This window comes from Cricetulus griseus, chromosome 4, assembly GCF_003668045.3.
Source record: "Cricetulus griseus strain 17A/GY chromosome 4, alternate assembly CriGri-PICRH-1.0, whole genome shotgun sequence".
NCBI classification, from domain to species: Eukaryota; Metazoa; Chordata; class Mammalia; order Rodentia; family Cricetidae; genus Cricetulus; species Cricetulus griseus.
Window position 1 is genome coordinate 198,938,173 of NC_048597.1, and position 72,089 is coordinate 199,010,261.

General features: G+C 42.7%; 1 protein-coding gene across 3 annotated transcripts; it reads right to left on the bottom strand.

Annotated features, from left to right (window-relative positions):
- Nucleotides 1-10,531: 10,531 nt before the first annotated feature.
- Minar1 (membrane integral NOTCH2 associated receptor 1) lies at nt 10,532-44,237 on the bottom strand. Of its 3 annotated transcripts, none has more exons than XM_027410974.2 (5): nt 43,595-44,235; nt 43,335-43,432; nt 24,360-26,711; nt 19,926-20,180; nt 10,532-14,619 (listed from the first exon to the last, which is right to left on the bottom strand). In XM_027410974.2, the coding sequence occupies exons 3-5, from the start codon at nt 26,661-26,663 to the stop codon at nt 14,422-14,424; spliced, it is 2,757 nt and encodes a 918-aa protein (XP_027266775.1). In that variant the 5' UTR covers nt 26,664-26,711; nt 43,335-43,432; nt 43,595-44,235; the 3' UTR covers nt 10,532-14,421. The 3 variants fall into 3 exon arrangements, 2 of the variants coding, with proteins under 2 accessions (XP_027266775.1, XP_027266774.1); XR_003484498.2 differs by adding an exon at nt 19,352-19,417 and having other exon boundaries at nt 14,514-14,619; nt 43,335-44,237; XM_027410973.2 differs by having other exon boundaries at nt 43,335-44,235.
- Between the last annotated feature and the right edge of the window lie 27,852 nt (nt 44,238-72,089).

Genomic DNA, 72,089 nt, shown 5'->3' on the forward strand with positions numbered 1-72,089 from the left:
ATTCATTTTGGTGTTACTGTAAGGCATTATTCTAGTTTTCACAAGTGGTTAGCCAATTGTGCTAACAATTTACTAGATAATCCAAATTTTCCTGGGGCATAAAAGCCTACTTTATACACCTAAATTTGCATGCAATTACACCTATATCTTGATTCTTGTCCAGTATAGGAAACTTACTGAGTTCTAAACTACTGACTTTCAAACTAATCATTAAAGCATGTGTACTCAAATAGAAGCAGTATGTGATTTGGAGGCAAAGAACATCAGAAAACACATGTCATTCAACCTACTAGCCTCAGTGTCTTCAGTACCAAAATAGGGACAGTGGCATTTCACTTTTTATGATGTATCCTTAAAGCTCTCTACTCTAGGATGTTTGAACTTCTTTGTGCTTGGTTTTCTTTCACAGCTGTTCATGGATTGGCATGTTTCCTTTGTGTTTTGCTCAATTTCCTTTATCTATAGCAAACTACTTGAGAAAATCATGTTTGAGAGGGAATGGTTTATTTTAGGTCATATTTTCAAAAGTTTAAGTCTGTGATTGATTGGCCACTATTTGGGGCTGGAACACATGGCGGGAGTGCAGGGCAGATTACTTGCCAAAACCCATCACCTTATGAGCAGGATGTGAAAGAGAAATGACGAGATCAGCAACCTATTATCTCCGCCAAGGGCAATGCCCAGCTAACTTTCTCGCACTGGGCCGTCTTTCTCACAGGTTCTACCACCTCCCAGGAGTGACCAAGACTTTGGGGGATACTTGCACAAACAATAGCACTCAGCTTGAGATAGTGTTTTCATTTTGACCTTTTGGCAAATTCTTGTCCATCCTTTAAGACATAGATACCAATGTCATTTCCTCTTGGTTGCTTTTTGGGGTCGCCCAGATTCATAGACTCTTTTCTCCCAGAATGGCCTGTGTTGATGTCATTGTGCTATGATTATTTATTATTATTTATTATGATTATTTATTTATGACTATTTCTCCTGTGGCTGACTATAAGCTTCCTGGAGACAAATCTTTGATTCCATTGTTTTTCTCTGATCTCAGTACTTAACGCTTGCACAAGCAGACAAATGGCTGACCAGATGAAGGACTGAGTGAATGCTTCAGCAAATTCAGCATTCCCATCTTGCCCTTGGCAAGCATACCATTGACAAGATGTTTTTCTGTGTGGTCTAGGTCTCTACATTCTTTGTGGGTTTCTGATATTGTGATCCCAATGTCAGACCCTATCCTTGTGGGATCCCTGACCCTTGTGCTGGATTCCTGGAAGGCTAGTTTAAGTTCTCCAAGTAACTGTCTACTTATTTTTCAGTATTTTGCTTTCTGCCTTCTCTGTGAACTACAAGGTTTTGTGCCCTCTGGACTTATACTGATTTGTTAAAAAGAAAAAAAATCTGAATAGTGTTGCCTAGCCACATATTACTGAGTTTCCAAGTTTCCTTCTAGAAATTTTCTTGTGTAGTAGCTCTAGGTAAGACATGAGCCAACCAGCACTGTTTCCTCCTCTCTTTCTCCCTAAATTGAACTGTTTCCCTTCGTACCAGGCTCATTCCTCTTATTGTGTTCCTTGAATGGAGAATTTGTTTCCACACAGTAGACATCAGACTTGGCTCTGTGATTTGGCTTTGCCATGAGATGCGAACACATGGACTGTGTGCCAAGAACCAGCATGCACTTCTACCATCTTTTCTCCTCTGTAATGAGGCCAGCCAGCATGTCCTAGACACAAACTGCTCATTCAGCTTGGGTCCAGTAATGAAAAGATGAAACTGATCTGTATCTGTACATGAGGACCATGCCAGGTTGGCAGCCAATGTGGGGTCATGTATTTCCACACAGTCTCTCAGGTATGCTTGGCATACGGAGGCCTGGCTCTTTTTAAAAGGCCCTGCTACTGAGCACTTGAAATGGGGTTTTGAGAAGCAGGAGGGGCACTCCTTGCCTTCAGGAAACAAGGTAGAAGGCCTACCGGAGCTGGGGCAGATAGACTGGTTTTAGGCCTGAGGCTCCCGCTCTCACTGACCTTAAGGGGGAGGAGCCAGCCTCCAACCCATATGCTAAATGGAGGCACATAGAAGAGAGCCTAGCCATTGCTTAGCAATTTAAGGTTTGGTTCATGCTTGCAACTAAGAGTTGGTGACTGTGTATAGGAGCAAGATAGCTTGACTTTGACACCCAAGACTTCTCAAAGGAAATGATGCTGAAGCCAAGGAGATTCTCAATGGCAAATACTGGGTGCACACGTGACAGTATACACTGTGATCAGTGCATTGAAAGCACTAAAGTATAGAGTGTGGAGAAGGTTGACAGGAAACAGTCACTGTTTTCCAGGGTGGAGAAAGTTGACAATAATATGCTGTGTATATCAAAAGAGAGTGGAAGGATGATTTTGAATGTACTCACCATACACAAACAGCAAGGGTTTGTAGTAGTAGATATGCTAATTACCCTGATTAAACTGTTACACAATATACACATGAATAAAATATGTTATAGTCCACAAATATGCACAATTATTATAAATTAATAAAGGTACAAATACAAAATGTCATCACATAGGAGCCCAAAGGAAGAAAACTCAAATATGATATATCTTAAAGCCCTAGATATTACTTCTTCTAATGTCTTCTTCAAGAGATAAATCAATATTTGCCCATTCCTCAAATCCCGAACACCAGAGACATCCTGAATGAATTTTCATTTCCTCCATGCCCTCAAGTGCAGTTGGTTTGCCTGCAAATATATGTTCAGATCCATTGCCTCAGCCAGGTCCTAGGCCATTGCAAGTACCTCCTCACTAGTCTGCCTGTTGTTGCCCTTGCCTTCCCTCACTCCAGTCTTCACATTGAAGACAAGGTGATCTGTTAACAATACGTGGATGATAGATACCACATCCCTGCGAACAACCTTCGACTCTTCCACTCACCTTTAAAGTTTCATTCTATCTCCTTGTTATGACCTAAACTAACTCTAAAAGTCTAGCCCCCACACTCCTTTGTTTGATTCACTAAGTTCAAGGTACCCTGAGCCATCCCAGTTTTCATGCTTATTTAGGGACATTTGTATTGTAAATGCTGTTCTTTAGCTGTTCACACAACATTGTCTCTAGGAGGCTTTCCCTGGCCTCTCCAATTTGATTTCTCTCACATGGCTTCATTTCCTTTATTTCATTGCACCTAATGATGACTGAAATTATTTAGCCACATTGATTATTGTTGTCTGAATACACATTAGCATTAAAGTTATGGGAGGACAGATGAAAGACTCCACTCCTTATGCCACGTGTATACTCAGTAAACACTTACTAGGCATCTGGTGTATACAAGACAAATGGATCTGAAAGCACCATGGGCAACATTTCATCAACAACCATTGTTTTGAATTTGCTGTTTGCTCAATATAAGCAATTGACATGGTACATAAGTGAATGAGTCAAATGGGAGGGGAAAGGGTTGAACCAGAAAGAAATATTCAGGTCTAATGTACATTGTTAACGATGAAACTGAACTGTAAAAAGAAAGCAACCAAATGCTAATTAAACGGGTAGAGCCATGTAGATCAAACATGGTTGACAGAAAATGAGCTAGGAACAGCTCCTTCTTGGGACTCTCGAAATTATACAAGAATCTTTAAAATGTAGAGCATGACTCTGAGTAACCAGCATGAAAATGCCACATCTACTTCTTTATTAGCGTGGTGACCACTCAGGCACATCGGCATAACTTATTAAGTGTTTTCTATGATAAATGAAAGGAAACTGTGTTTGTAATAACCCTACTTACACTGCTGCTTCTAACAATCATTTTATGTGCAGGAGTTGATGAATCTTTTAGGAATTTTAATTAAACCACAACGAGCTGGAGTCCATGTTGAGATTCCCAGAGGCGATTTATCAGGGACATCCTTCCATGGGCAGAATGCAGGGCTCTGTTCTGCCCAGAAACTCATAGTCATCCTGTTTCAGGTAACTCTTTAATGTCACTGTCTTCTTACCATTTTCGGGAGAGGTTGATGCTACTGTGATGTGGTTTTGCTTTTGGATTTGGTTTGCATTTGGATTGTAATAGAGTGCCAGTCCTGGTTGGTTTGACACTCACTATATAGGACAGTACCCTCAAACTCATGGCAGCCACATGGCTCAGTGTTCTAAGTGGTGGAGTTACAAGCATGTGCCACTGTGTCATGAAACATGAACCTTGCCCCCTTCCTTGACATCACAAGGATTAATGAAGATATAAATAAAGTCCAAGTACAGAGAGATCTCAGTGATTCATGTTCATGTTAGAAAGAACCAGTGAGAGATCACAAAGCCTGAATTCCAGAGAACTAGGACGTGATATGTGCTTTTCCAAAAAGTACATTCAATAATGTAAAGTACATTAACCAAGTATTGACTTTTGCCTGTACTTGGATGGAGGAAGCTAAATTAGTGATAGATTAAAATGCCTTACAGGAGCATATTGCATATTGATTTGTCTCTTAGGGAAGACAGACATTTATTTTCCTACACAATATCTTAACATATTTTAATTCACTTTTTCAGAGCCCTTAGAAAAATATCAACCCAGATGCAGTCCAACTTTTGACTGGTTCATCTGATTTAATATTTTGTTAATTTTTTATTGTTTTGTTTTTATTAATATTTTATTCCAAAACTAAATGCATTCTTTATCCACCATTGCAAATTTACCCTAACGTTTTTCCAAGCTTGTCTCAGAGATTTCTGTTTAGATGTCAAAGTATTAATTACTTCTTCAAGTGTGCTGTGACTTATACTTAAAGTAACCACTCTTTAATGACTCAGGCAGGGAAGCCAACGACATTTGAGAACAATAGAAGGGAGAAAAGGAAGCAGATACATTCTTTCCTCACCATCCCCCAAGACATCATTGCACAAATGAAGCATGTGCTGAGGTGCTGACCTAGTCAGGGGTCATTCATTTACTTCAGAGTTGAGGAATGCCTTAAAGCCTCTGGGATAACAAAAGTCATGTTGAAGTTGTGTTTATATGAGGAAAGAGTAAACCAACAGAGCAGAATAAAAGTCCAGAAAATCATATAATCAATAACTTCACATTAAGGAGAAAAGATAGTATTTCTAATAAGTGGCTCTGATTAATGGATGATAAAATATTTTTAAAAATTCTTAATTCCCTACTGCATATCAGGCACAAATAAGAATTGCAAAGAGAGCACACACACACACACACACACACACACACACACACACACACACACACACACACATATATATATATATGAGAGAGAAAGAGAGAGAGAGAAGAAAAACAGAGCATCTTCAAGACATTGGAGTCTATAAATAGTTTTTAAACCAGAATCCACTTGTCAACAACACAGAAGAAATTATAAATTTCTATATTAATGCTATGAACTTCTATTCACATAAAGGAATCATCAAGACAGTTGAGTCTGTAGCTATACCACCCTGAACATGTCCAATCTCTTCTGATCTCGGAAACTAAATAGGGTCAAGCCTCATTAGTACTTGGATGGGAGACTGCCAGAGAATACCAGGTGCTGTAGGCTGCTGGGCAGTGAAGGTACAGGTCTTTAATCAAGCACTTGGGAGGCAGAGGCAGGCAGATCTCTGTGAGTTCAAGGCCAGCCTGGTCTACAGAGCGAGTTCCAGGACAATCAAGGCTACACCCAGAAACACTATCTTGAAGAAAAAAATACAGTTGAAAAGCATAGTTCACCGAATGGAAATAGTACTTTTATGTATATCTATAAAGGAATTCATGAACAAAATACAAAATCAATTCCTATAAATCAAGAAGAATGGGACACAGCTCAACAAGCAAGTGGGTATAGACATAAAGACTTTTGGGTAAATGGAAGACCAGAAGCTGTCTTCATGTGAACCAGTAAAGGAGAGGATCAGAATAAGAAAAAAATCAAACTCTACTACAAAGAGACAGAGAGCTTTGGGATTCTACATAGGATATGATGGGTTACATGAAAAAGGTGGAGGAAAGGATGTAACTAGCGAGACACAAACAGTGTCAGCTACCCAGCTCCATGACCTGAAGAGAAGCAGCTGAAGATACTTTGAAGAGCAGTTAATTTTCTCCTCGCTGAGCAGTACTGAAACTTCAAAGGTAAGCTGATCAATAAGAACATCACCCCCAAAACTAGAGGAGACACAGAAACCAGCAGATGCACACATTGCAACCTAGTAAACACAAGACACCAGAAAAAGCAAAGAAATATGACTTTCAAAACACCATAATTCCTTAACTACTGGCCATAAATATAGTGAAATAGAAAAAATGACAGAAGATTTCAAAAGTGATCTGATAAAAATGGTAAGTGGCCTAAAATAGATAGAAAGAAGCAGATGTTATCAGTCTAGACCAGGGGGTGGGGAAGGGTATCAGCAAAACAGGAAAAGGCCGGTAAAATGGATGAGAAAAAATCAATATGGTTTTTTAAAAAGTCAGCAACATGGAAGGAAAATTCAGCAATGAAATTCAGGTTTTAAAAAAATTAGAAATGTTGGAAATGAAAAACTAAATGAATCAAATTTTTTTTAAAAAGGGAAATTATCTCCAATAAGACTCAGCCAAGCAGAAGAAAGAGTTCCAGGGATGGAAAATCAGTTTGGTGAAATATTATGTTCAAACATCAATAAGGCAGAAAATAAACATGAGTATAATGTCTAAAATCTCTGGGCTACACTGAAGAAAATAAGCTCAATAACCCATGGGTAGAAGAAGCTGAGATAAACACAAAAAAAGAACTAAGCTGAGAAACTACCCAATGAATTATGGCATAAAAGTTTCCAAATCTAGTGATGGGAATATAGCCCAGTTAGTTACATTCTTGCCTTGCATGCAGGAGGCTCTAGACTAGATCTCCAGATAAACTGGGTGTGATTATATACTTTTCGGGGTTGAAAGTCAGACGATCAGAAATTCAAGGACAATATCAGGCTGCAGAGCAAGTTAAAGGGCAACCTGTGCTACACAAGACCCGTCTCAAAAAAGGCAAAAAGAAGGAAGAAGACAGGACAGCGGAAAGCACTCATGGATCACTGAAGAAGAGCAAAAGAAAGATTTGAAGAGCCAGACATGGATATGGTGAACGACTAAAAAGAAACTGCTTATGTTTTCAGAATATGAACTCACAGCAGTTTTGACAGCATGCACACTACCTGATCAAGCTCAAGCCAGATGGAATCCGAGGATGAAGTCCCAACCCTAGCTAAAGAGCTGTTATCAAGCTAGATAGCTGTTGGAAGAGGAACAGTCAGTTTTCTTTAAGGGAATGGCCCCTGGTCGATTAACCATGCTCCAGTGGAAAGCCACACATTTAAGAATACGTGAGCATCACAAATTGGACTTGATGGACTTTATTTTTAAAGTGACACAAAGTTGGATGTGTAGGGAGGTGAGGGTAGGTCTAAGAGGAGGTAGGGGAGGGGATGAATTTTATGAAAAGACAATGTATGAAATTATCTAAAAACTAAAGAGAGAAAAGGTAAAAGCAGAATGCACCAAGAAGATCATACTCTACAACCAAGGTGGCTTCATTCCAGGCATGCTTCATTTTAGGGATGCTGTTTCATTCTTTTTTTCTTTCTTTTTTTTCCTTTTTTTATTTATTTAAATTAGAAACAAGATTGTTTTACATGTCAATCCCCCTTCCCTCTCCCTTCCTTCCTCCCCTGCCCCCCACTAACGCCCTACCTATCCCATACCATTTCTGCTCCCCAGAGAGACTAAGGCCTTCCATGGGGGGAGTCTTCAGAGTCTGTCATATCCTTTGGGATAGGGCCTAGGCCCTCCCCTGTGTGTCTAGCCTGAAGGAGTATCCCTCTATATGAAATGGGATTGCAAAGTCCATTCCTATGATAGGGATATGTACTGATCTACTACAAGAGGCCCCATAGATTTCCAAGGCCTCCTCACTGACACCCACATTTATGGGGTCTGGATTCCCAGTGATCAGTCTGGGGGCCAAGAGTTTCCCCTTGTTCAGGTCAGCTGTTTATGTGGGTTTCACCAGCCTGGTCTTAACCCCTTTGCTCATCACTCCTCCTTCTCTACAACTGGATTCCAGTTCATTTCAGTTTTTAGCTGTGGGTATCTGCTTCTACTTCCATTAGCTGCTGAATGAAGGTTCTATGATGGTATATAAGTTAGTCATCTATCTCATTTTGAGGGGAGGGCATTCAAGGTAGCCTCTCCACTGTTGCTTAGATGGTTAGTTGGTGTCATCCTTGTAGATCTCTGGACATTTCCCTAGTGCCTGATTCCTCTTTAAACCTATACTGACTCCCTCTTTGATGGTATCTCTTATTTTGCTCTCCTCTGGAGAGGTGAGGAAGACATAAGGAAGCAGGAAGGTTGGCTAGGGTGAAGAATAGAGGATGTTGTTTCATTCTACATGCACAAATCATTAAGTGAAATACTTCACTTAAGAAGAGAAATTACATGATCATCTCAGTAGAGACAAAGGCTTTTTGACCAAGTTTAACATCCTTTCACAATGAAAGCCCTGAATAAACCAAGACTAGAAGGAACACACTTCAACAGAATGATAGAGTTTATATATCAAAGACCTACAGCCAAAATCATATTAAGTGAAGAAATATTGAGAACATTGTATCTAAAATATGGAATAAGACAAGGGTACAAACTCTATTTTTAGTCAATATTGTTCAAGTTTTTTTTGCAGGAAAATGGATGCAACTGGAGATCATTGTATTAAGTGAATGAAGCCAGATTCAGAAAAGTGTCAAATTTTCTCTTATATGTGGATTATTGACTTAAGATTACACGTGTGTGTGTGTGTGTGTGTGTGTGTGTGTGTGTGTGTGTGTGTGTGTGTGTTGTGTCATGAAGTTAGAAATTAGAAAGGTGATCAAGAGAGGAGGAGAACGTGAAGGGATACACTCTGGCCCTGGACACATGGGGAAGGGCCCAGGCCCAGCACAGGAAGATTTGGTGGACTTTGCAGAGCCCCTGTTGAGGGCCCTACCCTGCCTGGGGAGTGGTGGGTGGATGGGGTGGGGGGTAGGTTGGGAGTGGGGGAGGAGGGATGGGAGTGAGGGGAGGGAGAGGGAGAAGGGACTTAAATGTGAAACAAGCTTGTTCCCTAACTTAAACTAATAAAAAAAAGAAAAAAAAAAGAGAGGAGGAGAACACCTTATGGAACATGGTGGGAACAGAAGTTAATAGAACACATGTAACATGAAAGTATAAGAGCAGACTAGATGGCAATATGAAAATCAGCCTGAGAGGGGCAAGGCACACAGAAGACAGTGGGAAAAGGAATAATGGGAACACCAATGACACACAAGTATGAAAGTGCCATAGTAAAAGCTACTGCTTTGTATGCTATCACAAAGATTAATTTAATTTTTATCATTTAAAATATATAAAGGAACATGTCACAAAACAGGATATTCATTGAGCTGATAAACACAAAAATCAGCAAATTTCATTATCAAATAGGAAAATGCTACTTTATTTCATTGTGTGTGTGTGTGAGTGTGAGTGTGTGTGTGTGTGTGTGTGTGTATGTGTGTGTACAAGTATATGCATGTCACAGTGCACATGTATAGGTCAGAAGACAACCTCAGATGTCATTCTTAATCTTCCACCTTGTATAAGACAGGTCTTTGTTGCTTACCCCTGTGCTGTATACACCAGGGTAGCTGGCCTGTGAGCTTCCAGGGACTCACCTTTCTCTATCTCCCATCTCATACAGGAGGAATGGGACTGATGACATGCAGAGTTTATATCAGTTCTGGGAATTTGAACTCATGTCCTCAGACTTCTGCAGCAAGTATTTTACTCACTGAACCATCTCTCCAGCCTGGAAATGATATTGTAAAAACAGTGATATGCCACTGAATACTCAATGGAATGAAAGAGACTCTAGGCCTTGTTAGGAAGGATGTAGAAATGGAGCCTCCACATACAAACCCAGGAACATGGCATATTTGCATAACTAACTGTATATAGAAAGTCTTCAGCACTCTGTCCTAACCTAGCATTTGAGCATCTCTCATAACCCAGCAATCCTATGTGTTACAGAAAGGGTACATCAAGAATATTCGTAATCCTAAGCCCTTTACCCCAGGAGCACCAATATGTACCTCTCTGCCTTGAAATAAAAAAAATCTGTAGTATAACACACTGCATGTATTGACTGGGTATTCCAATTGACCATGGTACTCTTGCAGGTTGGACCTGAATATCCATTCATTAGTAGAAAGAATAGATAATGGCAATGTATTCATGAGTTTGTGAAACAACTGAAAACTGTGGAGATAATGTGCACACACAACATAATTGAATGATTGATAGTGATTTTTCTGCTAGGTTTTAGAGAGACTAGGAGCAGGAGGGCGGACTGGGCTGCTCACATATTTTGATTTTTTTTTTTTACTTCAGAATCATTCAATTTGAGAGAAAGACTCAAGATGGACAGTTTGCAACATGTTCATAAACCTGAACCCTGTAATTTATGGATAAAATAAAATCTCATTACAAGTTACTGTATATTTTCCATTTATTTTTATTACATTTGGAGAGGCAGATTTTACATGATAGCTTCAAACCAACATTAACCAAATTTTACACGAGCCATTTGAAAAAAGATCTAAAAATGTGCTTAGTTATTGGTATTATATAACATTTATCAAGCACCAAGAGTGTGCTGAGAGCTGTACAGAACAAACATAGAAAGACACAATCCCTGCCTTCAAGGAAACACATCCCTTTTGGGTCTTCACATAAAACTTTGCCTTACATTTCACACTCAGTTGTTCATAAGGCATAAATAAGGAAGGTTGCTTTATTTCTCACTGGTACTTAATAAATATCTCATACTCTTCAGTTATACCAATAGTTACTCAAATCTTTACCTTAAAATACAAATTTCCGTAGTACAATATACAGTATATAATGATTTGGTATTCACACAATTGATCACAATATTCTTGTAGGTTGATTATATTAATAGGAGAAAGCATGTTGAACTTCAACATTTATAAATTCTCATACCATTAAACCATTAGCATTGGGGTTTTGTGCAATAATATAAACAAATAAGGTGTCACAAGGAATTAAGACAATGGCAACAATAGTACAGATGTTCAGAACACTGTTTTTTTTATCATATCTACTAAGCTAGCCTTGCAGGTATTATTCATATGGCTGCATGCCCTAAAATAATAAATAATTTATGATTATGATTAGCTGGCAGCAGATGATGTGTGATTGGCTTTATTGTATCAGTAGTTTAAACAAGGAAATGCTAGAATAAAATTCCTGATAGTGGAGAGCTGAAAATTGCCTTTGATTGGTGGTTGCTTTTCTGCAAGGCTGTGTTCAAAACAAATTTAGATCAGTAAAAAAAGGATGAAATGATTCTGAATTTCATCATGGATTGAGACATCTGATTGCAAAATAATTCTTTCAATGGTAGAGTCATTTGATTAGTGTTATAAATGCAAAACAAAAAAGAAAAGAAAAAGGACGAAACCCAACAAAATAAAGTGAATTTATAACATGAAGTGACTGTAGATTTGGATGCAAAATATGAACTTTCTGTAAAAATTATAGTGAAAGAAGATGACACTCAGGAAGACGACCAGTCAGTCACCATCATCAGGGATGGGGGGCGGGGGACAGTGCATTGCAACAAGGAAACGAGGGGAACATATTATACAAAAAGTTATATACTTTGTGTCAAGTAAACTGTCTCACTTCATTATGAAAACTGAGTATTTGGGGAAGCTAGGGTGAGCCTGGGATCTGAGACAAGCAAGTCTGGGGTCAACAAGAAAGAGGTCTAACTATAAACACAGTTTTTATGGATTCTGAGACTCCAGGCATCCATGAGTTCATAGATATGGCAAAGGTGTGGTCCTTCAACACCAGTCTTGGTACTACCTGACTGAGGATGGCCACTTTCCAGAGAAAATCTCCTTCTTTACTTTGCCCTTCATGATCTGTCTCCTGGGTTATTACTGGGTCTGGATGCTTTCATTATGTGACAACATTGAATTGGATTCAGACTGGACTTTGAGCAAGATTGTATTTCTTTGGCTACCTCCCCAGAAAGAAAAGGGTATTAGAAAATTCTATAGGGTTCTTGGACTTCTATTCTTGAATTAGGTTTATAGTCATGCCCTCTCTAGGTAGCTAGGCACATGACCCACATGGGGCCCATTAGAAATAGGTTTAGCCTAGGGCAGTGTCAATGGATGAAGTGTGACTGGCTTCATTATATCAGCAGTTTCATCAAGGGAGTGCCATCCGGTTCCCATAATCCCATCTGTCAAATGGAGGTGTTGGGTTTGACAACATTTTTATTATCCTGGGAGAGTACATCTCTGCTGTTCCTAAAGTCACAGATCAAGAAGTTGAAAACAGTTATCTCTGACTCTGACAGCTTAATCTGTGGTGTGGGGCAGAATGGTGGTATCTGAATGTGGTACAGTGTCATTGTTAACAAGGAGGAGATGCAACAGGGACTCCAAAGAATGTAACATTGTATCATCTTTGGAGTGAAAGAAACAACTTTATTTGAAGTGCCCAAACCAAAACAGAGCACCAAAAGACTAAAATTCTGACAATAGTGATGTATGCATGTGTGCATGTATGTATTATGTATGTATGTATTATGTATGTGGATGTATATATTCATTTTCAATGACAAGTCCTCCATTCTAAGGCTTAAGTTTCAGTCACCTAATTGAAGATCCATTAGTAAACATAACATATCAATAGACAGATACCATGGTGACCTCTAAAAACAAAGGCTCCTTACAGGTGAGAGAATCCACCCCTCATCTGTTAGCATCATTAAATGGACTGTCTACTCTTCACTAATGACGACAGGATCCAGTGCAGCAAGCTCAGCATTATTTGGAATTATTTAGGATGGATGCTGGGCTCCTATTGCTTTAGAAATGAAAAGGCTTCTCAGATTCCACTTGCAAAAAGTGTGAGCATTTTCCAAAGTGATTATTCTTACTACCAAAATGTATGTATACACCAGTTTGCTATTAAATGAATTTAAGGTTTTTAGATTCTGTCAATCATTTTTCTTTAATTTGCAGTAAGACATTAGACACAGATGTTAATAAGGAGTCTTTCTGCCAATTATTGTCAAAGCACCAATCAGGTGGAAACAGAGACCAAACTCTTAATAAAATTACAACAGCTTCTTGTACACTTGGAAAAATCTTGCTCTCAATTTACTTAGCAGTGAAGACAATAAACATAAATCATATACTTAGACATGTAGATAGATAGATGATTAAATAGATACTTTTTTGCACTGCTGACAAATATTCAAAACTCTGGAGTAGATGTTGTTGTAGTTGAGGAGACCTTAGTGCCTTTTTACTTACATTATTAAATAAGCATTCTTTTTAAAGCCACTGCAAATGGTTGGTACCAGTGGTGGATGGAAACAATGGTTTAGAGTTAGAATGTCAACGTGTCACCATTGTCTCTGCTCTTCAAGGCACAAGGACAAGTTCCAAACTCTTTAGAGTAGAGCATCGGGTTCCACCAAGAGTTAGAAAATCAAGGAACAAAGCCACATGCCAGAGCAAGAACAGGACACTCTTTGGGGGTGGCTGAGACCTTCAGATATTGAACATACCCCAACAGGCAAGCTTCCCCAAATCATGTTGAGGACAGCAGGAATGTGGCCTATCCTGAGCATCTTGGCCCATACTGCAAAAAGAGGACACTGTATATCATGCTTGGCGTGGAAGTGCAGCTTCTTCTTGCCTGGGCCCAAGAAGAAGGTTCATAATGCTGCTAGGAAGAACTGTAGAGATTCAGATGTTCTACAGTGACAATGACAAAAGGGCAAGAAGGCAGTCAATAGCCCTTGATAAAAGCCGAAGAGAAGCCATATTCTTGGTGGACACACATCCATTTATTTGACCAGCAACAATCTTAGAGTGTTAAGGAAATTGATCACGCCCCCTTGACTTTTTCATGTTTGTGTCACCATCAGCTCCTCCGAAGAGCAGGTATTGGATCTGTTTTGCATAACTTAATGTCCACCATGAATCATCATCATACTGAAAGAATCCAATTAGTCTTCTTTTTTTTTCTTTGCTTGGGATATTCAATTTTTATATACTCATAATCCATGGCATTCCTTATGTGGAAAAAGATATTATATTTTCGAAAATATATCAGAGTCTAACTACAGCTAAATTTAGCAGCTAGGTAGATTTCTTTCTCGAGTATATACTCTCTGAAAAATGACCTTCAAGCTCTGTAGAAAAACATCCGGGATCTTTTTTTTTTCTCTATTTCAACAAACTCTAGCCACACTAAAGTGAGCTTCTGAAATCCAGAAGAAGAAGACAGTGGAAGTCATGAGCCACATGTAATGCTGTGTCCATGGGTTCAGGACTTCATCGTGCAGATGGGCACAACAATGACAAGAATGACCGTGCATGCAGCAGCAGTGATGAGAGCAGCGATCTTGCAGACCTTGGCTCGTCTGAATTCAGCTTCTTTCCGTTTTAGTAATGAATCATAGCCTGGAGTATAAATATCTTCCATCCAGTATTCTAAGTTGTTGGGATTTAAAGATTCTTGAGTCTAAAAGAAAAGAGATGTTAAAAAATACGGTTAATACTTGAAACCTTGTCCAAGACATCCTGACGATTTCCACTCCTGGAACACTTAAAAGTTGTCTACAGCTGGTAGCTAAGTAACAGCATCATAAAATGCTTCCCCATCAGGTCTGTGCCAGCAAAAGGCCTCCATCCATACATCATAGACTGTGCTGGATCCTTCCTCACCAAAACTGACATAAAACCCAGAGGTCATCTCTGGATAAGTAAACAAAATGGCCAAGACAAGACTCAACTTCAGGGTATGTTGTCTCTACCGTAAGGAAAGAAAAAAAAATCATTGAAAAATGTTCTCTACCAGAGAACTGTCAGAACAGATCTGCTTGAAGCAAGACCATCTTATCATTTCTAGTCAGTTCATTTCTCAGAGCTTCTACTGAAAATCAAAGGCACCTCTAGATCCATCAAAATGTAAAATATTTCCATTTCAAGCATTTGCGTGAGTGGGTTAGAACACTGTTCAAAGTAAAGGACTGCAGACCCACGGCAGACTGTCCCCACCCTGGGTCTGTGTTGTTGATGATCCTAGACTAAGTGGCCTTTCCCCCAAAGCCAGCTCCTACAGCAAATGCCTACCCAAGATTAATGCATTGCCTGTAGAGGAAATATCATATTTAACCTACGTTTCCCGTGAACCCCATTGCACATTGATGGCTATAATCTATTTCCATGAAGCAGAGCTATGTTCTTGTTTTATGATAAGCATTTAATAACGTGTCACCAAAAAAGCAACAAACATTACAGTCCCAAGTGAGGCCGCTTAAATCTCTAAATCACAAACCAAATACCCATTGTGAGAAGGGTTCTTGGATTGCTTAGGTTTTCTAAACATGAGAACATTAAAGTCACACACACAGGATCAAAACCAAAAGCAAACCCTAGGCCTGCAGCACCGAGAGCACTCAGCTGTGGCACACTGTTGGTGAAGTAGCATGACTCTAGATCATGCCCAGCACGGCCCACCTGCCTTCTAGACAGTTCCTTCTGCACCTTTCTCTGTGCCCACTGGAACCATAGTGTGGCCTCAATCAAAAATGGAACCAGAGGAGAGAAAGGTGGAGCAATGGTTCTCCCAGACTCTGACGTGCGAAGCTGTGGGCTATGGGGAAATCCACAGCTTCCTGCCCTTTCACCTTTCACCAGACCCAAGAAAAGTAACAGATATTCTCTCTCTTCAGTCAGCTCTCTGGGTGTTTCACTGGCTGTTGCTGGCCCCTAACCTGCTCACTCCATAGCGAATGGTCCTCTTCCCATCATCCCTTTTGGCATGCCATCTGCTTGCTGCAGGGTGCGGACAATTCTCTGCCATCCAATCTTGAGATTTCATCCCTCTTGTTGATAACTACCATACATTTGGGGGAGGAGTCCACAGACTGTGGCCTGCAAGCCAGTTCCAGCTGGCCTCCTGTCTATACAGTCCTCCAATTCCAAATGCATTCTCTATTTTTAAATCATTTAAGTAAATCAAACATTTGATGACATATAAAAAACTATATGAAATGCTAAGTTTGATATCCAAAATTAAGGTTATCAGAGCAGTCGGACCCATTCATTTACAAATCATCTGGAGACACTCTGGTGCTCCAGTAGGTAGAATGGGCAAACTGGACAACATTGTACAGTGGCGGAAAAAAAAAAAGAACTTAGTGAGGCTGGCTTCAACACTGTTTATAAATTCTGCAAAACTATATTATAGGACAGAAGGCAATGCTGGCCACCAACAATACCCCTAATATAAACCAGAATATTCTTGATGTGGGGAAAGCCTGTAAATGCCCTTGCAAGAAACCCCTAGGACTTAGTGTCCACTGCTGGAGTCTAGGAGCCTCTCCCTGGAACTGATCTAAACAGCTCTGCAATGACTAAGCTCTACTATTTAGAACTATATGTCCCCATACACATGCATGCAAATACACACATATGCAAACACGATCTTACATACATTTATGCATAAGGGCAACATGCACACACAATACATATGCATGTGTATATATACTTATACACACATACACACTTACAATACACACACACATAGAGCTCTGCTCTTCATAGGCACAGTTGGGCCCCACTTGCTCTCCCAGGCATGAAAATCCTTCAGTACCTGAATGGACCTTCAATAAGGAAGAAAGGGATTCTCAAGAAAGGTGGGCCTGTCTTTCTGGAATACTGACCTGTCATGTGGATGATGCACCCTCAGAGATTAGGTTTGGGTGGAAGGCTAGACAGACAGCCTTCCCTCCCCTATAACCTTGAAGCAAACTCTGGTCATTTTGGCCAAAATAAGTTGCTCTTTCCCCCAATTTCCCAGGGCTGGCCCAGAAGAGATGAAGCACACACAGGGCACAGCAGGTCTTGTGCTTTGTACCCCCCCATCTCAGACAGAGAGAATTTGCCTCCTTTCGCAGCTATCTATACTTTGCTATGGGCTTAGAGTCTGCCTGTGAAATAAACTATTTTAATTAGTTTCTTTTTCAATAACTTCAAGCGGTAATGGCACCACAGCACAGAGAGGTAATACCCAGGTTCCCAGGGACACCACACACATACTCACTTGTTAATTAGGCCTGCCAAATGATGAAAATAAAACCAGGCCTACACCAGTGCCTACCCCCTCGGTGGACATCACTAATGGATTTATATATGGACAAGAATGGGCCCCAGGAAATCTGTTCCAAAGCTAGCCTTGAACAGAGCTTTTACCTCTGCAAAACAATGCAAACATGCAAGCCGGTGCCTCTCTGCCCCACCTGCCTCTGATGTCTGCTCTGCTTTTCTGCCAACACATCACCCGGCAATGACGCTGGATACTCTGTCCTTCCGTTGTTAGGCAGAGTCACCTAAAGCTCTGTAACCCAAATGTCTGTTTCTAATTTATCCTTTCTAATTTTATCTTTATACATTCAAACATTGGCACATTCAAACTGCATGTGTTTATAGACGAAAAATCCCTCAGCTCTCTCTCCATAAACTTTCAAAATCTGTTTTCAAGGTCAGCCTCCAGGGCATGGTGAAATACTGGCTATTACAACCAGTTGAGCTGTTTCTGTGTGTTTTCTGGTTGGTAGCTTATGATGACCTAAGGCACACTGATCAAGGGGTGCCACACACAGCGAAGTGGCTCGCTCCCACAGACTCAAGTCATGATGTAACCTGCTTGTCATCAGGAAGATGACAGGTCAGACAGCAGCCCAAGCAGACAAGTGACATGTGGCATGTGTGGAGATAATATTACATGGAGTAGGAGGGGTTGGGGTGGGGGTTAGGGTACTGCTGCTGCCATCACAGACCTCTTTTTCCAGGAATGGCCCAGAGCTCCCTTGAATTGCTTCCATTAGGATCCCAGAAATACATGTGTGATTGCAGTCCTTTACTTTTTCTTCTTTTTTTAAAATTTAAATTAGAAACAAACTTCTTTTACATGTCAATCCCAGTTCCCTCTCCCTCCCCTCCTCCCCTGCTCTCCACCAGACCCCCATCCCACCCCCTTTCTGCTCCCCAGGGAGAGTGAGGCCTTCCATGGCGGATCATCAATGTCTGTCATATCCTTTGGCGCACAGTCTAGGCCCTCTCCTGTGTGTCTAGGCTGAGAGAGTATCCCTCTATGTGGAGTGGGCTCCCAAAGTCCATCCATGTACTAGGGATAAATACTGGTTCACTACCAGAGGCCCCATAGATTGCCCAGGTCTCCTAACTGACACCCAAGTTCAGGGGGTCTGGATCAGTCCTATGCTGGTTTCCTAGCTATCAGTCTGGGGTCCCTTGCTCAGGTCAGCTGTTTCTGTGGGTTTCTCCAGCCTGGTCTTGACCTCTTTACTCATCACTCCTCCCTCTCTGCAACTGGATTCCAGGAGTTTGACTCAGTGTTTAGCTGTGGGTGTCTGCTTCTGATTGCAATCCTTTTGTCTGAGATTAAGTACTGCTGTTAAAGTCCTAGCAAGAGCAAAGGGAAATTCTACAGAGGGAAGAGAAGAGAAAGAACAGGAGACTTATTGTTCAGTATGGATCCAGACCTATCTGACCTGGGCCAACTCACTGAACTTCCTGCTTCCATTGTTTTCTGGTTTATAAATTGGAGATGGTCAGAGAAATGTCTGCCTCACAGGCATCCTCTACCAACTCCCGAGTGCCATCCCTCCCAATTCCAGTCAGTGCCAGGGTCTTTACGTATATTATTTTCAGTTCTTGCAACAATGCCATTAAGGTGGACATTTTTATACCCATGTCACAGGTGAGAGGACCAAAGCTGAAGCAGGTGAAATAAGTGATCCAAGTCACAAAGTGCTGTTGAGAAGGTTTGGATTAGGTCTTGGTGCTGCTCAAACCCATCGTCTCCTCTCTGTCACATGCTGCCCCTTCCATACCCTATTTCTTTAGAGAAAGGCCATGGCTAAGAGCCTTGTCACAGTGGGCCTATAGACAGCTCTCATCAACCATGCTCCAAGTGCACAGGCTGTCTGGAGATAACTCATTCCTTTGGTGCTATGGCCCCTCTCTTTCCATCCAGCCAAGCCCACAGGTGGCCACAATGGTTCCTTTGCAGTGGTGTGGAACATAGACAGACGTGCCGTGAATGGAATCACTTAGAGCTGCCCACCAAAATAAAAGTGCAGCCAAAACCCAGCCCTGTGGTGAGTGAACAGAAAAGCATGCCGTCTAGCCACAATGGCATTCATAGACCTTCCAGGGATGGCTCTTACCTGGGGTGGCTCCATATGGAAACATAATCCATAGCTTGGCTCCCACACACATGCTTATCCCACGCGCTACATATGGAAGGAGAAATCAGCTTGTGTTTCATTAAACAGTTTGGCTCAGGTCTTGTGAGCAAAGATAAGAATTTGCACTTGTTTTTAAATGCATCATTAGCAAATCAGATGGCTAACAAATATAGAAAGCAAGCACACTTATAGTTAAATGCTTACAAACAAATAAGCAATGTATAAATCCCATTGTTTAAAACAACAACACGCCGGGCATTGGTGGCACATGCCTTTAATCCCAGCACTCGGGAGGCAGAGGCAGGCGGGTCTCTGTGAGTTCGAGGCCAGCCTGGTCTCCAGAGCGAGTGCCAGGATAGGCTCCAAAGCTACACAGAGAAACCCTGTCTCGAAAAACCAAAAATAAATAAATAAACAAATAAATCAATAAATAACAACAACACCTCTCTATAGCAGGAACCCGGGGAAATTGAAGGTTGAGGGAGTGGCCAAATTTAAGTCATCCACACAGCCCAGGACTGGGCTCCTCCCACCTGGGAACAATGAGGCTCACCTGCAGGTCCAAGGCTGTCAGCTTGCCCTTGTCACCAGAGTGCCGAGCATACTCCTCTATGGTCCAAGAAGGCTGGCCCCGCTTAACCTCAGCTAACTCAGTCAATCGCATGTCTGTATATAGGGGGTTGCTCTTCAGGTGGGCCTTTAGCGAGGCAGGGTATGGATGTGGACTGAAAACTTGCTCCACCAGGAAGCCTTCTTTGGGCTGCTTGGGTAGCCGGTGCTGTGGGGGAATGTCATACTGCCTGTCTGCCTGCAGAGAAGCACAGAAACATACAGAAAAGCCACAGAGGCGCCATCAGGTCTCACAGTGCATTTGAGCAGCCAGCCAGCTTTTTATCAATGAGATCCCAGTAGACACCCGGTAGCAACATGGATTGACTTATGAACCCATACAAAGTCTGCCTATTGGAGAGACATTCTTTAATGAGAGCTTCCGATCCTGGCAGTACTAATGAAAGCAAATGTTTCCACACCTAGAGGAGGTTCTTTATAATCCAATCCTTACACCATCTTTACCACAATTGACTCCTCTTGTACAGCCAGACAATGGCGCTCAGAAAGATTCCGTTATTTGTCTGAGAACACACAGCCAAGAGGGGTTTTAAACCTAATCAGCTAGCTTTGGAGTCTTTGGTTGACACTTGTAATGTCCCTTCTTTTCTGTCCCATTTTATACCTAGTCTCAGTGAGGAAAGACACAGGTCATTCTGCAGGGAATTAATTAAAGCTCTTCTGAGAGCCTGCCTTGGAAGAGAGAAGCCAACCTGGAAATCCCACATAGAAGTCTCTAGTGACTGCCCATGGTGGCATGTGGCCCTTTCCAAGGTATCTGCAGAACACTTATGATAAAGGACCAATTCGGCAGCTGTGCCGAAGTGGATGTTTCTAAAAAGGCTCCATGTCAATTATGTCCACAGGCCTTGGGACACATCCCAGGCTACCCTAGTCTCAGTGAACCTGGAAGGACTGGGCCTCTGATCTTTTTCATATCCACTTGGAGGCCACTGGTTTTTTACATAGATGAACCTCCAGACAGTATTCCCTCACAAATGGACTGGGTTCATCTCTGTGATCTTGGAGGGTTGTGCACAGACCCTTCAGCCAGCACTTGCCACACTAAACTGTAGCTGCTTGTCTTCCAGCCAGCCTCCTCCACTGGACTTTGAGTTTCTCCCAGGAAAGGGAATAGCTTGTTTGTCTTTTAATCCTGGCTCCAGCAAAATGGTACTAATAAGTAAGGCACTCCACCATGACTTGCCCAAGGGACAGAAACCAATGACATGGCACTAGGGGTACGAGAAAGGACACCGAGCATTCTGTATGAAATGACAGAAAGAGGAAAAGAAGAGTGTGAATGGAGGGGATGTGGCAAGTGAACATGTGACGAGCAGACGTGTTTGAGTGTGCAGAGCACAACCTGCCCGTGGTCCACTAGCTCATGCCCAGAAGTATGAGACTGGAGGCTACTGATAGAGGCATAGATGGAGGTAAATCAAGCAAGAAGATGGGGTTCCTTCTCACTTTCTGACTCATCAAGGCCAGGGATTTTCTTTTAAAGAGGCTCCACTGCTTCTATTTATTCTGTTGTTCACTTATCACTCCCCAGTCCTAATGGAAGCAGATCTTGCACAAAGCTGGGGGCAGCAGAAATTCCCAGGACAATAACCTTGCTGGTCTCCACTGGGCTGGCTGAGCATCCACCACTCTGTCTGGCACTGGATGTGCAGCATTTCATATCAGCTTCTCGTTAACACTTCAGCATCACAACTGGAATCATCCCCACTGTGGATGTAGAAGATTGGGTCGGAGAGACTGAGAGATAGACTCAATGCGGCACAGCTAGGAAATGATGACAGAGCCAGAATTTGGACCATTTCACACTTCTGAGAACATCTCATTGAGGCCCAGGCTTAATCCAACTACTGTTGAGTTTATACTCTAAGACAGTAGTCAGCATGTATATACATAGTCTATATGCTTCAGTAAATGTTCTTGCCCAGGACACCTGAACAAAGAGAACTGAAAGCTGGAGGTGAGAGACGGGCATTCATCCCTGTAGAAGTGTCCAGATGTGTGTGAATGAGGAGGGCTCAAGGAGTGCACAGAACACAGAGGCCTGAGAATGTACAGATCAGCACCTGCCATTCTCACCTTATTCTAAGCACAGAGGAAGTAGATCAGACAATCTTGATGTAGGAATCACGCAGAGAAAGGTTTGATCATATAACAAGGTCTGGTCATAAGAGTTACTAAAGTATTTGCTAAGTAGGTGACTGAGTGAATAGCCATAGCATTTTTGAGGAAATAAAAGTGTATTCATCAAGGCAGGGCAGGCTTTGGGGTAAAATACAGCATTCTGTTTAGAAAGAAATATGTGAAATAAAGGCACTTGCCACTAAGCCTGGTGACTGAAGTTGCATCCCTAAGACCTACATGGTAGACAAAGACAGTCAGGTCCTACGAGCTGTCCTCTGACCTCCACATGTGCAAACACACACACACACACACACACACACACACACACACACACACACACACACACAGAGAGAGAGAGAGAGAGAGAGAGAGAGAGAGAGAGAGAGAGAGAGAGAGAGAGAGAATTCAAAACTTTTGCTGAGGCAAAGAAAATCTAGAAGGTATTTGGAAGCAAGAGGCACCGCATACCTGTAGATGGTAGTTTTAGGGAAATGAACAGAGAAGTAGCCCATAAGATAAGATGGGAGATTGAGGGTGGGTCCGCAAGCCCCCGGTAGGATGTAAAAACTGGACTAGAGGATACCAAAGGGTAAGCAAGGCAGAGATGAAAAAGACATCACAAAAGGTAAATACATAGGAGCTGGGAGCTAGACTGAACAAGTGTAAGCCACGCCTCCTGGGGAGCTTGTCTGCTGGGGAAACTCCTGGAGTGATGGCCATCCCCCACAACAAAAAGGAAGAAGAAATACTAGCCACAAAAGAAGATAACATCTAATCAGACACTGGAGGACTTTGACTTGGGCACAGTGACAGGACATTTGGAGGGTCTGGTCTTCAGTAATTTCTGGCACTGGACCAAAGCTGAAACAGTGACCAACGCAGGTAAGTCCAACATGGATCATCAACAAGAGGTGGAAAATGGGAAGAGGAAAAGTCACAATGAAAATAGCCATGCAGTACAGAGGGCTTACTTCAAACAGGAGCAGCTTGCTGTAAGGCTGTTCAAGTGGATTGTATTTAAGGTTGCAGCAGTCCTGCTGATTTGGTGAAGAACTGGCACTTCACAGATTGGAGGTCAGGCTGGCTTACTTTGGTTTTCTAATACTACAAAGGACCCAACCATTTGAGTCCTCTTACAGCCATTCCTCCATGTTATCTAAGACCCTGAGCTCCAGAAATCTGGTTTCAATCTGGTGTCTGTGGCAAGCAGCTTAGAGGAAAGAGCACCATGGGATACAAGGACTCCTTTGGGATAAAAAAAAAATGCCTCATCAATTTTCTCTTTCCCTTCATTCTGGACCCTGAATTCAAACCCATTTTTTGTAAATTTGTCCTTCTTGACATCACTTGGGAAAAAACACACCTCTTCTTTGGCTCAAGACCCTTGAGCCCCACCCTAACTACTCCCTCCCCTGACAGTCCAGTCCTCAGAGACCCTTGGAGGGCAGCTCATGGCCTGTCCAATGACAATAGAAATGTAAGAGGCATAGACTCCCATCAGGCATAGACACTGAACCCCATTTAGAGTGAAGGAATCAGATGCATGTCCCCTGGAATAGTCTCCTTCACCACAGGACAGAAAAAGGAATTATTTGAACATGGATTTCAGTGCTGGTGGAGTGATGTCTGTGATAAATGATCAAAAATAACACTCACATGAGAAGTGTGGAGCACCTATTACATAGGAAAAAGAGACAGCTAAAGAAGAAAAAAAGAGACTGTTTTGATTGGCTGCTTTCCCATGGTGGAGCAATGAAATTGTTTCCTGATTCTTAGTAATCAACTATTTATCTTGTAGTGGAAAGGCTCATATTTTCAAAAGTAACAACATGCACATAACAAAATTCACACAAGGGACCTATCAGCAAGGACACTTGCAAGCCACTTCTCATGCTTGCCTGGTGCAGATCCTGCTACCTCAGCAAGGACAAGAAGATAACCTTGGTGATGCTTGCCTGCCTTGACGCACTCCCCCTTTTGCAAAATCCTTCTCACACCACCTGTCCAATATCCCAACTGTACTGTCTACTGTTGGCAGCATCACAGCATGAGCTCCACCCAACTGACTGGCACCTTGGCAGAACAAACAGCCTGCCCATGTTGCCCTCTCTGTTCTAAATGTGCAGAGCCTGCCAATTCTGGATGGGGAACCAGCAAGGCACAGCCGCCAGCATGGAATGTCTGAGGCTGTGACAATGCTGAGACCAGTAGTGAGAACTTAAATTTCCATTACCTCCTTAGATTTCCGATGCCAGTCTTTGTTATCACCCGGGCCTGCATCTTTTATCTCCTCTTCGTTGAGGCTCATGCGGTTGGTATAAGTGATGGTTCGCCAGTCTCTGGGAGAGTTGGAGATGCTGGCAATTTTGGACTCTGTGGCACTGTTCTCCTCGGTCAGGGACCTGGAAGATGGCCTAGTAAAGAGGCTTTTCTTTAAGGCCTTGACACGCAGGCTTTCACTATTGCTTCCGCTGGCGTCAGAGCAGCACCAGTCAGGGCTATTCTCTAACTTGGGTCCATGGGAGCCACTGTGTGCACGGAAGACCCTCGGAGAGACACTGTCATCAGAAGGGGCCTCACTGGTCAAGGAGTTCAGATCAATCTGCACGTTGACTTTCTCCGGCTGCTGTATTTTCTGATCCAGTTTATTGAGTTTTCCAAGGACCTGGGAAATTTCCTCACGGACCCCTGACAGTGATTCCAGCTTCCGCTCGATCTCACCAATCCTGAGAACCAGTTTGCACACACTGGTCTTCAGCTCTTCTTCAGAATGGTGGACGTTTTCAGGCCGGTTACACTTGTCTCCCTTGCTGCTGGTGACCCCATTGGTGATCTTGGCAAGGTTATGCTCTGGAGAGCTGTCACAGTCTGACTTTTGAAGCTGAGACAAGGAGCCGGTGCTGTTGTAGCAGGAAGACTGTATCACTCCTGTGGAGCCGCTGATGCTCATGTCATCAAGAAACCGGAAAATGTCACTGATGTCGTCGCTGACAATTTCTGAGTCATCATCTGAGTGTTTCATGGTGGCATGCCTGTCACTGTACTTGGCCTGACCCAAAGTACACAAGTCCTTACATTTTGGGGCATCCAGCACGTGCTGCTCCGTCTGGGTACCCACACTACTGGTGTCTGAGCTGTGCTGCCCACTGGTGCAGCTGATGCTTTTCTCTTTAAACTTTTTGACTGCTTCATGCTTCTCCAGGTCAACAGGGGATGAGATCTCTTTAGATTTGAGTCCATTGGGTTTCACTGCATAGCCAGCAGGGAGAACTTTCTGTTGATCCTTTGGCACCAGGTAAGTTGGATGCCTGTCTGGGCCTGAGAAAGTGGGGGTCTGACTACCAGAATTTGGATAGCGTAGCTTCTCTTCAGAGGGATTTCTATTGAAAAAGGACCGTTCAAAGTCAGGCACTTCCTCTGTGTTTAGGCTCCAGCTTTTGGCAGGCCATGGAGTCTGTTTACTGGACTTCCCTGGACAGCGCCTAGCATCTTGCGTTCCCATCACTGGAGTGGGTCCAAAATAGGTAGAGGCTTGGAGGTCATCCAAGCTTTCATGCTTTGCCCGCCTTTTGTCAGGGATAGGGGAATACACTGGATTCAGGTACTGGTTGTGGTAAGGCATCTCGAAACTGTGGTTAAAGAAGTGTGTCTTGTGCAGTTCCTTTTGATTCTGTGTCTCCCCACGGTCCCCCTCTGTTTTGTTAGGGGGACCAACCAAACTAGGGGATACAGTCATGAGATTGTGGAACTCTTCTTTGAAGATGTTCCTTTTCTGAACACAGGACTGAACCACAAATGGTTCCTCGCTGGAGATGAAGGGCTCCTTGATGCCTTGGCTGATGGATAGCGAGTCCTGATCTGAAATGGACTCATTCTCGATATTCATGGGGAAATAGGTCCTCTGCATCTCACAGGGCTGAGGGCTGGCCATGGAATATGGGGACAGGGCTTGCAGCCTGTCCAGAGATGCTGCGCGGTTTTTCACCTCTTTGCTAACACCCAACAGGAAGTTGGGCTCAGAGGCAGGGACAAACTGTGGACATTCCTTGCAGTCCCTCTTCCGGGATTTGGATGATTGCCTGGTGGGGTAGCCTCTGCTGAAGGGTCTCTCGCCTAGCTCACAGTTCAGAGGCTCACAGACTGTCGGGTTACACACCTCAGTATCCGACCTGCAAGATTCAAAGGATGCCTCCTTCTTGCGCACCTTGGGGCAACTTGTGGGTAGCTTCTCCTTGGCAGTGCCCCCATTCATTTGGATCAGGTTGAAGATCGTCACGATATCTGCTGCCACCATGATCTTCTTTGACTGCTGATTATTTACAGAGCATTTCATCTTGTCTTTGAATAACGTGGCTGGAAAGTTGGGGTCGAGACATGCTGTGTAGAAAAGCACGCTTCTCAGTTTGGTAAGCTGAGACAGATCAAACTGGGCACATAGTGACTTGCACAGGTCTTGATAGGAAACAGTATTTTGCTTACTGTCCAATTCTTCTAAGATCTTCACCAAAAAAAGAGAGGCTTCCTGATTGGCCTCCATGATTTAGAATTTGCAAGCTCACTGACTACACTGGAACACCAGTCAGTTCTATAGTAACAACAGCAGAAAAGAAAGGGAGGAGAGACAGTTAAAAGCAGTGACAGAGTTCTAAATCCAGACTTTTCTGAACCATTTAAAGAAACACAAGAAAACCACTTTTAATGATTCAAAATGTCTCAAGGCTTTAAAATATTTACATTTAATTTAGCAATACCTTTCCTAAGAATCTACCTCAAAGAAACAATCAATGAAAATGAGACATGATGAAGGTATTCATAACAGCAAAAAATATTGTGAATATCCAAGCAATAAGAAATACGTAAGTAAAATAAGTTATAATAAACAATGAGCTTTACTGAACATGAAATTTCATAAATGTACATTCTTATAATGCAACTTATCAGTTTAAAAAAATGAACAAACTGCTAGGATATGCAATGTGAATAAAGCATGAAGCAAAAGAAGACAGATTCAAAAGACTACACACGGTACTATATGATTCCATTTTATTCCCATTCTGAAATATAGATCAGTAGGTCCCAGGAGTAAGATGTGGGGAGCATGGAGAAATCATCTAGAATGATGGTCGACACCTTGGTAGTTATGTTTGCAAAATACACCCATCAAGTGCATGGAATTACACGCTTAAGAGTATGAATATTACTGCATATAAATGATGCCTTAACTTAAAAATTATATAAAACTTTCATGATAAAATTAAGATACACTACTGAGTAAAGATTGTGAAAATAAGTCTGCATAAACTAAGGTCTTCCTGATGTGAAATTATGTATTCCTAGAAACTAAAATGGAAGAAGATGATGTGCACCAAAATGTAAATAGTAGCTAAGTTTGAGTTTTAAATATGGATCTCATTCTGAAACAGTACTTTCTTTGGCTGCATATCTTGTCATGCAAATTTTCAGAGCTACAGCAAAGTTGAAAGAATATTATTGTAAACACTCATGTAGCCACCATCTGGATCCTACCATTAATGGTTTACTATATTTAGTTGATCACATATCTCTACATAATCAAGCCATCTGATTTTTTATACACTTTAAAGTAACTTGCAGGAATCTATACACTTCCCCCTAAATTATTTCTAATGTCCATCACTTTTGCAAGTTCGATTGTTATTTTGATTTTGATTTTCCTATAAACTTTACATACAATGAGGAACACAAATATTAACAGTACCTTGGACAGTTTTGAAAAATATGTATGTATGCCTGTGTAGTGGCCAATGCCTATATAAAGATCTGGAATGTACCCCCTTACTGTCCCTAATACTGTTGTTATTTTATAGACAGCTTTTATTTTTCTTAATAGTTTTTTGTCTTTTCTAAAACTCCTATAATGAGTAAATATTATACAACCACCAAATAATAATAATCTGTCTTTGAACATCCAAGGCTGCAGAGGAGTGGCCTGCACAGGTGCCACTGCAATTCCTCTGCAGACTGTGCAGGAAGATGTGCAGACAGCATCTGTCAGCCAAACTCTGCATCTTGTGTCTAGCCCTGAACTCCAAGCAAACCTGGACTGCAAACATCCCCTGAAGAAAAAGCTTCCCCTGAGCCTTAGCACTTGATTTCAGTTGCCAAGGAGGCCAGGAGGGCCATCCTAGACAGCCTGCAGGACAAGGCATTCTTTGTTGCCATTTTGTTGAGCACGCTGTTTGCTTTCTGTTGTTTCTGCTGTGTTTGTAATTAGTGTGGACTGTCCCCTCTTTTCCTCCCACCACTGGCCACCTTGATGGTTGTTCTGTAGAGACCTCAAGCGGATCATGAGCCAGACATACTTCCCACACCAGCCATAGGCCAAATCAGAGTCTTCCCAAGAAAAGGAATGAAAGCTTTAGCCTTCATGTCCCAAAGTCCACTGGCAGGTGTAGGCTCTCCTCACCACATGCAGCCACCCTGTCTATGCCTGCCGTTACTGCCTTACATTCAACTGGAGAGGAGGGTGAAATGGAAGAGAATCACAGCATGAACTCATCTGAAATAGGAAAATTAAAAATCAAATCAAATTTCTGTAAGAAAACTTCCCACTGGTAAGCATAGGCACAGCTTCGGAGATGTAAAATACATCAATGACACTCACTGTGTGTTCATTTCCCTGAGCACATGCTGCTTAGAAAGGGCCCTTGAAGTCCTTTTCACCCTCCTGTGATCTCAACATCCACAAGCCAGAATCAGGAGGATAGCTGCTAGTTCCAGGCCAGCCTGGTCTACACAGTGAGTTCCAGTCCAGCATAACTCTGTCCCCTAAACACAGGGCATTTTTTAATTGCGATTGATTTTTAAATTGACATAGTCCTGGAAGGTCCAGCTCATTTTCAGCAAAAGTGATACATTTCCTCAGACAAGACTTCAATAGCAGAAGGCCATGGGCTCCTTTTCTGTCCTGAGGGCAGCTGTTCCTAATGGCCTTTTATAAATCTTAGCCTCTGCCACAAATGGCTGGAGACTCGTGGCTAGACCTTACCTTGCATGGTAAAAGAGAATAAAGTTTAACAGGTTCTGTTTCTGCCAGGAACAAGTCACCAGGAGACGGACTTCGCCCACACAGTGTCTCTGCCCTGCCCCAGCCCTCGCTTCCCTTGGATGAAAACATTTTGTGTCAGGATGTTCTAGCTTGCTAGAGGCGAGGACAACCTGTCACGCTTGGTCTTGAAGTAAATAAATGGGTATAGCTATCGGAGCATAGGACAAATGAATGTAATTTAGAGAATAGCGGGCAGCAAATGCATATCGTATTTTATGGATTTGGTGGCACAAATCGCATTCACAGCAATTTTTTACTTTAATCCCTGTAACCACCTTAAGAGACCTCCTTTGCTTTCACAATTACTCTCTGACAAATGAGGAAATGGAACCAGAGGACTTACAGGGCTGCAGCAACTGAGAACAATAAGACCTAAATCCAGGGCTGCCAAGCTGAGCTTATTCCATGCTGTGTCCACCATTTACCTCCCAGGAAAGCCCCAAGATATGGCACCCCAGAGAGGCCTTCTCAACCCTCACTGTTGCTTTGCTTGGCTAAAATGTGTCCCTGAAATATCTATCTGCAAAAATCTATTTACAAAACTAAGATTCATTATCTCCTTATGGAAGAATAAATGGTATGGGTAAGCTTGCGTCATTTAATTATTGTTATTATTATTATTATTATTATTATTATTATTATTATTATTATTATATTATCTTCATCACTATCATTACTAAAACTGACAGGAGAGGGTTAGGGAGATAGCTCAGTAGTAAAGTGTTTATGTGAAAACATGGTGATCTGAGTTTGGATCCCTAACACCCATGTAAAAAAGCCAAATGCTGCAGTGTGCACCCTCATCCTAGTGCTAGGGTTAGGAGGTAGGGGATGGACAGATTTTTGGAACTCTAGACTAGCCTAGCCCAGTGAATGAGCTCAAGGTTTAGTGAGGGACCCTGTTTCAAAAATTAAGATGGAGAATAAGAGAGGAAATCACCTAATGTCAACAATGTACATATTGCACTGGTTAGTTTATGTCACCATGACACAAACTAGAGACATCTGGGAAGAGAGAACCTTAACTGAGAAATTGCCTCTATCAGACTGGGCTTTAGCAAGTCCCAGGCATTTTCTTAATTAATGAATAATGTGGGAGGGCCCAGCCCACTGTGGGTGGTGTCACCCCTAGACAGGTGGTTCTGGGTTGCATAAAAAGCAAGCTGAGTGAGCCATGGAGAGCAAGACAGTAAGCAACACTCCTCCATGACCTCTGCTTCAGTTCCTGCCTCCAGGTTCCCTCTTTAAACTGCTTTCCTGACTTCCCCTCATGCTGGACTATGCAGTAAGATGAAATAAATGTTTCCTCACTGAGTTGCTTTTGGTTGTGATATTTGATCACAGCAACGGAAAGCAAAGAAGAATAGATGTGCACATACCCACGTGAACACATGGATACACCACACACACACACACACACACACACACACACACACACACACACACACCTGGCATTAGAAGCCTATGGGTGAAAACAGATGCATAGACTTAGGGGTGATCAAACATTAGAGAATCTGTAAGACTCCAGGATACCCAGAGAGGAACAGGAGTGAAGGATTAATGCACTGAACAGAAAACTCCCAGGTACTTTGGGTGATGACAGGAGCCTGTGTGCAATATGCAGCCACTAGCAGGTTACCTACCACACAAACAACTCTACAGAGCAGGAAAAGCATCTTCAGTTTACAAAGAAGGAAACTGAAGAACTGTTTGACAAGTAATATACTACCCAGAGAAAATATCCAAGTTGCCTGATGTCCAATATTGAATAACATGTCCAAAGCCTCCTGACACTGCACCAGATTCAACCCTGAATTAAAGGGACCAAATGTGTCCATGTGCAATGAAGTAGAGCAAAAAGGCCTCTACTGAGTGAACTGACCTACTATGTGACATTAACTTTGATTCCATTCTGCATAAAGAGCAAGACAAGCTTGCCTGAAGCTTGATGTTGGCCTTCCTATTTTCTCAATTCCAAGTTCTTTAAAGCTTTCTAATTTCCCACTGTAGAAAACCCCATCCTCAATCACACCCTTCCAGGGACCTTCATTAGTCTCATGAGTTACTGCCTCTGCCTAGATTACATATCTCTTCAGAGGGAAAATAACTAGCGGGCTAGGGACTCATTATTCCACTCTTATTAAACAGGAAGGAAGATCATAAACTCATTCCACAAGGAAGTTCTGAAAACCAAAGGTGAAGCTTCTACTTAGAGTAAATGGAAATATCCTCTCAATTCTCAAGCCATGTGACTCCCAGGCCAGCCTGCTCCCCCACCATCTCCACTCAGTACCCACCCTGTGCAATCATTCAGCCCTACAGGCCCTTTTTCTGGGGCTGGAGGATGGCCCAACTGATAAAGTACTTGTAGCATAAACGTGAAGAGCCAAGTTCAATCTCCCAGGACCCATGTTTTTTTAAGTGCCAGACACAGTGGTACATGTCTATCATCCCAGTGCCGAGGAAGCAGATCCCTGGGGCCTGCTGGCCAGCCAGTATTGCCAAAGAGGTGAGCTCTAAGTTCAGTAAGAGTTCCTACTTCAGAAAGTAGGGTAGAGAGCAGTTGACAATCTATGTAGACCCCTGAGTTTCCACATGAATGTGCATTACACAAGCAAACACAAAACTCTATTTTTGTAGTACTCAGCATGTGTACAACACTATTTGAGAATCAGCTAACACCTTTCTTTTCCTGGTGTCCATGGTCTCAGGGAGGAAATCATTCTTTAGGATCAGTGCTGGTTGGGTCTACAGTGATCATCAACAAAGTGCCTCCTTTTCCATAAATAGAAATCAGGCCCATGTGGTGACCTGACTGTTCAAAGGCACATGTGGAAGTGTGGCAGATCAGATCTTGACACCTCTCCTGTTTTTCCATACAACATGCCAGTGGTGAATGCCAAGTGCCAGGGGAGTTTAATCAAGGGGCCTCAGTCGGTGGTGAGATGGAATCCAGCCAAAGGTGGCAGGAGAAGACAATTTTGTACAGGTGGTACTATATCCAGCAGCTTAGAAGACTGAAGAGATGGGTGTTTTGAGTTCACAGAGGAAGGGACAAGAAGTGCTCCAGACAAAGGGCAAGTGGCCAAAAGGTATAGGACAACAGAGCAGAGTCTATGAGTTTTGTCAGGATGAGGAGAGGAGGAAGAAACAGACAAGAAGATGGGATTTAGTTAGGGTGTTCTGTGCTTTGGATAGATGACTCCAAAATTCAGGTACAATCACGAGTTGTACTTTTAAGAAATTATTGGGCAATGGAGCACCAAATAGGTGGAATTAGGGTCCCTTTGAGAGATACTTCAAATAGCCTGACATATGCTTGCTCTTCCAGCCTCTGCCAGGCTTATGGTGCAGCAAAAAACCCTCACCAGATATTAGAAGCTGTTGCCTTCATATAAACCACATAGCTTCCAGGGCCATGAATGATAAATTAACATTCTCTCTAAGTTACCCAGTTTCAGGTACTCCATGACAGTCGAGAGGTTCCCTAAGGCAGAATGCTGACTCCAGGGAAAGATACCACAGGAAGTAGGAGTGAGGATAGTGCCGAAGGTAGTTGCTGTGGGGCAGCTGATCACCCTAATATAGGATGCCCAAATTGGAACCCACATTCTTTTCTACCCTTCAGAGCTCTGATGTGCCTGGACAAAGGGGGAATTCCAGACTCTTCTGTTTCCCGGTCCATGGTTGTTCTTGCTATAGAACAGTCTGTGGCTTTGGAAAGGGTAGCAACCAGATGCCTGACTCCTCCGGCCCCTACCATTACACTGTGGTATCTTGTTACTTCTCAAGCCACACTCTAGCAGTGATAAAGGCTGGCTTGCAGCCTGCAAGGCCAAAGTGAATGTCCACACCTTCTCCACGGAGGTGTAAGTGCTCACACTGCCGACATTTGATCTTCATCAAAATAGAGCAGAAGAGAGATGTGATTTATGCCAAGTCTCCAGGAGTGCTGTGAGATCTCTGGACAGGAGATAATTGCCTCTGAGTATCATGCCTACACATTCCTTTAAAGGGTTAATCATCCCTCTGTCACTAACAAATCTGATGAGAGTGAACAACATAAGCCTTGAACTGAGTTAACGAAAGTCAGCTGTAAAGCATTCCTGTTAAGGCGTTCCCATATACTTTTCAAAACACAAATGAAGTAGCCACAATGTTCTCACTTCACTCAGTCATGAAAAACACAGCTCAAGAGACTTCATCTGCAGTGTGGCTGGAAATCCTGGCTTGTTGTTTCATTTTTTCTTTTCTTTTCTTTTCTTTTTTTCAGGTTGATAGTTGTTCTTGTGGTTTAATGGAAGTACGCACTCAGGAGTATAAAAGAAAGGTCTCAGTCTATAGAGATCTAAAATTTGTGATCTGCTGCTTCTTCATGCTTCCTGTTTTCCTTACAGATCTGTACAAAGGGTATTAAGGAATTGGGAAGGGAACTGCGATGCTATTTGTCTAGTGTGTCCCTGAGAAGCCTGACCTGGGCCGAAAGCCCTTAGTTTAAAATTCAAAGTTATACAGCTATCCCCAGATCTGAAGGAAGGTACATGGTAGTAAGGGGAGGGCTCCCTTGCTGACATCCTAGAAATTGGGAAAAGCATGCTTTTTTTTTTCATGCAATGCTAAACGTGCAAGAGATCAAGATGAATGCTCAGAAAACCAAAGTGGAGATAGAGCTGGAAATCATAGGAGGCAGGGAAGTAGTTAAGCTGTCCTGGAGGTCAGGGGAAGTCCTACTGTGGGGAAATGGAAGGTAAGCAGAAGAGGCTTCACAGGGCAGAGCGTAGGAACTTGGAGTATGCACTGAACTGTTCTCTATCTAGCCCAAATTACAGAATGAAAAGGGGTGAAGGTGTCTGTTAGCCAAAACAGAAAACAAAGACAATTGTCACCCTCTGCCTAGGTTCTGTATTAAACAATGATATATATAATATATATATATATATATATATATATATATATATATCTCAGACCCAAAAGTCTTTATGATTGACTTTATGTTTCTAACACATGTAGCATGCATACATACCTTATATATGTGTTTTATAAGGTGTGTGTGTGTGTGTGTGTGTGTGTGTGTGTGTGTGTATCTTTGTGTATACATAAAACAATGTAAACAGCTTAAAGACTTTTTAGTCTGAAGTTGTGGCCTCAGGGTACAAAAATTCTTAGTCTAAGGAATTAAAACCTGTTTCATGCTGATAATTTCCTTGTAGCAGTGAGAACACTAGTAAAACTGCCTTGGACAATCTCAGGATGTTGTGTGGAATCACTGTCTTAGAAGGGAAATAGTGTAATGATTTTACAAATTAATCACAGAAGAAAAATAGCCAACAAGGTGTCAAAAGACATAAAACAACTAGCAGGATTTGAAGCCCAAGAATTTCACAAAAGGGAACCACAATTTTAAAATGTGTAAAAATACTTGAAATAAATACATCACAAACGTATGTATACATACAAATAAAGAATGGGTAGCCTAATGACAACACTGAGAACATAGTATATGTTTTAGAAAATAACTAAATAGTATGTGTAGAAACAATCATTTCTTAAAAAAACAATGAACAGATTCAGTAATATGCTACTTGAGTGAAGTGAAAAATAGTGACCTGAAAGATGTACGAGAATACAGGAGAGGCAGGACTAAGAGAAACCAAAATAAAAGGTGTGAAATTGGGGCTAAAAGACATACTCAAAGAAGAAGTTTCAGAAAATGTCTAGTAGATGTTCCAGGAAAAAAGTAAGGGAAGAGCAGAAAAATAATAATGTCTAGGGATGTTCCAGAATTTACAACACAGAATTTCAAGGAGGAAAATAAATTTAAGTAAGTGCTGAAGAATATACCAAAAAGTGTTTATCCTTAGATGACTAAACACACTATATTGAAATTCAAGTATTCCAGAAACAAAAAGAAAGGTGAACTTAAAAAGTTGAATTCTAAAATTCTTAGTTTCTAAGAATAAGAACAAAGAGCAATTAGCTGAAATAAAATGTTTTGGATGCTAAAGAAAAATAAAATGTATTTAATTCTATTAGAAGAAACTATTATTTAAGAATGAAATATTAAAAAAAAAACCTCAGAGTTCATCATTCCTCAGAAAGAAATTGAATTCTGATAAATGAAACAAACATATTGTAATACTGTACAAATGTATAAAATAATTGATGATTGATTTTATAAGTAAAATGGAAAAAGGCCAGCTGAGAATTTAAACCTCTTGTGGTTCCCTTATGTTAGCTAGAATATGAAAGAGAACTGGATGATAAACTAAAGTCTTTTAGAAAACATTACAGGTGGTCATTTAAAAGGCAGAAATAAACTGTAGCAGTTAATTCGGGGGTTCTGAGCCAGATGGCAGAATTATTTCTAAAGACACGAGACAATAAATGTAAAGAGTATGAACTTGCCAGTTGAAAGACAATGACTCAAGCTGTATTTTTAAAAAGTGAAACAAAACAGCCATACGTCACCTGTAAGAGATGTATCTACAAATAAAATCACATAGATAGTAAAAATATAAAGAAAATCAGATATATCAGTCCAAAAATTCAGAATGTGGTTCATATTCACTGCAGGTAAATATCACAGACTCTGGAAAAAGCTGCCCAAGTTTTCACCTAAGCTATTCTGTCCTCTAGATATGTGACTCACATAACTTACAAGTCTCCCTGCATGTGTCTCCTTAGCTTTAACAATGTGGATGGCATAGCACCTACCTCATACGACTTAAGTTATTCTTGTAGCAGTCCTTGGCAGATGCAAGTATGCACTACAACTATATTATATTAACATAGAAAGGAAGCCTTTTAAATTCATTTTACATACCAACCACAGTTCCCCTTTCCTTCCATCCTCCTGCTCCCCACACCTTCCCCCAACCCACCCCCATCCACTCCTCAGAAAGGGTAAGGCCTAACATGGGGAGTCAACAAAGTCTGGCATATTCAGTTGAGGCCAGACCAAGCCCCTCCCCCCAGCATCAAGACTGAGCAAGACTGAGCCCATACGGAATGGGCTTCAAAAAGCCAGCTCGTGCACCAGAGACAGATCCTGGTACCACTTCCAAGGGTCCCACAAACAGAGCAGGCTACAAAACTGTTGCCCATATGCAGAGGGCCTAGTTCAGTTCCATGTAGGCACCCGAGCTGTCAATCTAGAGTCTATGAGCTCACATGAGTTTGAGTCAATGTTCGCTGTGGGTTTTCAAAGGGAAGACTTTAAATTGAAAGGTGTTTGGGGTTCAGAAAACTACAAAAAAAATGATGAAACATCTTACCAAAACAATATAATCTAAATAATTAACACAGCAAAATTCACAAAATTAAAGGAAACATGCCAAACTCATGTTCTCATCTTGAGATTCCTATAAAACACACACACACACACACACACACACACACACACACACACACACACAAAGATAGCCCAAAGAAAGAAAATTATCCTCTTAGTAAAATACTAGAAGAATGTTATAAACAGAACTCTGGACCTAAGAATAAAGTTCTTAATTTAAATTCAATTATTTTGTAGTAAAGCTCTATAGAACAGAAGCTATTTCTTTTCAGGAAAGATAATTAGCTTAAGCACTAGCATGGGTTCACAAGTAGATAAAACTATCACCAACTACTCTTTTAATAGAGGATGAGTGAAGGGGGGGAATGGACTTGGGATTACTCAAAATATGAATCCATGTATTTTTGTTTTGTTTTGTTTTTTGAGACACGTTTCTCTGTATTGCTTTGGAGGTTGTCCTGAAACTCCCTCCGTAGACCAGGCTGGCCTTAACACACAGAGATCTGCCTGCCTCTGCCTCTGCTTCCCAAGTGCTGGGATTAAAGGTGTGCACCACCAACGTCCTGCTGAGTCCATGTATTTTAAATAAATCTGAGACTAACCCTCAAAAAATAAAGAATGCATGGAGAAAAGAGGCTTCTATGTGGATCTACCACATCATCAATGTAACAAAAAGAGAACCCAAATATATTGTAGTAGTGGCATATTAAAAGGATATATAAAAGCACAGGTGGAAATGAAAATAGTAGGCTTGGGACACGGTGACAGAAAGATGTAGTGAAAGTCCTAAAAGTAAGGCTCTGCTATGGACTATGTTGATATGTGGTAAAATCAGGAGAGCTTCACATAGCCTAACTACAAGTTCCTACTCTGCTCCAATGTAAGGTCCCTTATACAATATTTCTTACTAGGGGATATGGTTCAGTTCCTACCTATTTCCCAGAAGCAGGGTTTGTCTCCCTTCCGCCTGTTTAAGTATTCAAACAAGCCAATCATGCCCTCTTGTGAGAACATATTGATATCACAGACCCTGTCACCCATAGCCCATTTGTTCACACTGCTCCCAAGTCCAACCCATGTGGCTCTGGGAAGTATGCAGTATCTACCAGGCTCCCTAATAGGTGTTTGTCAATCCCAGTTTCACATGTCACATATTCAGCTATTTGGGAATGGGCATCTTCCCTCACCAAGGGGAAGAAGAGCAGGTGACTACAACAAAAAGGTAATAAACCATAACAACCCTTTCTTTAAACAAACAAAAACCAGGCACTGAAGCAAAGACAACTTAAATTACCACCTTTGAAATCTCACTTGGGCATCTGTTAGATTACCATCTGTACTCATCTTACTTTTTAGAAAATATTCACTAATTGCAAAAAAAAGGTAAAGCCAGGCATGGTGGTGCACTTGGTACACTAAAGCAGGGTGGTCAGGAGCTCAAGGCCAATGTCAGCTTAAGTGAGTTGCAGAATATCCTGCTTTATATGAGACTCCTATGCCAACAATAAATACATAAAACTAGGTAAGTTCTCACTTACCGCCTTTTGGCTGAGACATGTTAAATGTGGAGCTAATACTAGCACTTTTGCAAAAGGTTTTACAAAGGCAAGAGCCATTGAGAAAACTGACCACACACTACCATTTGTGTTTAGTTTCCTTGTTTCATTTTATGAGGAAAGCCCTTCATGTTAGAGGAAACTGGAAATAATTATTTGTTCAAGGTAACTAATTAAGAATCCTGGTCAGTAAAGCTGGAGAAGGAAGCTCGTTGGTTAGGAGCTGGCACTGCTCTTCCAAAGGACCGGAGTTCCTTTCCCAGCACCCACACGGAGGACTCATGACTGTAACCCCAGCTCCAGATGCTCTGACATCCTCTTCTGCCCTCCTCGGGCATGAAGAATACATTCACACAGACACAAACACACATATGCATAAATGAAAGTAAGCTGTAAAAGACAGAAGAATTCTGGTCAAAAGAGAAAACAAGAAGCAGATGGAAGTATAGGTCAGGATATGGCAGAGGACATAATTATGCATATGACAGAGGAAGCATTTCAGGGCAAAGACAAGACAGTGGTTTGTTCCATAGAAATAAACGTGTCAGTGGTTTGTTGGTTAAGTATTACTGGAATAGTCAGTAAACCAATTGGTTAAAAAAATAAGTTCATCTTTATTCATGGTACATAAAAGTTGAAACAAAAAGACACAAGTTTGAGTCAAGGGTTAGATAATATGGGATTCTGAAAAGGATATTCTACAAGATCCCAGGTGCTCAAATCAGTGAGAAAGGGGCAGACCCATTTAGATAAATGAAAAGTGCTTGGTCACCTCATCTCTAGACATTTTCAAACTTGGAAAGGGAGAAGAAGAAGCTTCTTGTATCCTATTGAGAGCTCTTAAAAATTAATAAGGAATAAATAACCCAAAACAAAAATGGCCAATTTACAAAGGAAGGAAGGCAAAGGAAAAACATATACTGTCATAACAAATGAAACAGAACAGCAATTCATTAGATTATTTGATTATTTACAAACATAAGAGGCATAAAAATATTTTCTTTGTGAAGTGGAAAAGCACCAGGTCCTGTCCTGTGAGGTGTTAACCTCTGGATATGATTCAAGTTTCCCCCAAAACCTGTGTTGAAGATTTGGTCACCAGCCTGTGCTGCTATTGTGCAGAGGTAGACCCTTTAGACGATGAGGTAGAAGGCACATGCCTAACACTCCATATACTATTTCCCTGTAGCCGTCGCCCACAATGAACACATACTACTACCCAAACTCCATGTGTGCCAACTGCCCATATCCATCGCACAGTACCTACCCAAAACCAAGCACCACCATCTAGCCACGCCTCAGACACATCGCCTACCCAACACATACTACTTACCCTACCAACACATGCCACCTACCCAAACCCCACACCCACACTACCTATCCTACCTACCTCCTACCTACACACCCCACAATTCACACATACAATTACTTCTACCCCAAACACACTACCTATCCAAATACAACATATAGCACCTACCCACATCCTACGATACAACCTTCCTATATCCTGTCCCCTACACCTCTCCCTACTCTCAACCTTCACTCCACACTCACTACTTACCCACAACCCACACACCATCTACCCATACCCTTTGTACCCACTGCCTACCTATACCCTACGCATTACCTCCTCGTACTCTGAACCCACACTCCCCATGCACTGTATACCCCTCCACCTCTACTACCCATCCACAACCCACATACACATAGTCAAAGGAATTCAGTTTCTACAGCTCTGATGAATCCCCCAGCAACCTGCCCCTCATTTCTGATGGTGGCCTCTCATGCTACTGGTCACATAAGCTGACATTTGAAAGTTCTCCAGTACCTCTGAGTTTGCTGACCTTTTATGTTGGTTTCTTTTCTCGGTTACTTGTTTTAGGCTTCCTGAGATACTTAGAAAGCTACACGGTTAGCATCCTGCTCGAAATGGTGGTTTTTTTTGAAGTCTGAGAGTCATCCCAGATGCTGTATGTGGCCATCATACCACAGTAGTCACCGTGGGTTAAAATGACCGAACACAAAGTAAAAGTCAGGGAGTAAGCATACAGAGAATGGGCATCACCATGGAAGACTCTCAAGTCAGAGGGCAGTGGATCACTCACAGGCAAGCCCTGCCAAGCCAATAGAAAAGTCTGCTATGGAAGCTCTCATTAGTAGAGGGCATGGAAAAAATACTCAGGGCACCAGAAAAACCACAGAATGGTCTTGTTCAATAAATCATGTTGGAATAATGGTATCAAACCATGCACACACACACACACACACACACACACACACACACACACACACACACACCACAGTCCATTCTGAAGGCCATTCTCTAACTTAAATAAAGAATAAAAAAATTAATCAATCAACCTGCCATAGCTATATGGCATGGCTCATTCATCCCAAGAGTATCCCACTTCCATAGCACTTAACGAGAAAGGACTTCACGGGAGTCAGGGTTGGATTATAAATACCACTTTAGGTATGTCCTTGTCATTGGGTTAAGAAGGACTCAGTGCAGGTGAAAGGTACATGACACACTGACAACACTGAACTAAAGACCACAACATTCCATTTGGAATGCTCAAAGAAGGTGGCGTGCCACGTTCCTGAGAGAAGTCTTCCAGTGACTCACTGCGTTCTGAGGAGCCCTTCAGTGCTCCAAAGGGAGCCAGACACACGATGAGAATGAACAGGCTTCCTAGGCCCTCCCCCAGTTTTTAATCAGTTTCATCCACTTAAATTTTATGTAAGCTTAACACAAAGGATTCTATTCTAAGAAAGGGGGAGAAGACATCATGATTCAATAATATGGTTTGATACTCTATATACGAATATGCATATATGTGTGTGTGTGTGTGTCCAAAACCATGCAAAAAGTTAAGCATTAACCAAGATCACACAATGAATCAATGAATTAAAAGCATGCAGCTGCCTCTGCCTGCCTTATGTTCAATATCCCTTGGTTTTTTTCCCTTTTCCTTTTAATTTATACTGAGCCTGCAGGGTAAGCTCCAAAAACAAACATTTGAATGTCAGCGGGAAAAGCTAATCAGTGAGCATTAGCACCATATCCACAGAGGAATCTGGAACCTTTCCCCAGCTAGACTGAGAACAAGCACTGCCACTTGGCTGATGCAGCAAGCAGGCCTTCCCCTTGCTGCTCCTGGCTTTCACATTCCACCTCCTCAGTTACAGGCCATGGTCACAGCCCTGCTTTCTGCTTCATGTTGTCCAAGGTTTCCAAAGAGCTTGCTTGAGGGAACAGCAAAGAATCCCATACTCGTTCAGTGTGCTATGGACAGAGACAGAACCGACAACTTGCCAAAAGCACAAATATTTCAAAGGGAACGTTAGAGTTTTTAGGTGCTGAAAGACACATTAATTTTGCCTCCAGTTTTGGCCAAGGAAATGATGACACTATATATCCAAAATTCCAAACGAATACAACACTGACAATGAAACCTTTGTCTCTCTTCCAACTATTAAGTGCTATGCAACACTTTCACACACCAAATTCATCAGAAATGCAAATGAACTGTTTGATCTGCTCTTTCCCTGGCAACTGACATTTATTTTTACATAGTTGCCGAGCTATGCAAATCTACACAAATACACATATCTATGTAAATCACTATCTCACACAATAAGAACCAGACGTTCCTAACCAGACATTTAAGGTTTTTCCCTGCAGGCTCCAGTACCTAAGAAAAATCTCTAAACTGGCTGTTTTTGCAGACATGCCGGCCTTTCCCAGTCTCCCTTACCCTCTGACACAAAAAAAGAAAACCTATTCAAAGGGGTTGTACAAGGCCAGCCACCCAACTCTCTCCCACGACTCTTCTTGGAGCATTCCCTGAAATGCCCCCCCTCCCAGGCTGTCAACGAGCTGCTGTCTTGGAGCTCATTTCAGAAGGCTCCTATACCCAGAGCAAGGAACTAGCTTCTACCTGCAAGAAGACTTCATCAGGAGACATGGTAATGGAAGCTTGTTTGTAGGGAGATGGGGGGGGGGCGAGAAACCAGTCAAGTGCACTGCCCCCAACTACTCCTGGAAATTCTTCATGTCATGCTGCATAACATCACAGCAGAGTCCCACAGTCAAATCATAGTCACAGGGGCAGCTGCCAGGGTCTTACCAGCTCCCAATTAAATCACCCCATCCGTAAAAGAAAACATAAGTTCTACAAAACAGACCTGTGTCCTTTATAGCACAGGCATCTCTCCTCCTCTTGGTCTCGGCAAACGTTACTTAATTCCCACCGAAAAGACTGTCCGACCACAACCACCTCCCGCCTCGGTGTGTACAACCTTTGAAGACAGCCGCTACTTCACAAACAATGCTGTCTTGAATGCTGTTAGAGCAAGCTGTTCAAAGCCCCCCTCCCTCCCCCGGAAGCTCCTTCTACTCCTGCGGAGAGGACCAATGATTACTTTGCTGGTTTGGTGGCCCCAGAGAGTACAGGACTTGGCAGGGATGGCGGCAGAGCAGGTGGGAAAGGCTGCAGAGCGGTGAGCTAGTGTGTGAATGAACCCGGAGCCCCGCTGCCAGCCAGGCCTGGCTTGTGTTTTCTTGGCAGGTGAAGTTAACATCTCTGGGAGGAAAGACGCCCCTTTTCCGTATCAACGTGACTGGAAATCTCAATTTAAGAATGGAATTCACTGGTCGGTTCCTCTGGGGTTTGTCCAGTTCTCCACCTTACTTTGAGCCTCTGATATTCGGGTTTTTCACGCTGATAGATCACCTACTTAACCCCCACAACACCGTTGTAGGAAACGAAATGAATTCGCAACCAGGAAACAAATTCGCAACCAGGAAAACTTGCCCAGAACTCCATGGTCTTCGGCCTTGTCTCTCTTCCTTCATCCTCTTTTCCCTCCACCAGATACGGTCAAGCCTAGCACCTGCCACATGCGCGCACACATATGCATACCACTCACTCACGCGCACACATGCACACCACTCAGGAACACACACACACCACATGCGCGCGCACACGCACACCCCTTTCCCACTACAGTACCTAGCTCAGCGAAAAAAACGGTCCCCGCTCCCAGGCCGCCCGCAGTTGGGAATCCAGGGGAGCCTAGGAGGAGCGCCAGCCGCTCAGGACTTTCCACAGTGCTACTGTGCATCTAGCAGCCGGCACATAGCGATCACACACACACACACACACACACACACACACACACACACACACACACACACACACACACACACACACTTGCACACACGTGCGCTCCAGTTCCCACCGGTCTCCGGCTCCCGCTCTCCAAAGTTACCTTTGAGGCTGCTCCAGCTCTGGGCTCCTTCCCCGCGTCTCACGTGGCTCTAGGATGGTGGTCCACACAGACTCCAACCGGTGCTTCCCGAAGGTTCCCTAGCCAAAAGAGTCCTAGGTTCCAGGGCAGCCCAGGCTCTACACTTGGGGCTACACCCCTGGCATAGGGCGACTTCAGCCCCTACAGCGCGGGGTCGGGATCTGAAGCCCAGGCTAGGGTCGCGCCCGGACACCCCTAGGCAGCCGGCAGCCAGTACCCACATGCATGATGCTGGGGATCTCAGTGGCTGGGGGATGCGGCCTCGGTGTCCTGATCCAGCGCAACCTCGTTTTCTGAGGCTCGGCCAGTGCCGCCACGTCACGGGCTTGGATACCGTGGGCAGCTCGGGCCGGGAACCGGATGGCCAGAGACCCCGTTTGGCTTCTCCATCGTCTCCCGCCTGGGAAGGTGAGGCAGGCAGGACTCTCCAGCAGCGGGTGCGCGCTCCCTAGGGCGGGAGGGGCGTACCCGGGAGGGGCGCGGCAATAGAGCTGAGGGCGTGCCCTGCTGGAGGCTGCAGCCGCCTAGAGAGTGGGTGCCCGCACCCCCAGAGTCCTGAGAAGGCCCCTGTTCCTGCCCGGATTGTGCCTGCTGCACCGGGGCAAAAGCAAGCAGGAACTGGAGCTGGAGGAAGCCTAGCGGCCAAATCCACCCTCGGGGTTCGTTTCTCCCTAGTTCCAGATGCTGAAGGTGACTGCGGCCCCCAGTGGCGAAGCAGAAGCTAAGGATGTCTGCCTCTCTCCTTTTCTCCCCGGTGCACTCCGCTCGCCCTTCCAGGGTCTCAGACTCTGCAGTGCTTCGCGAGACCAGGGCAAAGTGGCCGCTTCGCTCATTGATTTTTCCCTCTTGGCCGGTGTCTGCTTCATTGGTATCCAGATTGGAGAGACTGGCGACCACGTGACCAGCCCTCCCCAAACACGCACGCACACACACAACCGAATAGATTTTCAAAAGTCCAATTGGATACATCTACATCGATCAGGACTGGAGGCCTTTCCCAAGGCACCCTGTGCTCTGCAGTGGTACTGAAACGCAGCAGCCTGCCCCTGGTGCCACCATCTATACAGATCATCTCCCTCGGCTCGGGAACTCACACCAACAGCGCTTTACAGCACAAAAACCGAGTCATAGTTTCAAACTCATGGAATCTAAAGAAAAGAAAAACCCTACTGATTGGGAAACAAATAGCTAAGGGATAGCGCCCTCTCCCTGGGTAGGCGGCTTTTCCAAGAGTGCAGCCAAATGTAGGCTCCTGGCTAGCTTAGTAACCTGTGGTCTGTCTTTTGGCCTTGGGAGGTGGTGGGGGCTGGAGGGATGCAAGTCTCCATGGCAGCTTCCTTGCTTGAGTTTCCTGCTGTGACTGGAAGCAACTGCGTTCTAAAAGTGAACCTGCTAATACATGGATCCTTTAACCAAAGCCTCTCGGGGTAATGAGTTGCCATCTAAATTTCCCCAGAATTCTGCCCCTATTACTTTAGGGCCAGGCAAAACCAAACCCATCTAGGGAGGACAAAAGCACCTGAAGGGGCAAAGCAGACGTGATGCTTATTTGATCCACTGTACCTTGCTTGCCTAGGGAGTCTAAATTTGTAAACAATAGTGTCTTGGTCCAAACATTCTGTGGGGTTAGTCAGCTTTCCATCAATATAACAAAGATCTGTTCATACAGAGAAGGCAAAGGTGGGCCTCGGGAGACAAACCCTAAGGAATAACAGGTGACCATGCTGAGCCAGGGATCCATTTGGATTGAAGAGAGCTTTGGATGCAGGGGCAGTCTTGTTGCCCTCCCTGCTCAGAGGGTAAATTGTTTAAGATCTAAGCAAACATATTTCTCCCAAGGTCAAGACTGGTTAAAAAACCAGAGAAATGAAGCAATTGGAATGGGAAGTTGGACAGCATCTGCCTGCTTCTTGGCTCTTTCACTTTTTAAATGGCTTTCCCCTTCCAACTCTTCCTAAAAGAGCACCTCATAGACCAAAATCCAGAATGAAAACACCCTAAAGCTTAGAATGGGTAAAATTTTCTCACTTGGTTCAATTGAGGAAGATCATTGGGAAGAGAGTGTTGTTTTATTTCATCTTGTTTCCCTGTAAAAGATTTTGGGAAATTTGAAATCATATGAGCTTTTACATTTTAAACAGTTTAAAGAACCTGTCGAATACATATCTCCAACCCTAAACTTCCTCAGCTCTAGCCAGATTCTGTAGATCTACCCTGAAAGTGCCTCAGGGAAATTCTGGAAATTTCCCCTGGAAAATGCTGCTTCTGTTCTATGTGACACCATACTTCTCCCCAAGGCAGACAGAGAATATGGTTAGAATAACTGCCTCCCCAAAAGAGATCTATGTGTTAAGCAGGTGGTACCCAGGGGGAGCTACCCTTGGCAGGTGGTTGAGTCTTTAGGAGGAAGGTCCTTGGGTCACTGGAGCCATGCCCTTGAAAGAGCTCATGGGATTCTGACCTCTTCTCTTTTGTGTTTTTGGTGTTGAAGCGAGCAGTCCTTAAGACGCACCCCACCCATTGTTACCCAGAGACCAGAGCAATAGGTTTCCCTGAGATTAGACTTAAGCACCCACAACTGTGAACTAAAACAAACTTTCTCTGCTATAAGTTAATTATCCCCAAGTTCTGTGTAGTGGCAGGAAATTGGCTGAGGTACACAGGTACTGGAACACTGAAGCCAGAGGTGCTCACCAAGGAATCTCTCCTGGGAAAAAGCCTGGGATTTTGCCTCCCACTACCTCCCTGTACAAACTGGACATTCTCGTGCACACACCTTTGTGTCTATCTGAGGAGAAGTGAAGGTCATTTCTCTTCACCATTCTACTTACTGTACCCAGATCATAACAAATCATTCATGAATGTTTTCCTTGGACTTATTTGAATTGGGAAATGTGTATGTCCTGTCATATAGAACCTGGGGTTGTGTATAAAAGTGATAAATCTATGGAGTCCATGAAATGTCATCATAGGTGTCCTAAGTAGAAAAACACACACAAAAGTTACACATCAATAATCACATTCTTAATTTGGATTTCTCAGAGGCTAACATCTTCCCCCATCTCTAGTTCCTTCTCACTTCGTTTTTTTCAAAATCTTTCTCTCTAATATGAATTCTAAATACATAACTATATATTTCTTCATATTTCCTTTCCTGTCCCAGCTCTACTTTCTTTCACTAATCATGTACATACTTTCTCTCTTTACTTCAGAGGAAAGATGGGGACAGAGAGAAATGAGCAAAATCAGAATTCTCCTTAGGGACAGGCAAAGGAAACCCTACTTCACACATTTTTGTCCACCATAATGAAATCTCCTTTGGGTGTGCTATACCAAGTATATTGAGTATAATAATATACTCAATATTAGAAAGGACATAGGCTGTAGCATTATTAAGCAGAGATGTTATCTTTTCTTGCATAATAACTTTGTAAACACTTGATACTGTTTCTCACTCAATCTCTCCTGAGCTTTGGTTGCTGCAACTATAGAAGTAAAACTGGAAATCCCATAGGATTGCTAAGAAGACTGCGTAAATGCATGTGTAAGCTTCATCATAGACATTCAGTCAATGTGTGTGGCAAGAGACACGAAGGAAGAGAAAGAGGGGGCATAAGAGAGATGAGAGGAGAGGGAGGAAAAATGAAGGGAAAGCAAGGGAAAAGAGGAGGCAAAAGGAGAGGGAGAGAGAGGGGAGAGAGAGAGGGAGAGGGAGAGGGAGAGAGAGAGAGAGAGAGAGAGAGAGAGAGAGAGAGAGAGAGAAAGGAGGAGAAGGAGAAGGAGAAGGAAGAAAAAAAGAGGCCCTCATATCTTGGGGATCTAGGCAAAAGCTTGAGTGTACCGATGAACAAGGGAAACCTTTCCCTACTCTGGGATGAAAGAGTAAAGTGTAGCTTCCTTTTGCCTCTTGAGAGATATCGGCTTGCTGGCTTAAAAGGTCAGGTGGCAAAATCCTAAAAACGGATTGGCGCAAAGGTCAGTGATCAACAGCATCCTCTGTTGCTCTTCGGGAAGCCCAAGAATCCTGAGTCCTCACAGCTCCTGTGGGCACCAGGATTGTCACCTGTCAGTACAGTGCTACCTGGAGCTTGCTAGCCCTCATCTCAGTAAACCTCACTAGTCCTGGATATGTCTAAGGACTTAAAAGGATATGTATTAAACAGAAAGAAATCTCAGAGATTAAGATGCTGATTTCAGATAATAGAAAAGTACCTTCTATCCTCTAGCTTAACCTCCAGCTAAAAGTGTTTTGCTATAATACCTGTTCCCAGGGGACCTTTATCACTGTCAGCAATATACAACAATGGGGCTTATGATACATATGTCTTGGATTCAGTGAACATAGTGGCTTCCCAGCCCTGGATCCTTGGCTGTTAGTCCAATGGGTAGAGACTGGTATTAGCAGTTTGCTCATCATGCAAATGAAGCACAGAAGGAACTATAAACTTCTGGTGCAGATCTGAAAATAGAACCGAGTTCTTTCCAGTACAGCATAGGGTTCACTGTGGACTCCTCCCTGAATTTTCTCAACTGTGTTCAGGTGCACATCCAGGGCACGTCCACACTATCTAGGAGCTTCCCCAAGTCCAGATGGAGACAGGTGGTGTGTAACAAGGTCAGAGGATATTTGCTATTATTAATATTATTACCGTTGCTATTTGAGACTGTCCATATTTGTAACTATCTTATTTTGGAAGAAGCTGACATTGTGAAGTGTTGATGTTTGCACTTCTGAACCTTGGCAGCAAGAGTGTGGGCAGGTGGCCTCAGCTGGCCATTCCCACTCTCCTGCTTAAGGTTGTGAATTTGAAGCCAGCAACAAGGTCTAAGTTTAGAAATTGTCCCACACCCTTGCAGTTTCTATGGTACAGTGGTGTAGAGAGTTGTGAAAGTGACAGAGCCTTAACAGTCCCTTTTTGTGGTATGGCATTGCATGAGATTTCGACCACCCTTCCCCTCCTCCCAGGTTCCTCAGTTTCTGTGCAATTTTGCAGGTTTTTTTTTTTATTTGAATTAGAAACAAGATTGTTTTACACGACAATCCCAGTTCCTGCTCCCTCCCCTCCTCTGCTACCCACCCACCCCCAACTAAAACCCTACCTATCACATATCCTTTCTGTTCCCCTGGATGGTGACGTCTTCCATAGGGTGTCATCAGAGTCTATCATATCCTTTGAATAGGGCCTAGGCCCACCCCCATGTGTCTTGGCTCAGGGAGTATTCCTCTATGTGGAATGGGCTCCCAAAGTCCACACCTATGCTAGGGATAAGTACTGAACTACTACAGGAGGTCACATAGATTTCTGAGGTTTCCTCAATGAAACCCATGTTCCTGGGGTCTGGATCAGTCCCATGATGGTATCCCAGCTATCAGTCTTGGAACCAAGAGCTCCCCGTTGTTCAGGTCAGCTGTTTCTGTGGGTTTCACCAGCCTGGTCTGGACCCCTTCACTCGTCCTTCTCTACAACTGTATTCCAGTTCAGTTCAGTCATTAGTTGTGGGTGTCTGCTTCTACTTCCACCAGCTGCTGGATGAGGGCTATCGGGCAGCATAAAAGTCAGTCATCAATCTCATTTTCAGGGGAGGGCATCTCTGTGCATTTCTTAAACTGCTTCTCCAGCCTGACTACTGATTTTTCAACTTCTGATTCCTTCCAATAAATTCCTTTGCTGCCCAAGCAGACAGAGCCAGTGCCTGATGGTGGTAACTCAGAGTCCTGCCTGCCTAGTACAGGACTTTGCACTCTTGGAAACTCTTGTACTTTGGAAACCCCAGATGGGGGTTCAGAACTGCATTCATAGGGCCACAGTGGCACCCACTGCTTCCTTCTCCATAGACACAGAACTTTGTTGGTTCTGTGCACCATAGTGTGCACCATAGTGTGGGCCACTGTACAGAGAGGCAGAAGGCTTGGTTTCCAGTCTCTATCATCTCTGACTCCTTGGGCTAGGTGCTATAGTCTTTGGCCTTCTGTTTCCTCACTTGTTCATTGAAGATGTTGTACTAGATGATCCTAGACACCTGTGCTGCTCTGAGGTTTAAGAATCCTGGGATGTATAGAGGAGAGTCCTCAAACATCCAAGCTTCTAGCTTTTTACTATCCAATGAGTAAGGCTTCTTGATGAACTACCATGATGGAAAGATAAGGATGAGGGAAGCAAGGAAGGGAGAAGGAGTCTTCCCATGCCTTATTTAATCCCATCATGTGAAAGGGGAGATTTGCTCTTCTGGTGCAGGGTATGTGGGGAAGAGACGGGTAATGCAGTTTGGGGAACAAGCCATTCTCATTATCTGCTAATTTGCAGCATCCAAATGGGACCATAGCCATATACCATGCTAAGGGGAAGCCACAATTCCTCCTCTCATTGGCATATCATTCACAGATAAAGTTTTTGTTAAGTTGAAACTTAAATCTTTGAAAGGAGTAGCTCAGACTTGTTTTCTATTTATTTTCAACAGCACCCAAATATTCAAGAACATCCAAGGGATTTGGGAAGCCAAAATGACTTTGTGTGGATTTGGGTCAATAAGCAGGAAAACAGTGCCTCAAGCATAGGCACTCTGTAAATATTTACCTCATGACTTAGATGTCCTTGGACAAATTACTTCAAACAAATCCCATCCACTCCTAGGTCCCCAAAATAAAGTGCAAGGCCCAAGGTGTAAGAGGTGCTCTGCATATGTTTGCAGACTCATCTCTGTATTTCCATGGCATTCCATCTAGGTAGTTCTCCGTGAGCCTAGCATTAACCTCACAATATCCCCCTGAAGGAGAAGATGTTTGTTTGTTTCCTTATTGTGACGTGACAGATGGGTGGAGAAAACCACACACTGAATAAAAGGACTTCCCCAAGGTCCTTTGGAAAAGGGGGGGGGTGTCAAATGCTGATCTGACATTTTCTCCACTGGGCAGAACTTCAAAAAAGAATTAGATCTTAATTCAGCACACTAAATATTATTGTCTTTACAGGAGAAGTCAATGAAAGGAAACTTGATTCAGAAGAATGGTTACAACAACTCCCTTGATTTTGTGCATGGGTTGCTGGTGCTGTGAGTGGTGTTTTTTGATCAGATAAAGCACGGCATCTCCATCAGAGTCTGCAGATTCCCACTATTTCCCCAAGTTCTACGGATCCTTGAGATACACAAAACTATTTTTAAGGTTGACACAAATGTACAGTGTCTCTGGGTTTCTGCTGAAATGGCCATTTACTGTATCATGTCAGGGTGTCCAGGTTGCTGTACAACCTGTACCACCCAGAACCATGTCTGAGCTAAGGGAGAGAAAGGCAGCTTTGTTAGCAGAGACCACAGGGTAGCACGAATCCACTCATACTATGAACACTGATTTCACCTGTATGCAGCGAGGTCACCAATGTCTAACAGTTATTTAGAATTTATCATATATGAAGCATCTGTCTTAGGACTTATCTTACTTAGTCCTTACAAAAATCCTATAAAGCAGGCCATGTCTTTTTTCCCATTTCACAGATGGAATGTTGAAGCAATGAGAGACTTAGTTCTTTCCCCAGGGTCACATTGCTCATAAGCACTGGACCAGGGATTTGAGTCTAGGAAGTTTGACTCTAAAATTTGTCTTATATCTTGTGTTGTACGTCTTGTATCTTCACAGGAGAGTAGATAAGTGACACGTGGCTTCTGCTTTTGAATATTTTATTCTCCAGTGGGAGAAATAGACAACAAGAATGTTCATAGAATGCAGGGTCATTAGGTAAGTACACAATGGCTTGGAGACTGAAGGGTCATAAGGATTAAATGAGTGTCACTTTGTTGATAAATTTATTTTTTGCTTTATATAGGTAATAGATACAAAGCTATAAAATTTTGCAGCAAGTATTAGTTACCAAAAGAAAAACCACTTTGCCAACTTCTTATATGCCCTTCCATAGGTAGACTATGAAAATAAAAGTCAATTAACATAGTTTTGTTTTATCCAATGGTAATTATACTATACACATTATTTATGTATTAGTGACAAATTAATTTTTACCACTACAAAAATATTTTGGGGACTACTATGTATTGTACTTCTCTCTCTCTCTCTCTCTCTCTCTCTGTGTGTGTGTGTGTGTGGTGTGTGTGTGTGTGTGTGTCTGTCTCTCTGGCACACACACACACACACACACACACACACAAACTGTCTTATTCTTAAATTTTATTTTGACACTATACAGATTCACATGCATTTGTCTTGTTGCCTTTATAGCTGTTTAACATTCCAGTGCATAGGTTACATCATTTATCCAATGACTTTCTCAGTGGCTATCCAACTCTTCCCCAGATTTTTTGCTGCTGTAAATTTTGATGCAACTAATGTCCTCATGCACACCATTTCACACATTAGTGATTAAACACCTGTAGGACAAATCCTTGCAAGTATAACTGCTGAGGCAAAGGGCATATGAAATTTTAATGTACCAATATTGAGATTTTACCCTTCTTTGAGGTTCTAGCAGCTCGCACTGTCCTTCACTTGGGACTTTGGTTCTGCGTCTGTTCATTTCACCTTCTCTCCTAGCGTTCTGCTAATTCATGTTTATCTCCTTTGGCTGTTTGAATACATTCCCCTCTCCTGTCTCTTCTGTCCTCTGGGCTTTGTTTATTTGTACATAAAAGGTTGATTTGTTACATTTATTTTTGAAACTGTGGCATATACTCAGCCCAATTTTTGTGATAGTATTTGTCCATTAAATTTCTTCAATGGACATTTTTGTGTTTGGTTGGGTGGTTGGTTAGATCGGTTTGGTTTTGTTTTTCTGTTTCACACTCTGTTTTCTTACTTTAGTTCCCATGCTGACTTTTCTTTTTTCTTTTTCTATTCACTTCTGACCAAAATTTGTCTCAAAATACATGAATTTTCTGACTGGGAAAGGACATTTCCAAATGATGTTACCTGGTTGTGAAGAAAGGGGAAGTTTCTGCTTGAGGAATGTGGCTGTTTGCCAGGTTGTATGAGGCTGAGAGTTGCAAAGGTTTCAGCTTCTTGCAGAGATCAGCTCCTGACAGACTGCTGCGTTGCTGGTCATGCTCCTTCTTCCCTCTGGTGACAAGCTGTTTACTGACCTAGGGTATGTCCCCATCTACCCAGAATCCCACTGTTTCTCTCAACATCAAAACAAGTTGAAACAGGTTCTCACCACTAGGCTACCCATTCTCTCCTGCTTTCTTCCAAACACAGGATTGTCAGCTTTTGGAAAAGGGTGTGTTGTCTTGCTTGGAGAAGTGCTAGTTTTGCGTGGGACATGTAAGGGCAGGTGTGTCTTCAGGCCTTCTTCATGCTACACACACACACACACACACACACACACACACACACACACACACACACACACACACACACACACACACACACACACACACACACACACGACTGTCACAGCACTTAGAAGTCCTCTTTTACTTTGTTCTTCTCTTCATCAAAGATGGAGTCTGTATCATTTTTGTCAATTTGGTGGCCATTTCTGAAAGTACAAGAGGATTCTTTACTCTAGAATTTCAACTGGAGCTTATGTGCTATCTGCCTCAGAGAATTTCTCCTGCCCTGGCTGAAGGAGATGCTATCACAAGCTCTCGGGAGGAGCAAAGCCCTTCCTGCACGTGGAAGGAGGAGGCATGTGTTTGAAGCCGTCCTTTGCTGATAACTCAGTGTATTGCCTGGCAGGTCACTGCAGCTTCTGTATCACTGTTGCTTAAAATCTGATGCTCAGGCTACCATGACCCCAGACTGCCACCTCCCCACCACAGGAGAAAGGAACTGGACTAAACTTCTTAACACCTCAACAGGGTGTGTTCATTTTTTCTTTTTATTTATTCTTTCAAAGTGTTGATTTTTATAAGCAATTCTGTCTTATTTTGCATTAACTTTCATGATAATTTGTAATTTCTGTAATTACTGTTCAAGTAATGCACTTTTAGTATGTAAATGTATTGGTTTGAGCAAATTAGATATTAAAAAAAAAAAACATCTTGTGGTCTTTCACAGGGAACACTTTGTGCATCACTGCTGCATAAAAATCTCCCCACCTAGAGGATGTGGCCATCTGTGCAGCAGAATGTTCTGTGGGGTGGATGAAGAATGGCAGGGGGTCCTCTAACACTGGGGGGAGTGAGCATATCACTTGCTCCATATCACACAGAATCTGTAAACATCGAAGAATTCCAAACTCAACTGTAGTAAACAGTTAATAACATGGTCATGGCCAGATACTAGCTCTAGATGTGGTGTTTCAAAGTGGTGTTATTTTTGGTTTGGTTTGGTTTTGCCTATTGGCCTATTTGTGTGCATCGGGTAAAGGGTTACCCGATAAAATAATAAAATAAAAGTAAGCAACTTAAGGGCTTGTTTTGGCTCACAGTTTAAAGGAGTACAAATCACTATGACAGCCAAGGCATGGCAGGAATAGCAGAAGGTCACATTGCAATGGGGAAGCAGAGAGAGATGGATTACGTTGTTCAGTTTACTGTATATCCATCCTGCATCCAAAGCCCTTAGTACAGTACTACCCACATTCAAGGGGAATCTTCTGTTCTCATAAACACAGAGACATGACTAGAAGTGTGTCTCCTGGGTTGTCCTGTGGCTTTTCTTGTGGAGATATTGAAGGGACACTAGCCCCCTGGAGCATGTGGGTCTGGCAGGCCTTGCCCTTCTTCCCATTCCCTCTGTCTTGCTAAAAAAAAACCTTTAGATGACATTCCTAAAGCTGACAACCAAGGTCTACTCCCTTATTTGGCCACTTTCTCCTCCTGAGGCTGACTACCAAAGTCCAGCTATCAAAAGTCTCCTCTGGTTTACCTAATTAACATGCCCAATTAAAATTAAACACCTCATCCTAACACGGGGTTTCCCCCTTTAACTTTGTAAACCACCATTTGCCTGTGAACCACGTCTGTCTCCTCTCCATCCAGAAGCCACTCCTTTGTCCCTGCCACTTCCCCTTATCCCCTTCCCCTTCTCCCTCATCCCCTAGCTCCTTTATCACCTTGTCCTAGCCCATTCTAACACAGACCTCCCCTTCTCATCCTCTTAAAAATGACACCTGCAAGATCATCTGTTGCTGTTTGCTGCCTGAGTCAGAAAGCAGCCACTTTAACTTTTCTTCCCAGCTTATTAAAGGATCTCTCCGTGAAAACAGGTGTTTAGGTGTGGTTTGGGCTTAACCCTGAGTCTGAGAGAAAGTTCCCACTGTTCAGGGGGTCTCCTTCAGATATGAACAAATGTCTGTTCATCTCAGAGCATCAGCGATAGAACAAGGAAACAATTCCACCTAAGTCCAGCTTGGTGACTGTGAATTTATTGTGGTTTCTTAGAGGATCACGAATGACTTAAAAAGCAGTTGTATCACCAGGAAGCCCACCAAAGAATGGGTGAGGACTCATGAGATCTGGCATCACTGCATGATTTGCTGGCAACTGGCCATCAGAGAACCTCCTCTCTCTAGTAACTGTTGCTGCCTGTGCAGGCTTGGTGTAAGGCCTTGTGAATCCCATAGTCTCTGCTCTCTGAGACTTGTATCTTTTGGTTACTTCATGAGTTTTAGAGGCCTCTTGGAGGGAGTGTTTCCATTTGAAGGAAATTACTAACAGAGCAAGGTGATTTGTTACAATAAATCTTTCCTCCAAAAGCCGCCGTAGCCCTACCACCACGTGAGTGGTCTCGGCCAGCCTCCTGAGTTCTGCCTGCCGAGTTAGGGCCCAAATTAATGCACAGAGACTTGTGTTAGGTACAATGCTGCTTGGCCAATGACTAGGATTTCTCATCTGTTAGCTCAGTCTTAATTATCATAAATCTATATATTTTATAAGACTTATCTTATCGAGGACTCCTTCTGCTGGCATTCTCTTCTCGGGATCACATGGTGGCTCCATAGAGAAGAGAGCAGAAGAAGAGGAAGAGCAAGAGGATGACTTCCTTCTTGTCCCTGCTTATATTCTGAGTCTTCCTGCTATGTCACTTCCTGCCTGGATCACCACTTCTTACTATATTTCCCAGAATCCTCCTCGACTCCTAGTCCTGACTAACTTGCTGCTTCATTGTCCAAACAGTACTTTATTTATCATCCAGAAAGACAAACACATACACAAAAGCACTTCCCCCATCAGTGATTCTAAATCCAGGCAAGTTGACAATGGCCATTATCCAAAACAGATCCCAACAGAAGTAACCAAACTATGTCTATATCCAAAACTCTTATAATTATCAGATGAAGAAACTGAAACTGGAAAACATTTCACAGCAAAATGGTGTGATGCTATTTTAATATAATTAATCACTATTAGGCTTAGCTGGTATCACCATTTTAGAGGCCTCCTGTGAATCAAGTCCTTACATGACTGCCAATTCTTTTATGGGGTTCTCAAGTGATGCCTATCAAATTGTTCCCATAAACATCTCTTAGCCTAACTGTACTTTTATCTCCAAGGAGGGAAGAGATGAATCCTGTCTCTTCCCAGTTGCTACACTTGTTCTTGGCATTGCAGAAATAACTCATCGAGGTGGATAACATGAATCTAAAATATATGAAAATTCTGTGACTAGACCAAAGCCTGTCTTTTGTTTGTATGGCATAACTTCATGTGGTGTGCAGATTAACTGTATCAATAGCACCAATAACCTGGTATTCAGAATACTTTATAAATACATATGTTGCAAGGCTCTGCAAACCATTTTCAGTGCATGAATTTGTGTCTTTGGGGCTAGGCTTTTAATGCAGACCACCACCCCAAACTATTGGATGATCAGGATTCTGTCTGCTAGAAACCTGGACTCTTGCCTTTTAGACTTGCCATGTGCCACCTAGAAGATTTAGTAACTACAGGGCAGGGGAAATTAAGCAGTCAAACAGTGACCACTGGGCCTAAAGAAGCAAATAGAGACTTTTAACCTCCCTTGCCCCTGTTTAATGCAAAGGTCCTAGGAAGCTGAGAGAAGACACTGGAAATGGGCCAAGGAGAGATCTATTGATGAAGGAAGAGACCTTCCAGAGGGCACTGGTCATCTGAACTTGACACTAAAGCCTTGTAGCTTTAGAGGGGAGGAAGCTTATCTGCAGAATTCATATGTTACATGTACTATGGATGGTTTTTGGGTCCAGCCTTGGTGGAGAACTACAGTGGTGATTAGAAAACCATTAACTATATTTCACAAGACTTGCCTGCAGGAGCACCAGGACCTACTTGGGTTTAATAGGCAGATACTTAAGTTAACAGTTTTCTAACCTGTATTCTACATACTTGTGACTGTTAAGGACTACACTGTGTGTACTGAGCAATCCTCATATCTGGAGTACAAATAAGAAAGGTACCCAACTTCAAGAAATGAACTTGATGGGTCATCTGTGCAAATGGAGCAGGCTATCTCTCTCTCTGGATGAACAAGTCCAACTCAGCTCACTCAAAGCTACCTATTCTGCATGCAATGCCCACCAACTACTTGCCCAAGGAAGATGTGAGCACATATCTCCACAGATATGACATTGATGATAAACCAAAGAAACAAGTCCAGATAAACCAATAAGCTTATTGGGCTTATTTATAGGAGTACAGATGATCCCAGGATGGCTGCAACATGAAAAAGTTCCACCCCAGCATGAGTGACGACCTGAGAGCTTCACAAACAGAATTCCCTTGTCAGCTAACCTTACAACTAGTGTTGTGCGGGTGACTGATCACAACTGCTTCATTTTCAAGATGGCCATGCCCTAGCCAGAGGACAGTACTCCACAACAGAGACTTTACAGTCCCCCAAGAAGGTGAAGAGTTACCAGATCCCAATTTAGAAAGGTTCATTGGTAGTTAACATTGATAGAGAGTGGCAAGGACAGACAGGGGCACGTTTGCATTCTATATTATGAGGGTACACTTTACTCTGTAGTGTAGTAAAGAATATGCATATACACATTATGTAGCTCAGCAAACATACACTTTTAGTGCCTTTTTTTGTTCTGAGTTAAGCTCCACCCAAGTAGACTGCAGACACTAATCCAACTCAGCTTGCTTGTGTCTCTCTGAACCAGCTGCCCAGAGAGATGATAGAGAAAGACACATACATGAGATGATAAGGAGAAGGTTGTCAAGGCCATAAATCTCAGGGACAGGCTGACCACTTAACTTGTGGGGCAAGTCTGAGATTTTGGATGATTGACTGCTCAGATTTCCCATGCTCATATTATCTACTGGCTAAAGATGAAGTAGCTCTCTGACCCAGTGCCTTCTCAAATCAGTCTCTTTAGATAAACCGCAGCTTGAAAGTTCAATTCTTGTCTTTATTCATTGGCATTTGTGGTAACAACAGTATGAACTTTAGTGTTCTAGATACAGTCAATTCCTGTGTTTAGATGAGTATGGGCAGATGCTGAGACTAGAAGTTCACACTGGGAATTGACGGCTTCTCTAACTGTCAGTAGATTATGGCACACATTTTTGGAGACTGAGGTGTGTGACCTTGCGTGGTCTTCATTTGCCAGTTGCCATGATCTTAGCCTGCCTTGCAGACTATTGTGACTTTGAGATAGTCAGACATATACTACTGTTAGACTTATTCTCACTTGTCTACTTTATATTCTTACTTCCTTCAGGGTCTCAAGATATTTCCTAATAACTGTTCACCATGAAGATCCAAGTCCACAGGAAATTGGGGAATCTCTTACAGGAAAAGCAAAGGAATAGTCACATCAGAGAACAAAGCCATTAATAATAAGGTGAGTCTGTTCTGGAGAAATGAGACTTGTGTCACCTGGAAAGAGATGACACACTAGCAAGCTGAGACTATCTCATTATAGGCAGCTGATGCTAACTGGCCTGGATATTTGGCCAAGAAATCTGTTCCATCACAAATCAGCTCCTCCTTCCCAGATGTGCCAGGTGAGACACACGAGAGATACTTGAAATACAAATAGCAATACCCAGTTCTGAGTTAAGCTAAAAATTTCAAAACATATTTTCCTTCTGGATTTTTTAATTTAAATTAAAAACAATCTTATTTTGCATACCAATCCCAGTTCCCTCTCCCTCTCATCCTCCCCTGCCCCCCACTAGCCCCCCATCCCATCCCCTTTCTGCTCTCCAGGGAGGGTGCAGCCTTCCATGGGGGATCCTCAAAGTCTGTCACATCATTTGGGGCAGGGCCTGGGCCCCACCCCATGTGTCTAGGCTGAGAGAGTATCCCTCTATGGGGAATGGGCTCCCAAAGTCCATTTGTACACTAGGGACAAATACTGTTACAAATACTGTTCCACTACCAGAGGCCCCATAGACTGCCCTGGCCTCCTAACTGCTACCCATGTTCAGGAGGCCTGGTTCAGTCCTATGATGGTTTCCCAGATATCAGTATGGGGACCATGAGCACCCCCTTGTTCAGGTCAGCTGTTTTTGTGGGTTTCATCAGCCTGGTCTGGACCCCTTTGCCATCACTCCACCCTGTCTACAACTGGATCCCAGGAGTTCCGCTCAGTGCTTAGCTGTGGGTGTCTGCTTCTTTTTTAAAAAGGTAGAGTAGGGAGCTAAGATGTATGCAACAACTTTAGCTATGGTAGAAAAAAAATTATATGGCTAAAGGAAAGGTTTTGAAAAGTATGGCTCCACTACTTAGGTGACATGTTCTTGGGCCATTCCAGTAAGACAGATGTTTAAACAGAGAAACAACTTTATGATATGCCATTAAAAAATCTAAAGAAACCTAAATCTAAAAAATATGCAAAGAAAACCCCTCAGTATGTGGACAAGAATCAGAAGGCATGGAGAAGAAAACATAACGGTTGCAAGACTCTTTTTTACAAAGGTTTCTTTTTAAAATATTATCTCAGTGTGAGAGGAATAAGAATAGAAAAGGGAGCCAGACAGTGGTGCACTTTAATCCCAGCACTCGAGGCAGAGGCAGGCAGATCCCTGTGAGTTCAAGGCCAGCCTGGTCTACAAATCGAGTTCCAGGACAGGCACTCCAAAGCCACACAGAGAAACCCTGTCTCAAAAAAAAATAGAAAAATGATTTCAAAAAGAAGAAGTTACCTCCCCACCATATCATGGATGGAATTGTGAGCTAAGTCCTGTCAGCTATCTCTGGGTTTCCAACTATGTTCTCCACATACATGCATGTAATAAATGTTGGGGTTTCATATTTTGTGGTATACTGTTTTTACTCTAACTGTGGCTTACACAGACACACACCCCAGACTAATGCAGAAGGAAGAGGCAATCAGCCTCAAGACTCTGATCTCAACACACCTGCACTAACTTACCTCTGCTCACATGATTTGACTCAAATTCACCACTGATTTCCTCTAATTAGGTCCACCATGTAGAAGTTTCAGGCACTACTTTTGTTGATTTTGACTTGTGGTTTCCAAAGAATCTAGCCTCCTCCTAGAAAGACAATAGCTAATTGAATCCATTTCAGAATCAGAATAACAAATACAACCAGGAAATTTCTCATAAGGAAATAGGGATATCAAAGCTCAGTAATTTGTAGGCTCCTTCAAATGTGAGAATATGTTATGATGCTTTATCGGTTGCTTTATTAAAAATAAGAGATCTGATCAAAACTCTAAGATCATGAAATTAAAGTAGCCCAATATATCCAGTTCTATGGGTCATGCCTGTACAGTCAAGAAAAGGTGGCATTAGGTTTCCTCACCCCAGAGGGGACTGGGACAGCACTGCTCAAGTCTTAAATGTATCTCTTACCCCAACATGATTGTAAAGTTGCTGCTCCATGGGAAGTATATGAAGTCCAGTCTCCCAAGACTGCCTAGTGATGGTACATGATCTAGGTTCAACAAACACATTTTCAGCTCCAAAATATAATAATAAATAATGAACTGAGACAGAGTAAAGTCTCTTTTTCTGAGTGGAAGTTCCCCTCCTCAGACCATCCTGGGTTTGTGTTGAGAAGGTAATTACTCTAGCATTGAAAGAGTCAGCACAGACACTTGGATCCAAGCTTCCTGGCTATTTCTTTAAAGTAGACCCCTTCATCTGGCTCTGCAGAAAACCTGCCATGGCTATGCTCTATGGTGGTCCAATAACAGGATGAATCAGAGCTCTAAAGATGGAGCCGGTGGTGCAGAATGATGGGCTTGCCAGTGCTTTGGGAGCAGCATGGGTCCACAGCTATATCCCCCCTCTGAATTCATAATCATTCAAAAGGATGATAGGATTTAAGTAACAAACTTTGGAGCCATGAACTCAGGCTCTATTTCTATAGGTTTCCCAGGCTTGTCTCAGAAGAACTTGGCCCTGTCTTTACTTTTATGGTACCACAAATTATCCTCCCCTAGCCAGAAAGTTTCCTCATTCACCTGCCAGAAGTCAAGAGTTCTTCAGAACTACAGAACACACTGAACAGGTTCTATACTTTGCTCCTCTCTACAACTGTTTCTTCCCACATGCCTTAACTGATTTAACAAAGTTATTGGCCCTGACATTCTACAAATCTCTTTGTCAATGCTAATTGTGAACAATCAAAATGTCTCCTGGGCTTTCAATCAGAAAAACAAATACAAGGAGGATGTTTTGAGGTAAGGAGTCAAAAGGACACATACTCTCTCCTCTCTCTCTGTCTCTGTCTCTGTCTCTGTCTCTGTCTCTGTCTCTGTCTCTGTCTCTGTCTCTCTCTCTCTCTCTCTCTCTCTCTCTCTCTCACACACACACACACACACACACACACACACACACACACACACACACATACAGACACAAAAAACCCCTGGCATATGATTGCATGTTACTTCCTATTTAAAATGCAGGATATGCTTCTGGAAATTTATTGCAATGGACTTGTGAAATTATAATTTAAATTGAATCTCTTGAAAATCATTGTTTCTGAGATGTTGCTGCCAGTTTTTATCATCTTACTTCTTTCTTGTTCTAGGCACAGTCTCTTATCTATTGCACAACTGTGAGAATGTGTGTGCATATCACATACAGATCTATTTACCCCCACAAGTCGAAATTTAAACACATGCAGAAAACTTCAGGCAACATCTCATATGTCCCAAATGGCAGGCATTTCCTGTTAAATTAAGTTAGTGATGTAATTTATTATATTAAGTAAACCAATTTCCATTTGATGGCGATAAAAACCCTGCCTGCTGTCCTTGGCTGGGCACATCTCCGATGCCCCTGCAAGTGCTGTCATGGATTAAGAAGATGCAATTAGATGACAGTGTCACCATCCCCTATGCCTCCACTAATAAGGATGGATGCTCCATTCTGACAAACAGAATTGGCCCTTTTCACACTTATTAATGACCTGAATGAGAATGAAATGCTTTGTCTGTCACTTTCCTTAGTTTGCTAGAGAGTTGGGGTATTTAAAATCTTATTTATTAGTCTGTAAGGATGATAAATGAAGGGGATGTCATGAATCATCCTAAAAAATATAGAATTGTAGACTAGAAATAATATTACATGTTTTGCTTTTGGGAGAAATGTATAGGCTTATAGTCAATGGGCTTATTGGATTTTAAATATTGTTTGCACAATGAATAGGTGGTAAATGTCCACTATGTAAAATTCATAGTGCAAAAAAAGGTATACAAGGTACCCAGGAAAGTACCAGTCCAATCAAGCGTAGATTTAATCAGATATAGCACATAATGTCCTAAAACTTGTTCCTGGGTAATTACTTTATTTCTCTGAGAGCAACTAAGGTCACTAATTTCTTGTAGATGCTATGGCTTATTTTACAGTTAGGAAAAGTTGAGCTCAGAGCAGCAAAATGATTCATCTGCAGTTGCTTGCAGCCAACTAGAACTCAAAGTTCAGCTCCAGCCAAATGAGAACCTTGCTCAGCCTCTTCTTCCCTGTGACACATTTTCACCCATAGTATGTGGCTGTCAACAAACCACAGGGCGGGGGCAAGGGTCCTCTTTTCCTATACTACAAGTCAAGATTTTTCTAATGAAAGCAAAAGGCTGGAGAAAACATTTGAAGTGCTTTTATTTGACCAAATCCTCAATTACTAAGCATGTGGACATTAGTTTTGAAAGCCATGTATTATAAAATCTGTCCTAACAATCTCAGTTTGTACTCGAAGAAAACTGAGGCTTGTTTGGGGAATAATCATCCAACAAATTAATGTTGAGTGGGCCCATCTGCATGAACACTGAACAGCACTTCTGACTTTGCACACAGGCTCGATTGCACTCACTGTCTCCCTCATCGTTATTGCCTGGTTCACTGGCTGTATCTGGGCCAGTGTGCCTGAGTTATAATGGAAAACAAAGGCTGCACATTGATTTTCTATAATCTTGTTGTCTATAGAGACTGGTGGGGACATCCCTCGGCTAACAGCTTTGGCATTGGCTATTCGAACCCTGAAGTGAAGAGCTGAACAGAGAGAGGCTTTAGACTGTGCATAAATGAGCCTTTGCTCCTGAGAAATGTTTTGCCCACACCTGCCAATGTAACCCCTTGCTCTGTCCTCGCTACAGGATTCCTGGTACTGTTGGAAGTGGGTTGCTAGGCACCAGGGGCTTCTTGTGGCCTTCTTAGTAATCCAAGTTGTAAGCTGCAGCAAAAAAATAATTACAGAGCCATGCTTCTGAGAACAGCCATGTGTTTGAGTTGACAAAGAAATCTATGTCATGTTGAGTTCTTTTTTACCCTTCTAGTTTACATCATATTGGGACAATGTAATTAACAGAGACCAAGGGGGGAGCTAGCCAGTGGATTAAAGTGTAAATACAGAGACTTGGGCAATTGCTTTCTCTGCCCCTACCAGTGATGCTTCTGCCCCTTTCCCTTTGGAGTCTCACAATCCTGAGAGGCAAGAATTTGCACCAATTCCATTTTAGAGGTGAGAAAAATCAAGAACCAGGGAGAATTCAAGTTATTTACTCCCAGCCACACAGTAATGATATATAGTTTGAGAACTAGACCCAGATTTCCAGCTTCCGGCGACCATTTCCCATGAGTCTGCCAACCCCCCCCCCCACATTCCTTTTCTACCCCTTTACTTTCTCTAGGAATTCCCCCAAAAGAATCAACAACAACAACAACACATTAAGAAGCTGTTCGACAAGCCAGATGTTGTGGTGCATGTCTTTAATACCAGCCCTCGGGAGGCAGAGACAGGTGGATCCCTGAGTTCCAGAACAGCCAGGGCTACAGAGATAAATCCTGTCTCAATCCCTTCTCCCATGAAGTAAAAGAAAAGCTGTTATTCCCTCTAATGTATGTTGTGCCACTTTACACACATTAACACTGATAATGTATTTTGGCAGGTTTTTTTGGGGGGGTGGTAGTGTTTGGAAATTTGGGGGTTTTGTTTTTCTTTGCTCATTTTGAAGGACACACGTAGAGCCCTTCAGAACATTGTTTCAGACCAATTATTAGACATCCCGGTTGTGTTCCCATTTTGAGATAGGCAAGAATGAAAGAGGGTTCTCTAGCAGATCAAAGCTCACAAGAATTATCACCAAGCTCCAACTACCCATTCCAGGTAGGGAAATCCAGTAGGGCTGGAAGAATCAGTGGCAAGTTCTGGCAAACACAACAGGACAGTTGCAGTCAACACCTCTAGCTCTCTAGGTCTAAGCTGTGTCATCTGCAGCAGAGAACCATTTACCATTTGAAAGACATCTTCTGGCAAACCACCCAGCATGCTTTGGTTCCTGCTGGGATTCAGGCTACTGTGAGGTTAGAGCTAGGGTAAGTTTGTGCTTTTGCATGTACTAAAATATACTGAAGACGGTCTGCTCAGAATTAGGTCTAAGGAGGTTCACAGGAAGCCTCGATAGGAAGCCCAAAGCCCACAGTTTGTAGAGTTCTGTTTCACACTAATGCTCATCAGAGAATACACACTGAAGAGAGATTCAACTGCCAGATTTGTCTCATGGGTGGCAGCCAGCTTTTCTCATTAGTGCTTGAGCAATTGCTCACAAACAGGGAAGGCACAGAAGCAGGGACGGATATTATAAATGGACGCAGGCTTGAGCTTTCTCTCACCAACATGATCTAACTCACTCTGCAGCTGAGTAGCTATCCTGTCAGCAGGCAGGGACTTTGATGTGACACAGTCCCTTAAAACCACTAGCCGTGTACCACATGTGTACCAACATGATGATAATAGGCCCCTCTGTCTTACAGTAACATAATTCAACCTTCCTGAAATCGTCACTTAATCCACATAGGATATTAGTCTACCTACCTAATGTACCTCCTACAGTACCCTCATGCAAGGATTCACAGGATATTAGGCTGAGACAAAACACTTTAAATAATATTCTTTCACTTGGATGGATTTGGTTTCTTATGACAAAGGAAACATTTGACTATATGGTGGTCATTACATCAGATGAAAGATCCTAGGAAAACAACGCAAGTCTTTTTTAAAAGACTGAGTAAGAGGCAGAAGAGGGACAATGCCCATACAATTTGGAGTCTTCCCTCTGCAATGAAATATCTGTGCAGTGAACCAAGGGCCATAACTAGCAGAATGTCCCCCAGTATCTAGAATGTCTACATTCCAGAATCCTAAAGGCAGAAGTAGAAGTGATATCTCTCACTTTCATTCCCAAAGCCTTCCTTGTGAAATGTGCACTTCTATAACTAAATTAGGCTGTCAAGATTTCATCTAGGGGGAAGCTTAATGAGGAACACATTAAGATTCATTCCACTGAACTGGGATGTTAAGACAATGATCTAGTCATTTCTGGATTCGCATGCCAGTCAATTAGAAAGTAAGGAAAGCAGCCACCACATTGGCAGGGTATGTTGTCCCTGATGGTCCTTAGAAACTAGAGTTGTAGCAGCGAGGTCTCAAAGGAGCATATGTGGAACACAGAGGCATGCTGGGATCCTTTTAGTACTTCTGCATCAAGAGATAATAGTAAGAGGGCAAATGCATCAAGCCCCACCCTATATGGCAAGTGCAGAAAGGGTGCAGAATACTTTGAGATGAAGAAATAAGTCATCGTCCACCAGGCAACCAGGGAAACCACTGGCGCAAGGTGTAAGAATTCTGGAGAACACACAAAATAAGAATTAATAATAGCATACATCACAATGATTTCAGGACCGGCTACTGCAGCAGGGACTTCACTTTGCTTAAGTGGTCTCAATAGTTCTGCATTCCATCTTAATAAGGCTAGACCTGGCCACCAAAGTGAAGGCTCTGTTACACAAGTGGTCTGTGGCCTTAGCTGTTTCCAATACCTCTGTATCAGAATCTTCTCTTGACCAAGATTTTGCCCCAAGAATGCACACAAATACCTGACACAATCCAGCCTGGTCTATGACTAACCTCCTGCAGTCTGACTCTGGGTTTCTCTGTACCTTCAGCATAGGAATTCACCCAGCATTCATTCCCATGTATAACACTGAGTGAGAAGAAAGTTAACAGTCCATGGTGGGTAACAGCGCTCTGACAAGTGATCTTCTCTTTTGTGTTTAATGGACACATTCTAAACCACATGCCCAGAGGTGTCAGAATGTGCCAAATGTGTCTGGATAATCAGGGACAATGGTCCCTGCCAATTAAGTAACTCTTCCTTCATGTCCAGTGGCACAAGAATCCCACATTCTGGACATAGCCATACGTCAATTCTGCCCTGCTTCTTAGGACTCAACAAGCAACCCAAAAGTACAGTCCTGATCAGCTCTTCCTCCTTCCTTTTGCACTCTCTCCCCTCACCTTGTTCTGGTCTGAAAGCTTACTGATGGGCTTTCAGTCTGTGACCACATCTGCTTGGAAATGGCACTAGGCATTCTCACCTGACATACTCCATTGTAAAAACTGTTGCCTGGCATTGGTGATGCACGCCTTTAATCCCAGAACTCAGGAGGCAGAGGCAGGTGGATCTCTGTGAGTTTGAGGCCAGAGCAAGTGCCAGGATAGGCTCCAAAGCTACACAGAGAAACTCTGTCTCAAAAAACCAAAAATAAATGAAACTGTTTGACAGGGACCTCGCTGCCCATTCTGCCCCCATCTCTTTCCTTCTTATGCTTTCTTTCTCACATACTCTCATTCGGGGCAGACACGGGAAGCACGTGCTCTACCCTGTCCTCTCCTCCACTGCATCTTCCCTGGTCAGTCCCAACACAGCTGACATTTGGACGGGTGCTGTCCCATTGAACAGTTGTCCTCTGTGTCTCAGGGTGGTTTGAAGCAGCCTTCACCTCTATCCTTTGGATGCCAAGTCCCCAGTTATGACAACTAAAACTGGTTCCAGACACTGCCGAAAGTCCTCTGGCGGCAAAAGCCCTTCCTAGGAGAGAACCACTGAGACAGAACCACCCTGTGGTGGTTCTGGAGGGCTCAGTCTCTTTCCTGTACTCTGGTTAAAAAAACAAAAACAAAAGCAAAACCAAAAAACCACTTTCTCCTTCTTTCCTAAATAAAAATGTAAGTCCACAAATATGCGTCACGGAACACATATTAAACATTATCCCATTAGAAAATACTGGTACCATCTGTATAAAACCAAACTAGGCTCCCTTAATATAGGTGACAATGGTGTTGCTGGAACAATATATGAGGGCACTGGGATTGGATCCAACATCTGACACTAATGCATAAACTGACTTAGTGGAGACCATTCTGTATGGAGAGATACCTTGCCCAGCCTAGACACAGGGGTGGGGGGGGGAGGGGTGCCTTGGTCCTGCCTCAATGAGATGATGGGACTGACTTAGTAGACTTCGTAGGGGAGGACTTATCCTCTCCAAGGAGCAGATGGGAGTTGGGAGGGAGAGTAGGGGGAGTGGGAGGAGAGGAGGGAGGGGAACTGGGATTGGTATGTAAAAAAAATTAAAAAAGAAAACACTGGTCCCTAAGGACTTATCTTATTCATCCATTCAATTATAGTTATTAAGCACCTACTCTGTCATGGGAATTTTTCCACACACCAAAAATATATCCGTGAAAAGGGACATTACAAATTTTAAAGCTGTACTATAGTAGTTACTCTACATGGTAGGGTAAAAGGCATGTGGTCTTTTGGAGTAGGAAGTCCTGGGTTTATTTCATTTTTGTCCCCTTCAGCATTTAGGAAGGAATTTGATTTCCATGAGTTGCAGCACCCAGTCAGGTAAATTACAACTCCTACAAAATGCAAGCTGACTAGTGTGGCATGTGCTCAGACATGGATGCTGCTCACTACTTGGACATGGCTGTTACTAATCATGAGTGCTTATTTCATTGTTGAAGAATGTAAGTAGAGGGTCCTTAGACATTAAACTATCCAACCTTCTCAACATACACAAGAAAATACTGATTGCTCACAAGAATGTGGGCCTCCGGGTGATATGCTCATTTCACATTAGATAAGCTAGTATTTGCAAAAGTGATATAATTGGACAATGTTGCAATTGTCATCCCCCTTCCCATTCTCTGCCTCCTGGTCATGTCTAATAGTGAACTTTAACTGTAGTGATAATTAGGTGACTCTCATCAACCTCAGACAGTATCATTTTGGTATTGCTCATTTAATCAGCAAGTGTTTATCAGGTGCCCATTTCTTACTAAGCAGGATTCTATCTGGTAGAGACTTGAAAGTGAGCAAGACAGGTCAATAACCCTGGCTTTATGGTACTACATTTTTGCAAGGGAGGTATACAAGAGGTAATTAAATGTAGTCATAGGTGAAACGATTATACATTACCAAAGGAGCCAAGGGGGAAAAAACCTAAGTAAACACTATGACAAAAAACTGAACAGGTGATTTGCTTGGATAATGTAGTCAGAGGGGAACTGTTTGGGGGAAGTGACACTGAAGCTGAGACTTGAAAGGTTTGAGGACCCCTTCGCATTGAGGAATGGGAACAGAATGCTTCAGGCAAAGGAAATGGAGGGAACAAAGGAACTGAGGCTACAAAGAACATGAAGTTGCACAGAGAAGAAAGTGGCTCCTTTGACTAGAGCACAAGACAGAGGCTGGAGAGAAGGGAGGAGCCATGCAGGGACTGAGGGATGGGTGGGGTGATTAGATGGCATCCCTGATGCAATGGGAAGTCACAGAAGGTACAGCAAGGACCGGAGGAAGCAACTCCCGATCTGGTTTGCCTCAAAACTGTCCTCCTTGCAAGGATGAGAAGTTGTCAAGAGCTGTAAATGGAGCTGGAGGAGAAGAGGAGGGCCTGTCTCTATGGGATTGAAGAACACACCAGGCCCAGCTTCTGTGGCTCGGCACCTCCTGGATTTCAGCTGTCACTAGAGATAAGAGCAGGCTATATTTGACAATTCTTACAGATACAATTTTGATTTAGCCTTTTCAGCACCCATTTGGGTTGGCATTTGAGTAATGAATACCAGGAGTGTTCTGCCCAATATAGGAAGGCAGGTTGGAGACCTTTCTAAAATGCAAATCTGAGTGCACCCTCCTTGCTTAGCGCCCTTCATTATATGCTGGGAAAAGGACATGTTGCCTGGCACAGAATCTAAGTCACTTCAGTACATGTTCCCTCAGTAGCATTCCAGCCTGTCACGCTTTCAATGCCTACCTTCAAACCTTGAACTCCTAATTCCTCTGAAAATTCCATACCTTCTTGAGCCTCAGATTCTCTTCTCTTTCTTGTTTTGAGTCATGCAAACACAGGGTGAACAAACCTTCCAAGATTGAACCCTGGGCACACAAGTTTAGTCAGTATGATGGCTAATTCTGTCAACCTGACTTGTCCTTAGGGAGCACAGATAACTAGGCCAAACATAACGTGAGGGGCCTCTATGAAGGCATTTTTGAATGAGAATAACATTTACTTTGGTAGAATGAGTAATGCAAATTGCTTTCCCTAGGTCAGGTAGACCTTATTTCATCAGTTTGAGATGTTTTTGGTTTCTGTTTGTTTGGTTTTGCAATAGCCGGGATCAAACCTAGAGCCTAGTACAAGCTAGGCAGGTGCTATACCACCAAGCAACGTGTTCAGCCACAGCTACTATCATGTAGCAATTTTGTTAGGTCATGGAATGTTCAGATATCTAGTTTAGCACTATTTCAGTGTTTGTTTGCGTCCAGAAAAGACTAACATTTACTTGGTAATTGCCTGAATTCTACTCCCTGGCCCCTATAAGCTTGTAACAATATCATAATGCAAAATGCATTTAATATAACTTCAAAAGTCCTCATAGTCTATCACAGTTTCATGTTTAAAAGACCAAAGTTTCTTCTGAGATTCTATAAATCTCCTATAATCTATAAAATCAAAATAACAAAACAGATCACATACTTCTAACCTATAATGACATGGGATATATATTACCATTCTAATATACAGGGAAGGGAGCATAGCAAGGACGTACTGGACCAAAACAAGACCGAAAGCCAGCTAGGCAAACTCCAAACCCTGCATCTCCATGTCTGGTGTTAAAATGTTCTTCAGATCTCCAATTCCACTTAGCTTTGTTGACTGCAATCTATTTGTTTCTCTTGGGCTGTTTCCACTTCCTGTTAGCAGCTCCCCTTGGCAGGTATCCTATAACTCTGTCATCTCTAACATCCTGGAGTTTCCAAGGAAATCCAGGCTTCAACTTCAAATCATTACACAATGGCCTCTCTATTAGGTCTCCAGTCAAGGGCACCCCTGACACATGCTCCAAAATAATACAGAGAAACCCTGTCTTGAGAAAACAAAACAACAACAGAAAAAATTTTAATTGCTGTGAAGAGATACCATGACCACAGCAGCTCTTACAAAGGAAAATGTTTAATCGAGGGTAGTTCACTTAACAGGTTAAGAAGTGCAGTCCATTGTCATCACGATGGGGAGCATGGTGGCATGCAGGCAGACATGGTGCTGGCTCTGAGGGCCCTATCACTTGGTCAGAAAGCAACAGGAAGTCAACTGACACACTGGGCAGTATCCTGAGGAAACCTCAAAGTCCATCCCCACAGTGACACAGTTCCTCCAACAAGGCTATACCCACTCCAACAAAGTGCTACTCCCTATGAGATTATGGGGGCCAATTACATTCAAACTACCACATTTATCAAAACAGATAGCTCTCCCAATGGGGCAGGCATCCAGCAGTGAAGACCTAAACAGAACAAAAGGAAGAGGAAGGCTGAATTTTCTGTCCCTCTCACTGTTAGAGTGGGCCTCGGTTTTCTCCTAACCTTGGGCTGAAAGCCTGAATGTTGGGATCTCCATTATCAGCACTCTAGTTCTCAGGCCTTCCAATTACTCCACTAGCTTTCTTGGGGCTATGGTTTATAGAAAGCAGGCCATTGGACTTAGCTTGGGGAGAATAAAGGAGTTTATCTCTCTTTCTTTGAAGAACCTAATACACTAGGGAACTCTGCAATCAGACAAAAAGGCAGACCATCTCCAGGTAAGAGAGAATCCTTCCTGACAAACATTTTTTAATTGGGCATCTGCAATTTTCTTGCCTGCAGACTCTAAGTGAAGCATCAGCTTTTCTTGGGCTGAAGCAGGCAAACGTCAGACAGGAGCCATGCCATTGACATTTGGAGCCTATCCTGGCACTCACTCTGTAGACCAGGCTGGTCTCAAACTCACAGAGATCCGCCTGCCTCTGCCTCCTGAGTGCTGGGATTAAAGGCGTGCGCCACCAATGCCCAGCCTGTGTCCTTTCTTAAGGAGCTCTAACTAAACTCTTCATCCCTTCTGGGCCTTTACGTTTCTTCTTACCTTGCATGTCTTGGGATTTGCTCACTTCCTTAATCATCTGAGGTAGCCTCTTATGACATGTGTCTTTATATATGTACTTTTTATGCACTACATAAAAATTTATATAGAAATTTGTGTATACACACACACACACACACACACACACACACACACACACACACACATATATATATATATATATATAAAGAGAGGTATATCTTGACATATACATATCTGCTGAATATACAAATAACCCTTAACCACCATGAGACTTTTCTTGGGGAGCCATTAACAAACATTTGCACACCCCAGATAGAAAGCTAATGACATACTGAAGTAAGGATCCCACCAAAGAAGTAGGCAAACTAATGGGGTTATTGGGGCTACTTACAGATATAGGGGTGAGGGCTTACTTACAATAACATGGGTTAATCCAAAGGCAGCAACAGCCTCAAAAAGCCCACCCAAGCCTGAGTGACACTCACAGAAGCTGCCACCCTGGAGCACTCTACAAGACTTGTCTACAAGACATCTGTAGAGGTCAGATGGAGTCTCACAGGCTGCTTGGCTTGTAGAAGAGTCTTCTTTCCCTGGCTCTCCCTGCTGCTTATATCACTCAGAGAGGGGGTCACGTGAAGCTTGTAAGATTCACCTTTCTCGGAGTTGTCCCACCAGTCTTCCTTCCTCCAGGAGGGAATGTTTCAATTTGGGTAAAACTGACACATAACACAAATACTTAAAATTATTAATAATAACAGTATCCAAACTGTGATCCAAGTAGTACACCCAAAATTTGTAAAATGGGGCTTCTAAAGGAGAGACATGAGATAGAGGGATGTTTGAAGCAATGACAGCAGAATTTTCCCCAAATTGTCAGATGCTGAAATGCAGACCCAGAAAGATAGAGGATACACTAGGATAATTGTAAAAGAAAAAGTAAGGGAAGAAGGAAGCAAGCCAGCAAACTTCACCCTGACATGTTCTATTCAAACTACACAAAATCATAAACCAATAAAAGTCTGGAAGGAAGCCATGACACCTAAACTACAGAGGAGCAAGAATTATATCCAGTTTCACTCAGGAAGTATGTGAGCAAGAAGGGGGTGCTGTGGAATATCCAATATGTTAAGA

Coding starts and splice junctions, on each gene's coding strand:
- Minar1 (XM_027410974.2), bottom strand. CDS start 26,663: ATGGAGGCCAATCAGGAAGCCTCTCTTTTTTTGGTGAAGATCTTAGAA. Junction 20,181..24,359: donor GGCATCGGAAATCTAAGGAG/GTAATGGAAATT, acceptor GCTTCTCTGCAG/GCAGACAGGCAGTATGACAT. Junction 14,620..19,925: donor TGACAGCCTTGGACCTGCAG/GTGAGCCTCATT, acceptor CTTTTCTTTTAG/ACTCAAGAATCTTTAAATCC.